At 38.6% G+C, this 72089-nt stretch overlaps 7 protein-coding genes, 1 long non-coding RNA gene and 1 pseudogene across 8 annotated transcripts; 7 read left to right on the forward strand and 2 right to left on the reverse strand.

The window, feature by feature from the left end:
* The first annotated feature begins 5472 nt into the window (after positions 1-5472).
* Positions 5473-8505, forward strand: LOC139452238 (uncharacterized). The gene is made up of 3 exons (XM_071233638.1): positions 5473-5491; positions 7959-8017; positions 8272-8505. Exons 1-3 carry the CDS (start codon positions 5473-5475, stop codon positions 8503-8505), a joined length of 312 nt encoding a protein of 103 aa, XP_071089739.1.
* Positions 8506-13416: 4911 nt separating this feature from the next.
* LOC139452237 (uncharacterized) lies at positions 13417-16543 on the forward strand. The gene is made up of 3 exons (XM_071233637.1): positions 13417-13435; positions 15997-16055; positions 16310-16543. Exons 1-3 carry the CDS (start codon positions 13417-13419, stop codon positions 16541-16543), a joined length of 312 nt encoding a protein of 103 aa, XP_071089738.1.
* Positions 16544-21184: 4641 nt separating this feature from the next.
* On the forward strand, positions 21185-24316 carry LOC139452125 (uncharacterized). Its single transcript, XM_071233450.1, has 3 exons — positions 21185-21203; positions 23770-23828; positions 24083-24316. The coding sequence occupies exons 1-3, from the start codon at positions 21185-21187 to the stop codon at positions 24314-24316; spliced, it is 312 nt and encodes a 103-aa protein (XP_071089551.1).
* Positions 24317-29167: 4851 nt separating this feature from the next.
* On the forward strand, positions 29168-32741 carry LOC139452039 (uncharacterized). Its single transcript, XM_071233326.1, has 3 exons — positions 29168-29186; positions 32195-32253; positions 32508-32741. Exons 1-3 carry the CDS (start codon positions 29168-29170, stop codon positions 32739-32741), a joined length of 312 nt encoding a protein of 103 aa, XP_071089427.1.
* A 5088-nt stretch (positions 32742-37829) lies between these two features.
* LOC139453170 (uncharacterized) lies at positions 37830-41527 on the reverse strand. Its single transcript, XR_011652401.1, has 3 exons — positions 41469-41527; positions 39005-39288; positions 37830-38355 (listed from the first exon to the last, which is right to left on the reverse strand). It is a non-coding gene; the product is annotated as an uncharacterized lncRNA (long non-coding RNA).
* Positions 41528-45414: 3887 nt separating this feature from the next.
* LOC139452236 (uncharacterized) lies at positions 45415-48440 on the forward strand. Its single transcript, XM_071233636.1, has 3 exons — positions 45415-45433; positions 47926-47984; positions 48207-48440. The coding sequence occupies exons 1-3, from the start codon at positions 45415-45417 to the stop codon at positions 48438-48440; spliced, it is 312 nt and encodes a 103-aa protein (XP_071089737.1).
* Positions 48441-52924: 4484 nt separating this feature from the next.
* LOC139451827 (putative nuclease HARBI1) lies at positions 52925-54682 on the reverse strand (annotated as a pseudogene).
* A 3848-nt stretch (positions 54683-58530) lies between these two features.
* On the forward strand, positions 58531-61578 carry LOC139452235 (uncharacterized). The gene is made up of 3 exons (XM_071233635.1): positions 58531-58549; positions 61042-61100; positions 61345-61578. The coding sequence occupies exons 1-3, from the start codon at positions 58531-58533 to the stop codon at positions 61576-61578; spliced, it is 312 nt and encodes a 103-aa protein (XP_071089736.1).
* Positions 61579-67039: 5461 nt separating this feature from the next.
* On the forward strand, positions 67040-70117 carry LOC139452116 (uncharacterized). Its single transcript, XM_071233441.1, has 3 exons — positions 67040-67058; positions 69581-69639; positions 69884-70117. The coding sequence occupies exons 1-3, from the start codon at positions 67040-67042 to the stop codon at positions 70115-70117; spliced, it is 312 nt and encodes a 103-aa protein (XP_071089542.1).
* Positions 70118-72089: the final 1972 nt, after the last annotated feature.

Below are 72089 nucleotides of genomic sequence, written 5' to 3' on the forward strand. Positions count from 1 at the left end.
ATGAACCTTGGGTTGTCCATCCTGTACCATGCTTGTGGGTTTCACCAATGTTTGTGTGTTATTATTTAATGCTGCACTCAGCAAAAATTCAAGTTATATGGTGGCATTCTGTAAATGTTCAAAACAATCCAGGATTGGTATTATGAGCAACAATCAGGGCATGTTTTCCATGCTATCAACCAAGTCACAGTTTCTGACCCCCAAATCCTCATGCTGCAATCTGTGTGACTCTGGGCTTTCCTCTCATATGCTGATGAGTCATGAAATCACAGGTAGTCGTGCTTTGTGATGTAATGACTATTTCCAGTATAAGTCCATGTATTGCAACCAGTATGTTTAGGGTTGAATTTATGTGTATTTAGGCTTTACATGTTTTTTCAGTTGGCTTAGGAGACCGACTGTCATGAATAACCTGAAATCATTTTTTAAGGTTTCATCATTAAAATATACCTTTGTTTGTGAATCAATCAACTATCAGTGACTATTGCCAGTTGTCATTTCTAACTTCTCTGTCCATCAGTGACTGATATACATGTGTTTATGTCTGTTCTAATATAGTAGAACTATTTAGATCATTGTTATTCCCATCAATCTCTGTAGAATCCATGAATCTTTGTTATTTCTGTGAGGTATGAAGCTATGTTGAGTGATGTAAATAATTAATCATTATTTATTTGTCAATTGTTGTTTTCCATAATAAAATATTTCAAAATAATCAATGAAGTGAGTGTGTAATTTAATTAACTGAACATGGTGTATGTTACAAACAATGCAATGATGTAAATGGATGGTACTTGTTGTTAACCTGCCTGGCGTTCAGCATAAGTAGCTAAAACAAGGCCTGTTCAGCTCAGAGTCAGTATACGGTGTCTGAGTGGGGTATTCATGTTAAACTGCGGCATTGTTTCTCAATGGGCTAGCACTATTAAAAGTCCGGACTAGTACAAGCAGCCACACACGCATATTGCTATATGAGCACACTTATCTTGAACGTGATGTTAAACACAATTTTACCTCACCTTTTAATTAATACGTGCGACCATTTTGGGGACCATCGTTTTATCATCACTTCTCCAGTCTGTGCCATTGTCTGTCTCCTCACTGGCTTTTCAAGTGACAATTCTTACTACTACAAATTGAAAAACAAACAAAATTACAATTAATAATGTCAAACAGGAGACAAGGTTCTATGTAACTATTGTATCAACTAACTAATTTTATTGGAGGTCATTTTCTTCAAATTGTCTTGGGGCATTATCTCTATAACCCACACAGATTGCTGTCCAGAGTTATGCCTCTTAGACATACCAGAAACCTTTAATCATGGGTTTGAATTCCTGTTATCCAGGTAATATTTCTAGGTTTGTCAGCCCCATACCCATGGGTTTCGCCAAAGTGGTAAATATGTAAGACCTGAATCCCTTTACGCTTTCACCTCACATCTCCCACATTGACTGATTCTCATCCAAAGGCCCTTACACCACTGGGCCCTCCTCGCCCTCCTTGACTGAACAAACCTGTGTTGTATATATAGAGTTTCGTAGTATAATAGAAGAAAGAGTTGATACAATCATGGACATGCTGTTGTCTTCAGAAAATCAGTGCATAATTACAAGTTGCCATCAGATACATATCTTTTACAGCTGCTGCTTCTCGCCATGTAACGGTGTTCTGGGCTAGATTGTGTCTGATGGACAGGCGGACAGGGTCGATTGGTGTGGATTGTTGTTCATGCAATCACTCACTGGACCATGTAACTTGTGATATAAAAAAAACCTCAGAGGCAGACAAGGCCTCGTCTACGATTTCTTTTGCGAGTTTTTCCATTATTATTATTAGGGCTCCAAGCCGAAAGGCTGTAGAGCCCTATTGTAATCGTTCGATTTATTATTATTTATTATTATTATTATTATTATTATTATTATTTATTATTCCGCCGTTTTTTGTTCCAGAGATAGCAGTTTAACCACTGGCTCGATTTTGTTCAAATTTTGTGTGTGTGTGCAAGTTGTTAGGTACCAGATACCACAAAAAAACCAAGGCCGTAGGCCCTATGGCCAAGGGCAGATAACTGAAAAACAAGTTTTTTTTGAAGATATATTTCGCCTTATTGCTCCGCAACCGCTCGTCCGATTACTTTCAAACTTTACACATGTCTGCTGCTTCGGGTGCTTAACATTTTCTGTTCTTTGATCTTGGTCATTGGTCACGTGCTTTGGCAGCCATATTGGATTCAAAGTTTTTACAGGGTTTTGGGGGTACCCGTCTTCAAATCCTATCTCCTCTGAATCCAATGCATGAAATGCATCCAAACTTTCTGAGTACTGTCTCCATACATATCACATCAAACTCTGTGAGCCGATTTTGGATATCTTTTTTAGTTGCTGCCATATTGGATTCAAGGTTTTCACAGGGTTTTTTGGGTACCTGTCTTCAAATACTATCTCCTCTGAATCCACTGCATGAAATGCTTTCAAACTTTCTGAGAATTGTCTCCACACATAACACACCAAACTCTGTTAGCCGTTTTTGGATATCTGTCTTAGTGACGGCTCTGTTTGATTTTGATTTTGATGATTTCTTTCACCGAATTTTTCCTTTAAATAAAGATCACATCTTGTAAGGTTCTCTACAGAAACTATTGAAAGTTTACATGAAGTTAGTCGGGCACATGTATCTCATCTTTTGTTCTTGGCTGCATGCTAAAAGTAAAACCGCTTGGTGGTAATATTGACAAAATACCGAATATATCGCTCAGAAAACCTAGGGTTATTTCCCTTTGACCGTCAAGTGTCTTTTGCAGTATGTATGCTGCCCTTGAAGATCGGGGTTAGAATTGGTCTTCAGCAACCCACGCTTGTCTTTAGAGGCTATTGGGATTCGAACATTGTCTGGGTGGTAAATGGGTTTAGAACACACTGGTTGACTCTGGCACACGCCAATTTCGTAGTGGTGATGTCCTGCAAACGGTGACTATCATTTGCATGAGTTGGTACAAGCAAACCATATGCGGATTCGAACATGGTCGATGTCAAACATGGGTTAAGAACACACTGGGACACATGTGGGGATGTCTGACAAGCGGTTCATTACATTTGACGGCGTTGGTACAGGCAAACCATTTGAGGATTCGAACATGGTCGAAGTCGAACATGGGTTAAGAGCACACATGGACACATGCGGGGATGTCTGACAAGCGGTTCAATACATTTGACGGTGTTGGTACAGGCAAACCATTTGAGGATTCGAACATGGTCGAAGTCGAACATGGGTTAAGAGCACACATGGACACATGCGGGGATGTCTGACAAGCGGTTCAATACATTTGACAGCGATGGTACAGGCAAACCATTTGAGGATTCGAACATGGTCGAAGTCAAACATGGGTCAAGAACACACTGGGACACATGTGGTGATGTCTCACAAGCGGTTCCTTACATTTGATGGCGTTGGTACAAACAAACCATATGCGGATTCGAACATGGTCGAAGTCAAACATGGGTTAAGAACACACTCGGACAAATGTGGTGATGTCTCGCAAGCGGTTCCTAACATTTGATGGCTTTGGTACAAATAAACCATTTGAGGATTCGAACATGGTCGAAGTTGGAAATTGGTAAAATCATCCTGGGACACCCAGGCACATGTCAATTTAGTAGTGGGGATGTCTCACCAGAGGTTCTTTACATTTGACGGCGTTGGTACAGGTAAACCCTTTGAGGATTCGAATATATGAAAGAGGTGGGAAACAGGTTTAGCACTTTATCTCAGCAATGCGACAGGAACCCAGGACCCGGACGAACGCAGAACGCTAATCCGTTTGACTGGAGCCCAACTGACAAAGAAGTTACAGCCTGTTAAAGAGTCACCAAGCCGAAAGGCTGAAGAGTCCCAGTGTTAGCGTTTGATTTAATATTATTATCATTCCGCTGATTTTTGTACCAGAGCTAGAAAAATAACCACTGGCTCGATTTTGTTCAAATTTTGTGTGTGTATGAGGACCGATGGGTACTGGTGCCCGCCAAAAACCGAAGGCCGTAGGCGGAAAGGCCAAGGGCAGATAACTAAAAGAACAGAATATTTTGAAGATGTATTTCGCTTTATTGCTCCACAACCGCTTATCTTATTACTTTGAAACCTAGCATGTATCTGCTGCTTGAGCTGCTTGACATTTTATGTTCTTTGACTTTGGTCATTGGTCACATGGTTTGGCAGCCATATTGGATTCAAGGTTTTCACAGTGTTTTTAGGGTACCTGTCTTCAAATGCAAACAACTTTGAGTCCACTGAATGAAATGCTTTCAAACTTTCTGATAATTGTCTCCATACACAACACATCAAACATTAATAGCCGATTTTGGATATCTTTTTTAGTTGCGGCCATATTGGATTTTGATTTTGATCATTTTTTTCACCGAAATTTTACTTTAAAGATCATATCTTGTAAGGTTGTTGACAGAAACTATTGCAAGTTTACATGAAGTTAGTGTGCCATATGCATCTCATTTTTTGTTCATGGTTGTATGCTAAAAGTAACACTGCTTGGTGGTAATATTTGATTAATATTTGGGACACCCCTGGAACACGCCAATTTCGTAGCGACGATTTCCGGTGACTATCTTTTGACAGAGTTGGTACAAGCAAACCCTTTATGGATTCGAACATGTTCGAGATCGTAAATGGGTTTAGAACAGACCTGTACACCCTGGCACACGCCGATTTTGTAGCGGCGATGCCCTGCAAGTGATGCCTACATTTGACGGATTTGGTTCAAGGAAACCCTTTGAGGATTCGAACAAGGATGTTTGTGCACAGTGTTACTTGGAGCCCGCCATTGCTGCTTGCAGCTTTAATTATTATTATTATTATTATTATTATTAGTTGGTCCGATGGTCCGGTGAATGACTGTGTTGTCTGGCCCAAGGTCGAGTATTTACAGGCCAAATGTATATATTGTGTGCAATTTTTATATTCGCACATTAATCACATGTTCGATTTAGAACAGTTAAGGTCCTGTGTGGGGAACAAGCTTCAGGCTTTGAAACTATTTGGTCTCAATAAGAGTTTATGATGAGGAAGGATGCATTGCCCATAATTCTAGCGATAACAAACCATTTTAGATATTCGTGGTCACTCCTTCAGATAAGCACTTCTTGTACAGTACCACGCTGTTAAAATCGTTTGATATGCAAATCACTTAGAATCTATATTTGAACGAGGCGCCAACTCAACATTAGGCTTGAAACATGACTGGGATCCTGATTTGACATACGACATCCGAGTAGAGCAGGGAGAGAACCAGTCAAGCTGTTAACGTCACGTGATGCTATGACCGTCTCGCGAGATTTATGACGTCGCCTTGACGACACTTTCACTACTGGCATCGCCATTGTTGTGGTTATACTGCTGTCATATTACAACTTATCTGCTGCCTTTTACCTTGTATTGTTCTCATCTGCGCTTGTGAAAACCATGAACGCATACACCCAAGGTATTTCTTTGTTTCTGAATAAGCCATGTTGGCCCATTTCCTTGTTTTCTGCTTAAATTTCTCAATTAAATTTGAAGTAAGCCGAGATCTAAATCTATCGAAAAATTATTCTAGTAGGCCTAGATTTCTACCACCAACCATTCACCATTTATATAAGATTGTATTTTTGTAGCCTTTGATAACATGTCCACATCTGAGACTGAAATATGTCCGATATATCTATATACTTTCCTTATTCTTATTCTGAAAAGAGACCATTTCTTTACACTCAATGTCAAGTATCGAAAGAAGAAACTTCAAATATGACAATTTGTCGTTTATAAAGATTTTTTTCCAGGTTACACTTAGGCCATTTCATCCTTTTCAGCCTGTTGATAAAACAAATCATCTATTTTAAACGTTTCATTTGAATTATCTTTCCCACAAATACTTGTCGGTTGTATCAGATTTAAATTCTACGGCTGATAGATCTAGGCATAGTTGTTTCTCTTCAAATACATAGTAAAAAACCACTGGTGTGTTAATTTTGCCTTTTTATAACATAGATATTTGTAGCCCTTCTGTAACAACAGTAAAACTAGCTCAGGGTAATATTTAACATCCCACTTTGTCAATGAGGTTGTGGTAGTTTTGTTTCCACAATGTTATAGTTTTATAGTTAAACCGTTCCAAATGAATATACTGAAGATTAGTATTAGACTCAATCCTCAATATTTTGAAGCTTTCAAGATGCTAATGTGAAAGTGACTTCAATGAGGGGATAGACACGACCGCTAGTCCGTTAGTTCGAGACTAGTGAAAATGGAAAGGGACTAGTTGTTTGTTTTATTCCAAAATCTTGTTGCTTTAATCAAACCACTATTCTGAAGTACGGAATCCTTGGATATGACCAATCTGTGGTGTCTATACCTGCAAAGTCTTCCATCCCTATAGATAACACAAACATCAACATAGCTTCTGTCCATCATATGCATGAGATTCACTTGCGAAGAAAGTAAATACACATGTAATGTACAAATAGCAGAATTCTAAAACATAGTATAACAGCGGCACAACCACTGGTTTCATTTTGAAATGATAAAAATAAGCTGCGTATTTAGATCTACGTAAAGTACATAAAATGAGTTGCTTCCGAACAAATGGGCATGACAACAGTCAAAACCCCAAGGTTCTTCACGGTGCTGTGCGTAAATACCAAACGTAACCTTTCCACCTATTTTCCCCATAGATATTTATTTACTGATCCAATTCAGGCATCAAGTAAAAGTGAATTCTACTGCCGTGAATAATTCCCAACAGGTGCATCTGGTTTATTGTCGTTTAGACAGGTATATACAGTTGTAAACATTTACGACATGTGACATTGGGGCTGCACATGAATGTTATTGGTTAAAAAAATACTTAAGGGAATGTAAACAAATTGAATACCTAAAGAGAATTATCAATACTCAGTATCAATGGTAACATGTGAGTAAATACACCATGGCTAAAACAGTATCTGGAACCCTGTGCTCTTATGAATCTTTCATAACGTTGTGACAATGACCAATCAATATCATAATCTAGAACAAAATCATTAATAGTGTTAATATGTTCTATCAAGTATTATTCTGTGAATGTACACCCTACGACCACTTAATACCGGAAAACAAATCAATTTCGCAATCATTATCAACACGTTCACTGACAATATTTAGGCTCATTAAACTTTTCATGTAACATATGAAATGCATGCCAATTGTACGTCAATACTTAACAAACTTGTATAATGTTCCTACCAGGGTACCGACGAATTGGCTTTAAGTATAAACGATGAGTATACGCCACACACAGTGTAGTTTACAACTATAACAGTTATTAACTATATTTCCGCATACAGGTACTGACCGTTGAGAAAACCTTTCCTTCATATACAATATATAGGTTGATGTAATGACTCCAGGTAAGAAAGGTCTTCAGCAAACCATGCTTGTCGTAAGAGGCGACTAACGGGATCGGGTGGCATGTCATCGTATCCCAATTGCGTGGATCGATGCTCATGATGTCAATCACTGGATTGTCTGGTCCAGACTCGTTTATTTGCAAACCGCCGTCATATAGCTGGAATATTGCTGAGTGTGGCATTGAAACAACAAACAAAGACACCATTAGGACATTTTCATGATTTGAGCATATTTGGATTGAATGTACTTCCATACTTCCATAGCATCATCAAACTACAGACACACCCTTACAACGTTTTGGATGGCAATCAGTCAATGTCCTAGAAAATGTACCCATCGGAAACCCTGGCTACCGCTTATATACTTGCCTTTTCTGAACTGACTGGATGACAGTGATCGAATGGATCATCAGGACCAATTTAAATTTGTCTTAAAGTAGTTTATATACTGTCCAAGTTGATCCTGTTGCATTTATTCATTTATTTATGCATTTATTAACGCTCTCATTCTTTCTTTCCTGACAGCTCTTGACCTCGTGATCAGGTTCCCTTTGAACTTTGACATCTGGGCCCCTCCTCGCCAAGTGGGTGTCTTAGGGAATTAGTAATTTACTGTTATTCTAATCAATTAGTGAATTACTAACACGTGATACCAAAACGTATACTGTGGATTTGGAAAGTTTTATTCATGAGCATTATTAACCACGTATCATTATCACTAACGTTCTTATAACATCCTAATTATCCCCTTATTGATCCATATCCAACAACTACCCTCTTCTTCCTGTACTCCTATCTTCTGTCTCTCTCTACATGTCCTTCTCTCCCTCCCTGTCAGCGTCCTACTGGGAGGTACATGACCATCCTTGAACCCCTGTCAGAACTTCCCGTCCCTTCCACCTCTATCCCCGACCCTGCCCCTCTCTCTGCCTCCGTCCTCCGCGATGCCCCTCACTTCGTCGATATCAGCCTGGAAGATGACGAAACCCCGACCCAGTCCCCAGTTCGAGTCTTCCTGTCACGTGTGTCTGGATTCTTGAGGAGAGTGTTCCGTGTCAAGATGGACGCTTAGAGTGACATCTTGCTACCTCTTAGAACTTGTGTTAATAAATACCTTAAGAATACTTTAAAAAAATAAATGATATAGTGTTCTCTACATTTTGGACCTTTCGGACTTTTTTAATGTTTTGGATATTTTGATCATTTAGGACCATTTTGCTATTTTTGGACCCCGGAATAAATACTTTTTTAAATGCTAAACCTTCAGTGTTTTTGGACTTTTTAGATACTTGGGCCATTTTGGATTACCTATAGAAATACGTTATGTGCTTTTGGCTCTTTCGGACACTTTTGGCTTTACACTTTCAAGATTGGACTTTATTAAATCATTATGATTCAATATTTATTGTTGTTTTGTTTTTTTCCATTTAGCCGTTTCTCCTTTAGTCACGTTGTTGCAAACCATCTCCTTGGTTTGTCAGCCCCTTATACCTGTGTGCTTGTGGGTTTCACCAACTGTTGGCAGTATTTGAGGGCTTTTAGGTTACACACAACCAAATGTTTTCCCATAGACTTCTATAGTAACGTTATATCTTTTTTAAAAATAACTAGGCATTCAACAGCCATTACATTTACATATATGCACAGTCTGGCCTTAAAGCTGCAATAAAAACACAAATTTTGGCTAGGTTAGTCAGCTCCTTTTCCGAGTTCAGGAAGCTGAACACACCAACCCAAGTTCCGCACCAAATGTCGCCTACTTGAAAATATCTGTGCTCACATAAAGCACAAGTCATCTTGTTAAAAAAGTCAGCACCAAATATTGAAAAATATGGGCAGTTTTAATTGCTGGATGGATGTACATTTAAGAGACATAAAAATCTTACATAATATCATCCAATCACAGCCTGCAGATGTCTCTTGATCTGCACTGAAGGCGACGAAAACCGCACTGTCACAACCAGTTCTGATTTGGTGTAGTAGAACCTTTATGTATGTCAACCGCATTCAGCAGTATTTCAGCTACAGAGAGTCTATTGACTGCAATCGGGGTACAATGACATGCGGTCATCCGAGACACTGACCACCTGATCCATGGACTAAGTCGCCTCGTACATTCTCGTACCAAGGAAATGGTTTGACGTTGTTATTTCATGAAAACAGACATTAGCAAGGACAAAGACAATCTCTAAAACTTCAACCAAACACAAATAGATGCTTACACGTTTGTTTACAATACTATAACACTCAAGTAAATACTACTACTTTACTCCATTCAGTTTTTCTTTTCTTTGCGACTTCTTTGAAGCTGTTGCCAAGTGCATGTATGTTGTACATGTCACTCATTCTAGCTTCAACGAAACACAAATAAACGCTTACACGTTAGTTTTCAGTGAGAAACAAAAACACTAGAGTTAATGGTGAACACGATTTAAACAAATAATATTTTTGATTGATTACAGTTCAACATGTCGGAGTGTATCTGCACGGTATCGTATTGTCACGTAATTTAAGGGACGCAACTCGTGTTCTCTTGGCAGAATCGTATGTAAATAAAGGGACGCAACTGCATGCGTCTCATAGTAAGGGAAGCACCTCCCTTGGGTGTGAGTATGGGTTTTGCGCCAACTTTAGTAATATCACGGCGGGGAGCACCAAAAATGGGCTCCACACATTGTTCTCATGACAGGAATAGAACCCGGGTCTTTGGCGTGACCCTGTTGCCACTAGCCTACTCCACTACGCCCTTTCCCTGGGAATGAGGCCGGAAAACAAAGGCATCTCCAAAGGCAGAAGGAACCTAGATTCGGCATGGTGTGAATGGAAGACGCGCAAACGTTGTTTACAAATATTTCTTCTCCGACAAAGAAAGAACCAGGCTGGCCCAATTGTCATTGATTTTGCTCCAGAAAAGTAGCAGGGACAAAACACTACAACGTATATATAATTATATTGGAAGCTTGTTTGGTCGATCCCATTATCAATCACTGGATTGTCTGGTCCAGACTCGAGTATTTACAGACCGCCGTTATAGCTGGAATATTGCTGAGTGCGACGTAAAACAACAAACCAATCGTTCATATCTACACAGGTGCTACTCCTATCATAATTCAAATTTCCTGAGAATGTAGTTGTTGAGAGTCTGTTGTATATCCCTGTGTTCATTACGGGTGAGACGACGCCACCAGCACCTCCTGCTTGGAGGAATTAACAAGGATCGGGTGCATCATACATGGTTACAAAGCGTCACTCATGCTATCAACCACTCGACATGCTCGATTTGTATACACGCCGTCGTGAAATGGCTGGAATACTGCTGACAACATTCACTCACACACTCACTCACTCTTTGTACAGCTGTTCCATAGACCCCCATTGGGATTCTAGGTCATGGGTCCAAGTACCCCTGCTTGTAGGGCCCGAATAATGAGGATCAGGTGGTTTGTATAATTACATTGTGTGACCCCGCTGATTGTGTGTGATGGACAGACAGACGATGTGGATTGTTCATGCTGTCGCTGGATTGTCAGGCCCACGTTCTATGCGAAACACACTCTTACTGTTGGAAGCCGTGGAAACCCCAATTCACAGATAGTCGTGCTTTGTGATGTAATCACTATTTCCAGTGTAAGTCCATGTATTGCAACCAGTCTGTTAGACTTATGGATAAATCTAGACTGAACACGCTGTAAACACTGCCAGAACTATTAAGCAATGTTTAGGGTTGAATTTATATGTATTTAGGCTTTACATGGTTTTTTTTCGTTGGTTTACGAGACCGACTGTCATAAATAACCTGAAATTATTTATCATTTATTCAGGTTTCATCATAAATATAAATCTCGTTTTGTGAATCAATCAACTATCAATGACTATTGCTAGTTGTCATTTCTAACTCCTCTGCCCAACAGTGACTGAACTTACAAGAGTTAATCCAAATATGTGTTTATGTATGTTCTAATGTAGTAGAACTATTAAGAATATTGTTATTCCCATCAATCTCTGTAGAATCCATGAATCATTGTTATTTCTGAGAGGTATGAAACTATGTTGAGTGATGTAAATAATTAATCATTATTTATTTGTAAATTGTTGTTTTCCATAATAAAATGTTTCAAAATAATCAATGAAGTGAGTGTGTAATTTAATCAACTGAACATGGTGTTTGTTACAAACAATGCAATGATATCCGTCACTGTTACTGAACATTCTGAATGATATGGATATATCTGGTTGTTTAGTCAAGGACCGCCTCCGTGGTCTAGTGGTAGAGTGTCTGCCCGGCGAGCGTAAGATCGGGGCTCGATCCCCGGCCATGTGATACCAAAAGATGTTAAAAGATGGTACTTGTTGTTAACCTGCCTGGCGTTCAGCATAAGTGGCTAAAACAAGGCCTGTTCAGCTCGGAGTCAGTATACGGTGTCTGAGTGGGGTATTTATGTTAAGCTGCCGCATGTTTTCTCAATGGGCTAGCACTATAAAAGTCCGGACTAGTACAAGCAGCCACACACGCATATTGCTATATGAGCACACTTATCTTGAATGTGATGTTAGACACCATTTCACCTCACCTTTCAATTAGTACATGCGACCATTTTGGGGACCATCACTTATCCTCACTTCTCCAGTATGTGCCATTGTCTCTCTCCTCACTGGCTTTTTAAGTGACAATTCTTACTACTACAAATTGAAAAACAAACAAAATTGCAATTAATAATGTCAAACAGGAGACAAGGTTCTATGTAACAATTGTATCAATTAATTTTTTTTATTGGAGGTCAATTGTCTTGGGCCATTCTCTCTATGACCAACTCAGATTGCTGTCCAAAATATGCCTCTTAGACATACCAGTAACCTTTAATCATGGGTTTAATCCCTGTTATCCAGGTAATATTTCTAGGTTTGTCAGCCCCATACCCATGGGTTTCGCCAAAGTGGTAAATATGTCAGACCTGCATCCCTTTGCGCTTTCATCCCACATCTCCCACACTGACTGATTGTGATCCAAAGGCCCTTACACCACTGCGCCATCCCCCTTGACTAAACAAACCTGTGTTGTATATATAGAGTTTCGTAGTATAATAGAAGAAAGTGTTGATACAATCATTGGCACGCTGTTTGTCTCCAGTAAATCAGTGCATAATTACAAGTTGCCATAAGATACATATCTTTTACAGCTGCTGCTTCTCGCCATGTAACGGTGTTCTGGGCTAGATTGTGTCTGATGGACAGGCGGACAGGGTCGATTGGTGTGGATTGTTGTTCATGCAATCACTCACTGGACCATGTAACTTGTGATATAAAAAAAGTCAGAGGCAGACAAGGCCTCGTCTACTATTTTTTGCGATTTTATTTCATTGTTATTATTATTATTATTAGTTGGTCCGATGGTCCGGTGAACGACTGTGTTGTCTGGCCCAAGGTCGAGTATTTACGGGGCAAATGTATATATTGTGTGCTATTTTTATATTCGCACATTAATCACATGTTCGATTTAGAACAGTTAAGGTCCTGTGTGGGGAACAAGCTTCAGGCTTTGAAACTATTTGGTCTCAATAAGAGTTTATGATGAGGAAGGATGCATTGCCCATAATTCTAGCGATAACAAACCATTTTAGATATTCGTGGTCACTCCTTCAGATAAGCACTTCTTGTACAGTACCACGCTGTTAAAATCGTTTGATATGCATCCACTGCGAGCAAATCACTTAGAATCTATATTTGAACGAGGCGTCAACTCAACATTAGGCTTGAAACATGACTGGGATCCTGATTTGACATACGACGTCCGAGTAGAGCAGGGAGAGAACCAGTCAAGCTGTTAACGTCACGTGATGCTATGACAGTCTCGCGAGATTTATGACGTCGCCTTGACGACACTTTCACTACTGGCATCGCCATTGTTGTGGTTATACTGCTGTCATATTACAACTTATCTGCTGCCTTTTGCCTTGTATTGTTCTCATCTGCGCTTGTGAAAACCATGAACGCATACACCCAAGGTATTTCTTTGTTTCTAAATAAGCCATGTTGGCCCATTTCCTTGTTTTCTGCTTAAATTTCTCAATTAAATTTGAAGTAAGCCGAGATCTAAATCTATCGAAAAATTATTCTAGTAGGCCTAGATTTCTACCACCAACCATTCACCATTTATATAAGATTGCATTTTTGTAGCCTTTGATAACATGTCCACATCTGAGTCTGAACTACGTCCGATATATCCATATACTTTCCTTATTCTTATTCTGAAAAGAGACCATTTCTTTACACTCAATGTCAAGTATCGAAAGAAGAAACTTCAAATATGACAATTTGTCGTTTATAAAGATTTTTTTCCAGGTTACATTGAGGCCATTTCATCCTTTTCAGTCTGTTGATAAAACAAATCATCTATTTTAAACGTTTCATTTGATTTATCTTTCCAATATCGAAATACTTGTCGGTTGTATGAGATTTAAATTCTACGGCTGATAGATCTAGGCATAGTTGTTTCTCTTCAAATACATAGTAAAAACCACTGGTGTGTTAATTTTGCCTTTTCATAACATAGATATTTGTAGCCCTTCTGTAACAACAGTAAAACTAGCTCAGGGTAATATTTAACATCCCACTTTGTCAATGAGGTTGTGGTAGTTTTGTTTCCACAATGTTATATTTTTATAGTTAAACCGTTCCAAATAAATATACTGAAGATTAATATTAGACTCAATCGTCAATATTTTGAAGCTTTCAAGATGCTAATGTGAAAGTGACTTCAGTGAGGGGATAGACACGACCGCTAGTCCGTTAGTTCCAGACAAGTGAAAGTGGAAAGGGACTAGTTGTTTGTTTTATTCCAAAATCTTGTTGCTTTAATCAAACCACTATTCTGAAGTACGGAATCCTTGGATATGACCAATTTGTGGTGTCTATCCCTCCAAAGTCTTCCATCCCAATAGGTAACACACACATCAACATAGAAACTTTCCCTTCTGTCCATCATATGCATGAGATTCATTTACGAAGAAAGTAAATAAACATGTAATGTACAAATAGCAGAATTCTAACACATAGTATAACAGCGGCACAACCACTGGTTTCATTTTGAAATGATAAAAATAAGCTGCGTATTTAGATCTACGTAAAGTACGCAAAATGAGTTGCTTCCGAACAAATGGGCATGACAACAGTCAAAACCCCAAGGTTCTTCACGGTGCTGTGCGTAAATACCAAACGTAACCTTTCCACCTAGCTTACCTATTTTCCCCATAGATATTTATTTACTGATCCAATTCAGGCATCAAGTAAAAGTGAATTCTACTGCCGTGAATAATTCCCAACAGGTGCTTCTGGTTTATTGTCGTTTAGACAGGTATATACAGTTGTAAACATTTACGACACCAAATACACCATGGCTAAAACAGTATCTGGAACCCTGTGCTCTTTCATAACGTTTGTGACAATGACCAATCAATATCATAATCTAGAACAAAATCATTAATAGTGTTAATATGTTCTATCAAGTATTATTCTGTGAATGTACACCCTACGACCACTTAATACCGGAAAACAAATCAATTTCGCAATCATTATCAACACGTTCACTGACAATATTTAGACTCATTAAACTTTTCATGTAACATATGAAATGCATGCCAATTGTACGTCAATACTTAACAAACTTGTATAACGTTCCTACCAGGGTACCAACTAATTTGTCTTTAAGTATAAACGATGAGTATACGCCACACACAGTGTAGTTTACAACTATAACTATATTTCCGCATACAGGTACTGACATTCGAGAAAACCTTTCCTTCATATACAATATATAGGTTGATGTAATGACTCTCTCTCTCTCTCACACTCTCTCTCACTCTCTCTCACTCACTCTCTCTCTCTCACTCATTCTCACTCTCTCTGTCTCTCTCTCGCTCTCTCTCTCCTGTATGAAAAGGGCGCTATAATAATGCGTCTGGACAAAAACGCTGTATATCTTAATGATTCTGTTGCTAACACTTATTTTGCTAACGACAAATGTCTTAAGGACAACCCATGAAGAACCAGGTAAGAAAGGTCTTCAGCAAACCATGCTTGTCGTAAGAGGCGACTAACGGGATCGGGTGGCATGTCATCGTATTCCAATTGCGCGGATCGATGCTCATGATGTCAATCACTGGATTGTCTGGTCCAGACTCGTTTATTTGCAAACCGCCGTCATATAGCAGGAATATTGCTGAGTGTGGCATTGAAACAACAAACAAAGACACCATTAGGACATTTTCATGATTTGAGCATATTTGGATTGAATGTACTTCCATAGCATCATCAAACTACAGACACACCCGTACAACGTTTTGGATGGCAATCAGTCAATGTCCTAGAAAATGTACCCATCGGAAACCCTGGCTACCGCTTATATACTTGCCTTTTCTGAACTGACTGGATGACAGTGATCGAATGGATCATCAGGACCAATTTAAATTTGTCTTAAAGTAGTTTATATACTGTCCAAGTTGATCCTGTTGCATTTATTCATTTATTTATGCATTTATTAACGCTCTCATTCTTTCTTTCCTGACAGCTCTTGACCTCGTGATCAGGTTCCCTTTGAACTTTGACATCTGGGCCCCTCCTCGCCAAGTGGGTGTCTTTGGGAATCAGTAATTTACTGTTATTCTAATCAATTAGTGAATTACTAACACGTGATACCAAAACGTATACTGTGGATTTGGAAAAATATATTCATGAGCATTATTAACCACGTATCATTATCACTAACGTTCTTATAACATCCTAATTATCCCCTTATTGATCCATTTCCAACAACTACCCTCTTCTTCCTGTCCTCCTATCTTCTGTCTCTCTCTACATGTCCTTCTCTCCCTCCCTGTCAGCGTCCTACTGGGAGGTACATGACCATCCTTGAACCCCTGTCAGAACTTCCCGTCCCTTCCACCTCTATCCCCGACCCTGCCCCTCTCTCTGCCTCCGTCCTCCGCGATGCCCCTCACTTCGTCGATATCAACCTGGAAGATGACGAAACCCCGACCCAGTCCCCAGTTCGAGTCTTCCTGTCACGTGTGTCTGGATTCTTGAGGAGAGTGTTCCGTGTCAAGATGGACGCTTAGAGTGACATCTTGCTACCTCTTAGAACTTGTGTTAATAAATACCTTGGACCTTAAGAATACTTTTAAAAAAATAAATGATATAGTGTTCTCTACATTTTGGACCTTTAGGACTTTTTTAATGTTTTGAATATTTTGATCATTTAGGACCATTTTGCTATTTTTGGACCCCGGAATAAATATTTTTTTAAATGCTAAACCTTCAGACTTTTTAGATACTTGGGCCATTTTGGATTACCTATAGATGTATGTTATGTACTTTTGGCTCTTTCGGACACTTTTGGCTTTACACTTTCAAGATTGGACTTTAATTATTAAATCATTATGATTCAATATTTATTGTTGTTTTGTTTTTTCCATTTAGCCGTTTCTCCTTTAGTCACGTTGATGCATACAATCTCCTTGGTTTGTCAGCCCCTTATACCCGTGTGCTTGTGGGTTTCACTAACTGTTGGCAGTATTTGAGGGCTTTTATGTATGTCAACCGCATTCAGCAGTATTTCAGCTACAGAGAGTCTATTGACTGCAATCGGGGTACAATGACACGCGGTCATCCGAGACACTGACCACCTGATCCATGGACTAAGTCGCCTCGTACATTCTCGTACCAAGGAAATGGTTTGACGTTGTTATTTCATGAAAACAGACATTAGCAAGGACAAAGACAATATATTTTAATGACAATCATTTAGAATAGAATATTTTGGGTGCTTACTCGTAATATTTACTCTTTACTTCTACTTTGTTACACTTCGTTTTAGAATTCTCTATTTAACCTTTGCCTCCCACCCTGCGCGACTCATTAAAGCTGTCGCCAAGAGAATGGATATATGTTGGACACGCACTCTAAAACTTCAACCAAACACAAATAGATGCTTACACGTTTGTTTTCAATACTATAACACTTAAGTCACTACTACTACTACTTTACTCCATTCAGTTTTTCTTTTCTTTGCGACTTCTTTGAAGTTGTTTCCAAGTGCATGTACGTTGTACATGTCACGCATTCTAGCTTCAACGAAACACAAATAAACGCTTACACGTTAGTTTTCAGTAAGAAACAAAAACACTAGAGTTAATGGTGAACACGATTTAAACAAATAATATTTTTGATTGATTACAGTTCAACATGTCGGAGTGTATCTGCACGGTATCGTATTGTCACGTAATTTAAGGGACGCAACTCGTGTTCTCTTGGCAGAATCGTATGTAAATAAAGGGACGCAACTGCATGCGTCTCATAGTAAGGGAAGCACCTCCCTTGGGTGTGAGTATGGGTTTTGCGCCAACTTTAGTAATATCACGGCGGGGAGCACCAAAAATGGGCTCCACACATTGTTCTCATGACAGGAATAGAACCCGGGTCTTTGGCGTGACCCTGTTGCCACTAGCCTACTCCACTACGCCCTTTCCCTGGGAATGAGGCCGGAAAACAAAGGCATCTCCAAAGGCAGAAGGAACCTAGATTCGGCATGGTGTGAATGGAAGACGCGCAAACGTTGTTTACAAATATTTCTTCTCCGACAAAGAAAGAACCAGGCTGGCCCAATTGTCATTGATTTTGCTCCAGAAAAGTAGCAGGGACAAAACACTACAACGTATATATAATTATATTGGAAGCTTGTTTGGTCGATCCCATTATCAATCACTGGATTGTCTGGTCCAGACTCGAGTATTTACAGACCGCCGTTATAGCTGGAATATTGCTGAGTGCGACGTAAAACAACAAACCAATCGTTCATATCTACACAGGTGCTACTCCTATCATAATTCAAATTTCCTGAGAATGTAGTTGTTGAGAGTCTGTTGTATATCCCTGTGTTCATTACGGGTGAGACGACGCCACCAGCACCTCCTGCTTGGAGGAATTAACAAGGATCGGGTGCATTATACATGGTTACAAAGCGTCACTCATGCTATCAACCACTCGACATGCTCGATTTGTATACACGCCGTCGTGAAATGGCTGGAATACTGCTGACAACATTCACTCACACACTCACTCTCTTTTTGTACAGCTGTTCCATAGACCCCCATTGGGATTCTAGGTCATGGGTCCAAGTACCCCTGCTTTTAGGGCCCGAATAATGAGGATCAGGTGGCTTGTATAATTACATTGTGTGACCCCGCTGATTGTGTGTGATGGACAGACAGACGATGTGGATTGTTCATGCTGTCGCTGGATTGTCTGGCCCACGTTCTATGCGAAACACACTCTTACTGTTGGAAGCCGTGGAAACCCCAATTCACAGATAGTCGTGCTTTGTGATGTAATCACTATTTCCAGTGTAAGTCCATGTATTGCAACCAGTCTGTTAGACTTATGGATAAATCTAGACTGAACACGCTGTAAACACTGCCAGAACTTTTAAGCAATGTTTAGGGTTGAATTTATATGTATTTAGGCTTTACATGGTTTTTTTCGTTGGTTTACGAGACCGACTGTCATAAATAACCTGAAATTATTTATCATTTATTCAGGTTTCATCATAAATATAAATCTCGTTTTGTGAATCAATCAACTATCAATGACTATTGCTAGTTGTCATTTCTAACTCCTCTGCCCAACAGTGACTGAACTTACAAGAGTTAATCCAAATATGTGTTTATGTATGTTCTAATGTAGTAGAACTGTTAAGAATATTGTTATTCCCATCAATCTCTGTAGAATCCATGAATCATTGTTATTTCTGAGAGGTATGAAACTATGTTGAGTGATGTAAATAATTAATCATTATTTATTTGTAAATTGTTGTTTTCCATAATAAAATGTTTCAAAATAATCAATGAAGTGAGTGTGTAATTTAATCAACTGAACATGGTGTTTGTTACAAACAATGCAATGATATCCGTCACTGTTACTGAACATTCTGAATGATATGGATATATCTGGTTGTTTAGTCAAGGACCGCCTCCGTGGTCTAGTGGTAGAGTGTCTGCCCGGCGAGCGTAAGATCGGGGCTCGATCCCCGGCCATGTGATACCAAAAGATGTTAAAAGATGGTACTTGTTGTTAACCTGCCTGGCGTTCAGCATAAGTGGCTAAAACAAGGCCTGTTCAGCTCGGAGTCAGTATACGGTGTCTGAGTGGGGTATTTATGTTAAGCTGCCGCATGTTTTCTCAATGGGCTAGCACTATAAAAGTCCGGACTAGTACAAGCAGCCACACACGCATATTGCTATATGAGCACACTTATCTTGAATGTGATGTTAGACACCATTTCACCTCACCTTTCAATTAGTACATGCGACCATTTTGGGGACCATCACTTATCCTCACTTCTCCAGTATGTGCCATTGTCTCTCTCCTCACTGGCTTTTTAAGTGACAATTCTTACTACTACAAATTGAAAAACAAACAAAATTGCAATTAATAATGTCAAACAGGAGACAAGGTTCTATGTAACAATTGTATCAATTAATTTTTTTTATTGGAGGTCAATTGTCTTGGGCCATTCTCTCTATGACCAACTCAGATTGCTGTCCAAAATATGCCTCTTAGACATACCAGTAACCTTTAATCATGGGTTTAATCCCTGTTATCCAGGTAATATTTCTAGGTTTGTCAGCCCCATACCCATGGGTTTCGCCAAAGTGGTAAATATGTCAGACCTGCATCCCTTTGCGCTTTCATCCCACATCTCCCACACTGACTGATTGTGATCCAAAGGCCCTTACACCACTGCGCCATCCCCCTTGACTAAACAAACCTGTGTTGTATATATAGAGTTTCGTAGTATAATAGAAGAAAGTGTTGATACAATCATTGGCACGCTGTTTGTCTCCAGTAAATCAGTGCATAATTACAAGTTGCCATAAGATACATATCTTTAACAGCTGCTGCTTCTCGCCATGTAACGGTGTTCTGGGCTAGATTGTGTCTGATGGACAGGCGGACAGGGTCGATTGGTGTGGATTGTTGTTCATGCAATCACTCACTGGACCATGTAACTTGTGATATAAAAAAAGTCAGAGGCAGACAAGGCCTCGTCTACTATTTTTTGCGATTTTATTTCATTGTTATTATTATTATTATTAGTTGGTCCGATGGTCCGGTGAACGACTGTGTTGTCTGGCCCAAGGTCGAGTATTTACGGGGCAAATGTATATATTGTGTGCTATTTTTATATTCGCACATTAATGACATGTTTTTATTTGGAACAGTTAAGGTCCTGTGTGGGGAACAAGCTTCAGGCTTTGAAACTATTTGGTCTCAATAAGAGTATATGATGAGGAAGGATGCATTGCCCATAATTCTAACGATAACAAACCATTTTAGATATTCGTGGTCACTCCTTCAGATAAGCACTTTTTGTACAGTACCACGCTGTTAAAATCGTTTGATATGCATCCACTGCGAGCAAATCACTTAGAATCTATATTTGAACGAGGCGTCAACTCAACATTAGGCTTGAAACATGACTGGGATCCTGATTTGACATACGACGTCCGAGTAGAGCAGGGAGAGAACCAGTCAAGCTGTTAACGTCACGTGATGCTATGACAGTCTCGCGAGATTTATGACGTCGCCTTGACGACACTTTCACTACTGGCATCGCCATTGTTGTGGTTATACTGCTGTCATATTACAACTTATCTGCTGCCTTTTGCCTTGTATTGTTCTCATCTGCGCTTGTGAAAACCATGAACGCATACACCCAAGGTATTTCTTTGTTTCTGAATAAGCCATGTTGGCCCATTTCCTTGTTTTCTGCTTAAATTTCTCAATTAAATTTGAAGTAAGCCGAGATCTAAATCTATCGAAAAATTATTCTAGTAGGCCTAGATTTCTACCACCAACCATTCACCATTTATATAAGATTGTATTTTTGTAGCCTTTGATAACATGTCCACATCTGAGTCTGAAATATGTCCGATATATCCATATACTTTCCTTATTCTTATTCTGAAAAGAGACCATTTCTTTACACTCAATGTCAAGTATCGAAAGAAGAAACTTCAAATATGACAATTTGTCGTTTATAAAGATTTTTTTCCAGGTTACATTGAGGCCATTTCATCCTTTTCAGTCTGTTGATAAAACAAATCATCTAGTTTAAACGTTTCATTTGATTTATCCTTCCCACAAATACTTGTCGGTTGTATGAGATTTAAATTCTACGGCTGATAGATCTAGGCATAGTTGTTTCTCTTCAAATACATAGTAAAAAACCACTGGTGTGTTAATTTTGCCTTTTTATAACATAGATATTTGTAGCCCTTCTGTAACAACAGTAAAACTAGCTCAGGGTAATATTTAACATCCCACTTTGTCAATGAGGTTGTGGTAGTTTTGTTTCCACAATGTTATAGTTTTATAGTTAAACCGTTCCAAATGAATATACTGAAGATTAATATTAGACTCAATCCTCAATATTTTGAAGCTTTCAAGATGCTAATGTGAAAGTGACTTCAATGAGGGGATAGACACGACCGCTAGTCCGTTAGTTCGAGACAAGTGAAAGTGGAAAGGGACTAGTTGTTTGTTTTATTCCAAAATCTTGTTGCTTTAATCAAACCACTATTCTGAAGTACGGAATCCTTGGATATGACCAATCTGTGGTGTCTATCCCTCCAAAGTCTTCCATCCCAATAGGTAACACAAACATCAACATAGAAACTTTCCCTTCTGTCCATCATATGCATGAGATTCATTTACGAAGAAAGTAAATAAACATGTAATGTACAAATAGCAGAATTCTAACACATAGTATAACAGCGGCACAACCACTGGTTTCATTTTGAAATGATAAAGATAAACTGCGTATTTAGATCTACGTAAAGTACGCAAAATGAGTTGCTTCCGAACAAATGGGCATCACAACAGTCAAAACCCCAAGGTTCTTCACGGTGCTGTGCGTAAATACCAAACGTAACCTTTCCACCTAGCGTACCTATTTTCCCCATAGATATTTATTTACTGATCCGATTCAGGCATCAAGTAAAAGTGAATTCTACTGCCGTGAATAATTCCCAACAGGTGCATCTGGTTTATTGTCGTTTAGACAGGTATATACAGTTGTAAACATTTACGACACCAAATACACCATGGCTAAAACAGTATCTGGAACCCTGTGCTCTTTCATAACGTTTGTGACAATGACCAATCAATATCATAATCTAGAACAAAATCATTAATAGTGTTAATATGTTCTATCAAGTATTATTCTGTGAATGTACACCCTACGACCACTTAATACCGGAAAACAAATCAATTTCGCAATCATTATCAACACGTTCACTGACAATATTTAGACTCATTAAACTTTTCATGTAACATATGAAATGCATGCCAATTGTACGTCAATACTTAACAAACTTGTATAACGTTCCTACCAGGGTACCGACTAATTTGTCTTTAAGTATAAACGATGAGTATACGCCACACACAGTGTAGTTTACAACTATAACTATATTTCCGCATACAGGTACTGACATTCGAGAAAACCTTTCCTTCATATACAATATATAGGTTGATGTAATGACTCACTCTCTCTCTCTCTCACTCTCTCTCACTCTCTCACTCACTCTCTCTCTCTCACTCATTCTCACTCTCTCTGTCTCTCTCTCGCTCTCTCTCTCCTGTATGAAAAGGGCGCTATAATAATGCGTCTGGACAAAAACGCTGTATATCTTAATGATTCTGTTGCTAACACTTATTTTGCTAACGACAAATGTCTTAAGGACAACCCATGAAGAACCAGGTAAGAAAGGTCTTCAGCAAACCATGCTTGTCGTAAGAGGCGACTAACGGGATCGGGTGGCATGTCATCGTATTCAAATTGCGCGGATCGATGCTCATGATGTCAATCACTGGATTGTCTGGTCCAGACTCGTTTATTTGCAAACCGCCGTCATATAGCTGGAATATTGCTGAGTGTGGCATTGAAACAACAAACAAAGACACCATTAGGACATTTTCATGATTTGAGCATATTTGGATTGAATGTACTTCCATACTTCCATAGCATCATCAAACTACAGACACACCCTTACAACGTTTTGGATGGCAATCAGTCAATGTCCTAGAAAATGTACCCATCGGAAACCCTGGCTACCGCTTATATACTTGCCTTTTCTGAACTGACTGGATGACAGTGATCGAATGGATCATCAGGACCAATTTAAATTTGTCTTAAAGTAGTTTATATACTGTCCAAGTTGATCCTGTTGTATTTATTCATTTATGTATGCATTTATTAACGCTCTCATTCTTTCTTTCCTGACAGCTCTTGACCTCGTGATCAGGTTCCCTTTGAACTTTGACATCTGGGCCCCTCCTCGCCAAGTGGGTGTCTTTGGGAATCAGTAATTTACTGTTATTGTAATCAATTAGTGAATTACTAACACGTGATACCAAAACGTATACTGTGGATTTGGAAAGTTATATTCATGAGCATTATTAACCACGTATCATTATCACTAACGTTCTTATAACATCCTAATTATCCCCTTATTGATCCATTTCCAACAACTACCCTCTTCTTCCTGTCCTCCTATCTTCTGTCTCTCTCTACATGTCCTTCTCTCCCTCCCTGTCAGCGTCCTACTGGGAGGTACATGACCATCCTTGAACCCCTGTCAGAACTTCCCGTCCCTTCCACCTCTATCCCCGACCCTGCCCCTCTCTCTGCCTCCGTCCTCCGTGATGCCCCTCACTTCGTCGATATCAACCTGGATGATGACGACACCCCGACCCAGTCCCCAGTTCGAGTCTTCCTGTCACGTGTGTCTGGATTCTTGAGGAGAGTGTTCCGTGTCAAGATGGACGCTTAGAGTGACATCTTGCTACCTCTTAGAACTTGTGTTAATAAATACCTTGGACCTTAAGAATACTTTTAAAAAAATAAATGATATAGTGTTCTCTACATTTTGGACCTTTCGGACTTTTTTAATGTTTTGAATATTTTGATCATTTAGGACCATTTTGCTATTTTTGGACCCCGGAATAAATACTTTTTTAAATGCTAAACCTTCAGTGTTTTTGGACTTTTTAGATACTTGGGCCATTTTGGATTACCTATAGATGTATGTTATGTACTTTTGGCTCTTTCGGACACTTTTGGCTATACACTTTCAAGATTGGACTTTAATTATTAAATCATTATGATTCAATATTTATTGTTGTTTTGTTTTTTCCATTTAGCCGTTTCTCCTTTAGTCACGTTGTTGCATACAATCTCCTTGGTTTGTCAGCCCCTTATACCCGTGTGCTTGTGGGTTTCACCATCTGTTGGCAGTATTTGAGGGCTTTTATGTATGTCAACCGCATTCAGCAGTATTTCAGCTACAGAGAGTCTATTGACTGCAATCGGGGTACAATGACACGCGGTCATCCGAGACACTTACCACCTGATCCATGGACTAAGTCGCCTCGTACATTCTCGTACCAAGGAAATGGTTTGACGTTGTTATTTCATGAAAACAGACATTAGCAAGGACAAAGACAATATATTTTAATGACAATCATTTAGAATAGAATATTTTGGGTGCTTACTCGTAATATTTACTCTTTACTTCTACTTTATTACACTTCGTTTTAGAATTCTCAATTTTACCTTTTCCCCCCACCCTGCGCGACTCATTAAAGCTGTCGCCAAGAGAATGGATATATGTTGGACACGCACTCTAAAACTTCAACCAAACACAAATAGATGCTTACGCGTTTGTTTTCAATACTATAACACTTAAGTCACTACTACTAGTACTTTACTCCATTCAGTTTTTCTTTTCTTTGCGACTTCTTTGAAGTTGTTTCCAAGTGCATGTACGTTGTACATGTCACGCATTCTAGCTTCAACGAAACACAAATAAACGCTTACACGTTAGTTTTCAGTAAGAAACAAAAACACTAGAGTTAATGGTGAACACGATTTAAACAAATAATATTTTTGATTGATTACAGTTCAACATGTCGGAGTGTATCTGCACGGTATCGTATTGTCACGTAATTTAAGGGACGCAACTCGTGTTCTCTTGGCAGAATCGTATGTAAATAAAGGGACGCAACTGCATGCGTCTCATAGTAAGGGAAGCACCTCCCTTGAGTGTGAGTATGGGTTTTGCGCCGGCTTTAGTAATATCACGGCAGGGAGCACCAAAAACGGGCTCCACACATTGTTCTCATGTCAGGAATAGAACCCGGGTCTTTGGCGTGACCCTGTTGCCACTAGCCTACTCCACTACGCCCTTCCCCTGGGACTGAGGCCGGAAAACAAAGGCATCTCCAAAGGCAGAAGGAACCTAGATTCGGCATGGTGTGAATGGAAGACGCGCAAACGTTGTTTACAAATAATTCTTCTCCGACAAAGAAAGAACCAGGCTGGCCCAATTGTCATTGATTTTGCTCCAGAAATATAGCAGGCACAAAACACTACAACGTATATATAATTATATTGGAAGCTTGTTTGGTCGATATGTGGGTACATAGCTCGAGAAACGTATGACTTTGTGTTTCCTTTATCGTTCTTATCTACACACACTGGTGCTATGATGATCCGGGATAGAATAGGTCTTCAGCAACCCATGGTTGCCGTAAAAGGCGACTATGCTTGTCAGAAGAGGTGACTAACGTGAAGCAATCATCGATCCCATTTGCGTGGATCGATGCTCATGATATCAATCACTGGATTGTCTGGTCCAGACTCGAGTATTTACAGACCGCCGTTATAGCTGGAATATTGCTGAGTGCGGCGTAAAACAACAAACTAATCGTTCATATCTACACAGGTGTTACTCCTATCATAATTTCCTGCGAATGTAGTTGTTGAGAGTCTGTTGTATATCCCTGTGTTCATTCCGGGCGAGACGACGCCACCAGCACCTCCTGCTTGGAAGAATTAACAAGGGTCGGGTGCATCATACATGGTTACAAAGCGTCACTCATGCTATCAACCACTCGACATGCTCGATTTGTATACACGCCGTCGTGAAATGGCTGGAATACTGCTGACAACATTCACTCACACACTCACTCACTCTTTGTACAGCTGTTCCATAGACCCCCATTGGTATTCTAGGTCATGGGTCCAAGTACCCCTGCTTGTAGGGCCCGAATAATGAGGATCAGGGGGCTTGTATAATTACATTGTGTGACCCCGCTGATTGTGTGTGATGGACAGACAGACGATGTGGATTGTTCATGCTGTCGCTGGATTGTCTGGCCCACGTTCTATGCGAAACACACTCTTACTGTTGGAAGCCGTGGAAACCCCAATTCACAGATAGTCGTGCTTTGTGATGTAATCACTATTTCCAGTATAAGTCCATGTATTGCAACCAGTCTGTTAGAGTTATGGATAAATCTAGACTGAACACGCTGTAAACACTGCCAGAACTATTAAGCAATGTTTAGGGTTGAATTTATATGTATTTAGGCTTTACATGGTTTTTTTTTTAGTTGGTTTACGAGACCGACTGTCATAAATAACCTGAAATTATTTATCATTTATTCAGGTTTCATCATAAATATAAATCTCGTTTTGTGAATCAATCAACTATCAATGACTATTGCTAGTTGTCATTTCTAACTCCTCTGCCCAACAGTGACTGAACTTACAAGAGTTAATCCAAATATGTGTTTATGTATGTTCTAATGTAGTAGACCTATTAAGAATATTGTTATTCCAATCAATCTCTGTAGAATCCATTAATCATTGTTATTTCTGAGAGGTATGAAACTGTTGAGTGATGTAAATAATTCATCATTATTTATTTGTAAATTGTTGTTTTCCATAATAAAATGTTTCAAAATAATCAATGAAGTGAGTGTGTAATTTAATCAACTGAACATGGTGTTTGTTACAAACAATGCAATGATATCCGTCACTGTTACTGAACATTCTGAATGATATGGATATATCTGGTTGTTTAGTCAAGGACCGCCTCCGTGGTCTAGTGGTAGAGTGTCTGCCCGGAGAGAGTAAGATCGGGGCTCGATCCCCGGCCATGTGATACCAAAAGATGTTAAAAGATGGTACTTGTTGTTAACCTGCCTGGCGTTCAGCATAAGTGGCTAAAACAAGGCCTGTTCAGCTCGGAGTCAGTATACGGTGTCTGAGTGGGGTATTTATGTTAAGCTGCCGCATGTTTTCTCAATGGGCTAGCACTATAAAAGTCCGGACTAGTACAAACAGCCACACACGCATATTGCTATATGAGCACACTTATCTTGAACGTGATGTTAAACACCATTTCACCTCACCTTTAAATTAGTACATGCGACCATTTTGGGGACCATCACTTATCCTCACTTCTCCAGTATGTGCCATTGTCTCTCTCCTCACTGGCTTTTTAAGTGACAATTCTTACTACTACTAATTGAGAAACAAACAAAATTGCAATTAATAATGTCAAACAGGAGACAAGGTTCTATGTAACAATTGTATCAACTAAATAATTTTATTGGAGGTCATTTTCTCCAAATTGTCTTGGGCCATTCTCTCTATGACCAACTCAGATTGCTGTCCAAGATATGCCTCATAGACATACCAGTAACCTTTAATCATTGGTTTAATCCCTGTTATCCAGGTAATATTTCTAGGTTTGTCAGCCCCATACCCATGGGTTTCGCCAAAGTGGTAAATATGTCAGACCTGCATCCCTTTGCGCTTTCATCCCACATCTCCCACACTGACTGATTGTGATCCAAAAGCCCTTACACCACTGGGCCATCCCCCTTGACTTAACAAACCAGTGTTGTATATATAGAGTTTTGTAGTATAATAGAAGAAAGTGTTGATACAATCATTGGCACGCTGTTTGTCTCCAGTAAATCAGTGCATAATTACAAGTTGCCATCAGATACATATCTTTTTACAGCTGCTGCTTCTCGCCATGTAACGGTGTTCTGGGCTAGATTGTGTCTGATGGACAGGCGGACAGGGTCGATTGGTGTGGATTGTTGTTCATGCAATCACTCACTGGACCATGTAACTTGTGATATAAAAAAAGTCAGAGGCAGACAAGGCCTCGTCTACTATTTTTTGCGATTTTATTTCATTGTTATTATTATTATTATTAGTTGGTCCGATGGTCCGGTGAACGACTGTGTTGTCTGGCCCAAGGTCGAGTATTTACGGGGCAAATGTATATATTGTGTGCTATTTTTATATTCGCACATTAATCACATGTTCGATTTAGAACAGTTAAGGTCCTGTGTGGGGAACAAGCTTCAGGCTTTGAAACTATTTGGTCTCAATAAGAGTATATGATGAGGAAGGATGCATTGCCCATAATTCTAGCGATAACAAACCATTTTAGATATTCGTGGTCACTCCTTCAGATAAGCATTTCTTGTACAGTACCACGCTGTTAAAATCGTTTGATATGCATCCACTGCGAGCAAATCACTTAGAATCTATATTTGAACGAGGCGTCAACTCAACATTTAGGCTTGAAACATGACTGGGATCCTGATTTGACATACGACGTCCGAGTAGAGCAGGGAGAGAACCAGTCAAGCTGTTAACGTCACGTGATGCTATGACAGTCTCGCGAGATTTATGACGTCGCCTTGACGACACTTTCACTACTGGCATCGCCATTGTTGTGGTTATACTGCTGTCATATTACAACTTATCTGCTGCCTTTTGCCTTGTATTGTTCTCATCTGCGCTTGTGAAAACCATGAACGTATACACCCAAGGTATTTCTTTGTTTCTGAATAAGCCATGTTGGCCCATTTCCTTGTTTTCTGCTTAAATTTCTCAATTAAATTTGAAGTAAGCCGAGATCTAAATCTATCGAAAAATTATTCTAGTAGGCCTAGATTTCTACCACCAACCATTCACCATTTATATAAGATTGTATTTTTGTAGCCTTTGATAACATGTCCACATCTGAGTCTGAAATATGTCCGATATATCCATATACTTTCCTTATTCTTATTCTGAAAAGAGACCATTTCTTTACACTCAATGTCAAGTATCGAAAGAAGAAACTTCAAATATGACAATTTGTCGTTTATAAAGATTTTTTTCCAGGTTACATTGAGGCCATTTCATCCTTTTCAGTCTGTTGATAAAACAAATCATCTAGTTTAAACGTTTCATTTGATTTATCTTTCCAATATCGAAATACTTGTCGGTTGTATCAGATTTAAATTCTAAGGCTGATAGATCTAGGCATAGTTGTTTCTCTTCAAATACATAGTAAAAACCACTGGTGTGTTAATTTTGCCTTTTCATAACATAGATATTTGTAGCCCTTCTGTAACAACAGTAAAATTAGCTCAGGGTAATATTAACATCCCACTTTGTCAATGAGGTTGTGGTAGTTTTGTTTCCACAATATTATAACTTTAAGGTTAAACAGTTCCAAATAAATATACTGAAGATTAATATTAGACTCAATCCTCAATATTTTGAAGCTTTCAAGATGCTAATGTGAAAGTGACTTCAAAGAGGGGATAGACACGACCGCTAGTCCGTTAGTTCGAGACTAGTGAAAATGGAAAGGGACTAGTTGTTTGTTTTATTCCAAAATCTTGTTGCTTTAATCAAACCACTATTCTGAAGTACGGAATCCTTGGATATGACCAATCTGTGGTGTCTATACCTGCAAAGTCTTCCATCCCTATAGATAACACAAACATCAACATAGAAACTTTCCCTTCTGTCCATCATATGCATGAGATTCACTTGCGAAGAAAGTAAATAAACATGTAATGTACAAACAGCAGAATTCTAAAACATAGTATAACAGCGGCACAACCACTGGTTTCATTTTAAAATGATAAAGACCGCCTCCGTGGTCTAGTGGTAGAGCGTCCGCCCGGAGAGCGGAAGGTCCGGGGTTCGATCCCCGACCGCGTCATACCAAAAGACGTTAAAAGATGGTACTTGTTGTTACCCTGTCTGGCGCTCGGCATGAAGGGGCTAAAACAAGGACTGGTCGGCTCGGAGTCAGTATACTGTTTCTGAGTGGGGTATTCATGTTAAACTGCGGCATGGTATCTCAGTGTGCTAGCACTATAAATCGGCATCAGTCCGGACTAGTACAAGCAGCCACACAAACACACACACGTAGATGCACGTCGCTATATAAGTGCAATAATCTTGGACGCGACGTTTAACCCCATTTCACCTCACCTTAAAATGATAAAAATAAGCTGCGTATTTAGATCTACGTAAAGTACATAAAATGAGTTGCTTCCGAACAAATGGGCATCACAACAGTCAAAACCCCAAGGTTCTTCACGGTGCTGTGCGTAAATACCAAACGTAACCTTTCCACCTAGCGTACCTATTTTCCCCATAGATATTTATTTACTGATCCAATTCAGGCATCACGTAAAAGTGAATTCTACTGCCGTGAATAATTCCCAACAGGTGCATCTGGTTTATTGTCGTTTAGACAGGTATATACAGTTGTAAACATTTACGACATGTAACATTGGGGCTGCACATGAATGTTATTGGTTAAAAAAAATACTTAAGCGAATATAAACATATTGAATACCTAAAGAGAATTATCAATACTCAGTATCAATGGTAACATGTGAGTAAATACACCATGGCTAAAACAGTATCTGGAACCCTGTGCTCTTATGAATCTTTCATAACGTTGTGACAATGACCAATCAAAATCATAATCTAGAACAAAATCATTAATAGTGTTAATATGTTCTATCAAGTATTATTCTGTGAATGTACACCCTACGACCACTTAATACCGGAAAACAAATCAATTTCGCAATCATTATCAACACGAACACTGACAATATTTAGACTCATTAAACTTTTCATGTAACATATGAAATGCATGCCAATTGTACGTCAATTCTTAATAAACTTGTATAACGTTCCTACCAGGGTACCGAAGAATTGGCTTTAAGTATAAACGATGAGTATACGCCACACACAGTGTAGTTTACATACACTAAGTATATTTCCGCATACAGGTACTGACCTTTGAGAAAACCTTTCCTTCATATACAATATATAGGTTGATGTAATGACTCACTCTCTCTCTCTCTCACTCACTCTCTCTCTCTCACTCTGTCTCTCACTCTCTCTCTCACTCTCTCTGTGTCTCTCTCTCTCCTGTATGAAAAGGGCTCTATAATAATGCGTCTGGACAAAAACGCTGTATATCTTAATGATTCTGTTGCTAACACTTATTTTGCTAACGATAAATGTCTTCAGGACAACCCATGAAGATCCAGGTAAGAAAGGTCTTCAGCAAACCATGCTTGTCGTAAGAGGGTGGCATGTCATCGTATCCCAATTGCGTGGATCGATGCTCATGATGTCAGTCACTGGATTGTCTGGTCCAGACTCGTTTATTTGCAAACTGCCGTCATATAGCTGGAATATTGCTGAGTGCGGCATTGAAACAACAAACAAAGACACCATTAGGACATTTTCATGATTTGAGTATATTTGGATTGAATGTACTTCCATAGCATCATCAAACTACAGACACACCCTTACAACGTTTTGGATGGCAATCAGTCAATGTCCTAGAAAATGTACCCATCGGAAACCCTGGCTACCGCTTATATACTTGCCTTTTCTGAACTGACTGGATGACAGTGATCGAATGGATCATCAGGACCAATTTAAATTTGTCTAAAAGTAGTTTATATACTGTCCAAGTTGATCCTGTTGCATTTATTCCCATTTAACGCTCTCATTCTTTCTTTCCTGACAGCTCTTGACCTCGTGATCAGGTTCCCTTTGAACTTTGACATCTGGGCCCCTCCTCGCCAAGTGGGTGTCTTAGGGAATCAGTAATTTACTGTTATTCTAATCAATTAGTGAATTACTAACACGTGATACCAAAACGTATACTGTGGATTTGGAAAGTTATATTCATGAGCATTATTAACCACGTATCACTATCACTAACGTTCTTATAACATCCTAATTATCCCCTTATTGATCCATTTCCAACAACTACCCTCGTCTTCCTGTACTCCTATCTTCTGTCTCTCTCTACATGTCCTTCTCTCCCTCCCTGTCAGCGTCCTACTGGGAGGTACATGACCATCCTTGAACCCCTGTCAGAACTTCCCGTCCCTTCCACCTCTATCCCCGACCCTGCCCCTCTCTCTACCTCCGTCCTCCGTGATGCCCCTCACTTCGTCGATATCAACCTGGATGATGACGACACCCCGACCCAGTCCCCAGTTCGAGTCTTCCTGTCACGTGTGTCTGGATTCTTGAGGAGAGTGTTCCGTGTCAAGATGGACGCTTAGAGTGACATCTTGCTACCTCTTAGAACTTGTGTTAATAAATACCTTGGACCTTAAGAATACTTTTAAAAAATAAATGATATAGTGTTCTCTACATTTTGGACCTTTCGAACTTTTTTAATGTTTTGGATATTTTGATCATTTAGGACCATTTTACTATTTTTGGACCCCGGAATAAATACTTTTTTAAATGCTAAACCTTCAGTGTTTTTGGACTTTTTAGATACTTGGGCCATTTTGGATTACCTATAGAAATATGTTATGTGCTTTTGGCTCTTTCGGACACTTTTGGCTTTACACTTTCAAGATTGGACTTTATTAAATCATTATGATTCAATATTTATTGTTGTTTTGTTTTTTCCATTTAGCCGTTTCTCCTTTAGTCACGTTGTTGCATACAATCTCCTTGGTTTGTCAGCCCCTTATACCCGTGTGCTTGTGGGTTTCACTAACTGTTGGCAGTATTTGAGGGCTTTTATGTATGTCAACCGCATTCAGCAGTATTTCAGCTACAGAGAGTCTATTGACTGCAATCGGGGTACAATGACACGCGGTCATCCGAGACACTGACCACCTGGTCCATGGACTAAGTCGCCTCGTTCATTCTCGTACCAAGGAAATGGTTTGACGTTGTTATTTCATGAAAACAGACATTAGCAAGGACAAAGACAATATATTTTAATGACAATCATTTAGAATAGAATATTTTGGGTGCTTACTCGTAATATTTACTCTTTACTTCTACTTTATTACACTTCGTTTTAGAATTCTCAATTTTACCTTTGCCCCCCACCCTGCGCGACTCATTAAAGCTGTCGCCAAGAGAATGGATATATGTTGGACACGCACTCTAAAACTTCAACCAAACACAAATAGATGCTTACACGTTTGTTTTCAATTCTATAACACTTAAGTCACTACTACTAGTACTTTACTCCATTCAGTTTTTCTTTTCTTTGCGACTTCTTTGAAGTTGTTGCCAAGTGCATGTACGTTGTACATGTCACGCATTCTAGCTTCAACGAAACACAAATAAACGCTTACACGTTAGTTTTCAGTGAGAAACAACACTAGAGTTAATGGTGAACACGATTTAAACAAATAATATTTTTGATCGATTACAGTTCAACATGTCGGAGTGTATCTGCACGGCATCGTATTGTCACGTAATTTAAGGGACGCAACTCGTGTTCTCTTGGCAGAATCGTATGTAAATAAAGGGACGCAACTGCATGCGTCTCATAGTAAGGGAAGCACCTCCCTTGGGTGTGAGTATGGGTTTTCCGCCGGCTTTAGCAATATCACGGCGGGGAGCACCAAAAATGGGCTCCACACATTGTTCTCATGTCAGGAATAGAACCCGGGTCTTTGGCGTGACCCTGTTGCCACTAGCCTACTCCACTACGCCCTTCCCCTGGGACTGAGGCCGGAAAACAAAGGCATCTCCAAAGGCAGAAGGAACCTAGATTCGGCATGGTGTGAATGGAAGACGCGCAAACGTTGTTTACAAATATTTCTTCTCCGACAAAGAAAGAACCAGGCTGGCCAAATTGTCATTGATTTTGCTCCAGAAATATAGCAGGCACAAAACACTACTACTATATATAATTATATTGGAAGCTTGTTTGGTCGATATGTGGGTAAATAGCTGGAGAAACGTATGACTTTGTGTTTCCTTTATCGTTCTTATCTGCATATACTGGTGCTGTGAAGATCCGGGATAGAATAGGTCTTCAGCAACCCATGGTTGCCGAAAAAGTCGACTATGCTTGTCGGAAGAGGTGACTAACGTGAAGCAATCATCGATCCCATTTGCGTGGATCGATGCTCATGATATCAATCACTGGATTGTCTGGTCTAGACTTGATTATTTACAGACCGCCGTTATAGCTGGAATATTGCTGAGTGCGGCGTAAAACAACAAACCAATCGTTCATATCTACACAGGTGCTACTCCTATCATAATTTCCTGAGAATGTAGTTGAGAGTCTGTTGTATATCCCTGTGTTCATTCCGGGTGAGACGACGCCACCAACACCTCCTGCTTGGAAGAATTAACAAGGATCAGGTGCATCATACATGGATACAAAGTGTCACTCATGTTATCAACCACTCAACATGCTCGATTTGTGTACATGCCGTCGTGAAATGGCTGGAATACTGCTGACAACATTCACTCACACACTCACTCACTCTTTGTACAGCTGTTCCATAGACCCCCATTGGGATTCTAGGTCATGGGTCCAAGTACCCCTGCTTGAAGGGCCCGAATAATGAGGATCAGGTGGTTTGTATAATTACATTGTGTGACCCCGCTGATTGTGTGTGATGGACAGACAGACGATGTGGATTGTTCATGCTGTCACTGGATTGTCTGGCCCACGTTCTATGCATACACACTCTTACTGTTGGAAGCCGTGGAAACCCCAATTCACAGATAGTCGTGCTTTGTGATGTAATCACTATTTCCAGTATAAGTCCATGTATTGCAACCAGTCTGTTAGAGTTATGGATAAATCTAGACTGAACACGCTGTAAACACTGCCAGAACTATTAAGCAATGTTTAGGGTTGAATTTATATGTTTTTAGGCTTTACATGTTTTTTTAGTTGGTTTACGAGACCGACTGTCATAAATAACCTGAAATTATTTATCATTTATTCAGGTTTCATCATAAAAATAAATCTCGTTTTGTGAATCAATCAACTATCAATGACTATTGCTAGTTGTCATTTCTAACTCCTCTGCCCAACAGTGACTGAACTTACAAGAGTAAATCAAAATATGTTTATGTATGTTCTAACAGTAGAACTATTAAGAATATTGTTATTCCCATCAATCTCTGTAAAATCCATGAATCTTTGTTATTTCTGAGAGGTATGAAGCTATGTTGAGTGATGTAAATAATTAATCATTATTTATTTGTAAATTGTTGTTTTCCATAATATGAAGTGAGTGTGTAATTTAATCAACTGAACATGGTGTATGTTACAAACAATGCCATGATATCTGTCACTGTTACTGAACATTCTGAATGATATGGATATACAATGTATCTGGTTGTTTAGTCAAGGACCGCTTCTGTGGTCTAATGGTAGAGTGTCTGCCCGGGGAGCGTAAGATCAGCGCTTGATCCCATACCAAAAGAGTGAGTGAGTGAGTATGGTTTTACGCCGCTTTTAGCAATATTCCAGCAATATCACGGGACGGGGACGGGGGGACACCAGAAATGGGCTTCACACATTGTGCCCATGTCGGGAATCGAACCCGGGTCTTGGGCATGACGAGCGAACGCTTTAACCACTAGGCTACCCGACCGCCCCCATACCAAAAGATGTTAAAAGATGGTACTTGTTGTTAACCTGCCTGGCATTCAGCATAAGTGGCTAAAAGAAGGCCTGTTCAGCTCGGAGTCGGTATACGGTGTCTATGTGGGCTATTCATGTTAAGCTGCTGCATACTTTCTCAATGGGCTAGCACTGTAGAATTGGCATTAGTCCGGACTAGTACAAGTAGCCACACACGCATATTGCTATATTAGTACAATAATCTTGAACGTGATGTTAAACACCATTTCACCTCACCTTTTAATTAATACATGGGACCATCACTTATCCTCACTTCTCAAGTATGTGCCATTGTCTCTCCCCTCACTGGCTTTTTATTTGACAATTCTTACTACTACTAATTGAAAAACAAACAAAGTTGCAATTAATAATGTCAAACAGGAGACAAGGTTCTATGTAACTATTGTATCAACTAACTTATTTAATTTGGAGGTTATTTTCTCCAAATTGTCTGGGGCCATTCTCTCTATAACCCATGCAGATTGCTGTCCAGAGTTATGCCTCTTAGACATACCAGAAACCTTTAATCATGGGTTTGAATCCCTGTTATCCAGGTAATATTTCTAGGTTTGTCAGCCCCATACCCATGGGTTTTGCCAAAGTGGCAAATATGTCAGACCTGCATTCTTTCGCTTTCATCCCACATCTCCCACACCGACTGATTCTCATCCAAAAGCCCTTACACCACTGGGCCATCCCCCTTGACTAAACAAACCAGTGTTGTATATATAGAGTTTCGTAGTATAATAGAAGAAAGTGTTGATACAATCATTGGCATGCTGTTTGTCTCCAGTAAATCAGTGAAAAATTACAAGATGTCATCACACACATATCTTTTTACAGCTGCTGCTTCTTGCCATGTAAAGGTGTTCTGGGCTAGATTGTGTCTGATGGACAGACGGACAGGGTCGATTGATGTGGATTGTTGTTCATGCAATCACTCACTGGACCATGTAACTAGTGATAAAAAAACAAGGCCTTGCCTACTATGTTTTTTCGAGTTTTTTCATTGTTATTATTATTAGATCTATATTGTTATTGTTATATTATCAGTTGATCAGATGGTGCGGTGAATCACTGTGTTGTCTGGCCCAGGTCGCATGTATATATTGTGTGCAATGTTTATATTCGCACATTAATCATATGTTCGATTTGGAGCAGTTAAGGTCCTGTGTAGGGAACAAGCGTCAGACTTTGAAACTATTTGGTCTCAATTTAGACTGGTTCCTGGATCCTCCGCTTGGTGTCGCTGCTCTTATTCCGCTTTCCAATCAACTCATGCCACTTCGCCGTTGGTGCCCGAACATAACTACTTGCAACCACTTACAGTCAGTGAACCTGCCTCACCTGCTATACGCTCACAGACCTGCCATGTCTCTGATATACTGTCAACTGATGCCACACATAACTACTGGCAACCACTTACAGTCAGTGAACCAGCCGCACCTGCTATACGCCCACAAACCTGCCATGTCTCTGACATACCGTCAACTGCTGCCACTTCTCCGTTGGTGCCCTAACATAACTACTCGCAACCACTTACAGTCGTTGAACCAGCCTCACCAGTTGATTGTTGTTCAATTATGCTTGAGCATAACTACTCAAATCAAAAGAGAACCAAAATCTTATCAAAGAAAAAGATTAAGAGGCAGAAAAAATAATGAGTCAATTGTCAGAATTTCTTTCCCACCAATCAAGAAATGTTCTTGCAAGAGTATCTTTGACTCAAATGGTCAAACTCAAGCTTCTCCTTAACACAAGGAACCCAAGAAATATTGCACGATATTTCATGAACACACCATCGCTAAAAGATGCTTGCATCGATCTGCTTGCTGATTCTGTGCAGGGCACACCTCTTTTGATGACTGGTAGGAAATACAATGCATCGGTACTGATGAAGAAAGATTTTGAAAGTCTGAAGTCATTAGTCATTGAAGACATTGTTGATGAATTTAGATTAAAATTTCCTGAACTTTTTCTTATGGTTCAACGTGTCATGCTTCCGAAGTCTAAGCAAAACTCAGCAGAGAACTAACAAGATATACTACCTCGTCTTGCTATGATCTATTCAGTCATGCTGTTTACAAGAAATCCTGAACTATCAAGGTTTCAAAGGGTCATTGCTTAATGTCTCCTTGACAACATATGTGATCAAAAAGTGTATGACCAGATGAACAAGCTTGGTGTAACAGTTTCCTATTGTCGAGCCTTTGAGGTTTTCAAGCAGGTTGGTGGCCATTTCAATGATGTCCTCATTGATGCTGTTCATTCTGGAAAGAGAATTCGATTAGTTGGCGACAATCTGAACTTCAGTGTGGATGTCAATCAGGAAAGATATGGGAAGCACAAACACATAGTACATATGTTTGCCTCAGCAGCTCTTATATCTGAGGGGCGGTCGGGTAGCCTAGTGGTTAAAGCGTTCGCTCTTCACGCCGAAGACCCGGGTTCGATTCCCGACATGGGTATAATGTGTGAAGCCCATTTTTGGTGTCCCCTGCCGTGATATTGCTGGAATATTGCTAAAAGCGGCGTAAAACCATATTCACTCAAACTCTTATATCTGAACATTACTTTATGTCAAAAAAAGAAATTCCAGAAATACCTCTTGCTCATCTCACAATCAACAATGTCTTACTATCTCAAGCAGAGTATTGTTTGCTTAGACACGGTGTAGTAAGCATTGTGGCACATACACTACGCAAATATCTAACTCATTTAGGATTTGTGAAAGATTCTGTGCCTGTAACCTTAGCTGGGCCTGAGAGTAATCTTTTCTGTGACAAAACCAGAGTTGTCCCATTGACAGTACTGCCATGATATAATGAGCAATATTACCAGGACACTGTTAAAATCTTGGATTCAATCTTGGAGCTACAGGGTTAAACTACCAGTACTACCTGTGCTGTTTTTACTTACCTCCTGTGTCTGGGGAGAATGGTATTGGGCAATGAAGCATTTAAGAAAATCCTTGCTCAGTTTCTTGATTTTCTTGGTGAAGTAGGAGAGATTCTGTAATGGCCCGATGGTGGATGTGCCCACACCATTTCAGAGGAAGGTATATGATAGTTCTGTCAAAATGTATTCCATCAGTTCTCGAAGTAAGAAGAACTGGATCTAGCGCTGTTTCATATGAAGTTTCCACAGAATGACCACTGCCAGTGGATGGAGGTCTTACTTTAACTTCTAGATAAATGTTTGGCCTGTAAATTATATTGGAATGTCATTAAAGCGTTGACTAAAGGGAAGATTCAAATTGTTAATGTCAGATAAATAAAAACTTCATTCCTTAACCCTAAAACTTGTACGTGAAAATGATTTTCAGATAGAAAAACACACAACATTACAATAATTGTTATGAAAACCTAGCATATCAGAGCTGCACTAACACCTGCGTGAACATACCGTGCAAGGAATGCTCTTAAAAGGAACAATCTTTCTAGAATTTGAAGCTGTGTTACCTACGATAAGGATGCAGTTCATTTTCAGAGATTAAAAGGATGCTTGGAAATGTTATTAATAATTATTGCAACTTCTGTGAGAAGAGAGGAGGTACTTATGAATGTTATTATTACATAAATACAAAACATTAACTGTAATAATAATCTATATATCATATGATAACCAAATACTTTATCAATATCACTGGTATTCATGTACAACAAAATGAATAAATACTCAATTATCGCAACAAGAGATTTCTTTGCCATTTGGCATGGATACTTTCACAGGTTCAGGAAACAGCTGAGATGGGTTATCAATTTGCAAATGTTTGTTAATGAGGTTAATGTTCACTGGTTGTATATTTTCAAAATATATTAGGGCCATTTAAATTGGATTGGGTGATATTAATTCTATGATCATATTGTACTGTTGTCTTGTGCAGTATCAAAGAAAGATATTTCAGTGTTATAACTATTTATTTTTGTAATTGATATCAATCCCAGATGTATTCCGTGGCAAAAACATACCTATTCTGTGATAAGAATTTCACCTTCACAATTGTTTTTAGTAACAATGTTGATTGATGATCACTAGTGTAAACATACAGACATAAGCAATAATACAATCAGTTTACTTTGAAATAAAATCAGGATATTGAGTTCATGTTACCATTTCTAAAACGAATGCTTAAAAGACTGTAAATTGTTTTAATGTTTCCATTTGTCTAAACTTGGCATTTAAGAACAATATGTTTTCTAAACATCGGTGATTGGAGAATAAGAAAAGTAAACAATTTTTTCTATGATTTCACTAATAAATGTGATTATTAGCACATATTTTAAGAGTTGATTAGATGAATGGTATCTTTTCAAATTTGGGATTTGTCATGTCTTGATTATTTGTAACTAACCTCTGTAATTGTCAAAGTGCTTTTCTACATGAATTGCCTTAGCTTTTCAAACCATACTGTAGATTGTACATGTTGTAGTGTGTATATTCGGAAATATATTGAAAGATTTCTGTGTGAAATTGTTGTGGTGTTAATTTTCTTCTTGAGATGACAGTATACTGTACTACTTTGGATTTACTTCACATTTCCAATAGCATTAAGAATGTTAAGAGTATTTTTAAATTCATATGTATGTACCGTATGTGTGAAACTATTGAACTACATTGTACATGTAAAACATCATTTTTGTCCAATGGTCAACCATGTGCAGAAAGTCTTGTAAGTAATGTGGATGCCCTTTAGGTTATAGGCTGCTGTATTGTATGCTATACCACGGACCTATATACAAGTTATACAAGTCTATGGCTATACTTAATCTTAGATCTCCATATCTACATCAGTGTTATCAAATGGCTCAATGTACTAAATGTTAGTTGGGATACAATTAAATAGATTTCTTTTGATTAGGGAAATGTTTCCGAAACATGTCATGTTTTCATAACTTCAGTATCAACAAAGTGTATCGATACCTTGCTGGTGTATACTGTTTTGTTTATAAATTTATTTTGATTGCAAATAATTGGGGTATTTTCACTAGTCTACAAATAATCTGCTTCAGAGTTACCATCTACCTTGGACGAAGTGGTAATCCACAAGGAAATGTCAGTAGTCCTAGACTAGAAGATGTATCACTATGCTAATTTCAAACATTGAATAAAACAACTTATATTATGAATTATGCTAGTTAGGGATTCATGTTGTTCTATACTAAGGGTATGATAATACAAATGGATGGAAGACAGTACATCTGCAGTCAAACTTTGCAACTTCAACATTACATAAATATTTTTATAATATTGTACCAGTATATAGCCTTCATTCTTGTAAATTACATACACATACAGGTCTATTCAAGACAAAAAAAAAGTTTCAAAAGGTGGTGTAACAACTTAATGACATGGCATTAAAAATTAAAAAAAACACCATCACCTGTCAGGTGTTTCAGCTACAATTAGAGGATACACCATGCACAAAGCCTCCTGAATTTCATGCTGGGCTTTAATGGTAGCTGTACAAGCCAGCATGCGAGTCTGTGGGAGGATTGCACGTAAATCCCCTACTTTGAGAAAGGCGGGTCGAAAGTTAGATTTCCCCCATGATATGACACAATGCGCCTCATCAACAATAATGTGACTGATCTGAAATTTGAACATGGGGTGAGGATAATGGGACACAGTACACTAAGACATGTTTATTTATAGAAAACATTTAACAAAATGTGCAATAAAATAACCACTACAACAAGGCGATTTTGGTCTTCTCTTACGACCATATCTAAGTCAAAGAGAATTAAGCCTCCTGACCACGTCAAGGTATCGCCCTTTCAGAAGGTTTAAATAGCACTATTTCCCACGCATGAAACATCCATTTAATTTCCACCAATAGCTTGTTTGATGAACAGTTATAATAATAATAATAATAATAATAATAATAATAATAACATTTTCATAGAATTCACGAAGACAATATCATGACCATATCGATAGGCTATGCAACACATTTTCTTTATTTCAATGTGATTCTTTGCATAATTGCCACGTTTTGGATCATGTTTCAATAATTCATCAAGTGTTCAATCAGCATGTTCAGGTTATATAAGGTACACCCATGTGTCCATGGTTATATGGAAACACTAACAACATACAACATGCTATAGGAAATCAACCTAGATTTCTGTAGGTGACATTTATCGTAACAATCTCTGCTTTGAGTTTTGAGCTGACTTCTAACTTACCTGTGATGCTATGTCTTCTGACATTAGAAATCGTGTAACAGCCACACTACACAGGTGCTCTGGGGGTGACCCAAATTGAAGTTAACATGGCCACTCTTTACTCGCTTCATTTTCTTCTCCGACTCTGCAGATCCCGAACACCCATTAGATAGATAATCAACATCTTCATGATTAGTTATTACACTGCGGCTACCAAGCCGATTGTGCTGCTCTTCGAGAATCGCATTTAGTGGATTCACAACAACTACAGTGCTGGCGAAATCGTTCAAATACGGTAGGCACTGTATTACACAGTTTTGCCGTAACCAGTCGGTAGAACACCTAAAACATCCCTTGATTCACATGCCAAAATAGCATCACGTTGTTTAGCCTTTAATTGGAAAAAAATACAAGAATGGTACCTGTTCGCCCGATCCAAAATATTTGAAATTCTATGTCACTGTTGACAGACGACACATTAGTCGCCATCTTGTCTTGACTATGTTTCTGTCTATTTAACCAGCAAAAGCGCTAAACCAGTTTACCGTAACGTCAAGGTGAACGCAGGAACGAACGGGAACCAGTCTAGTCTCAATAGACCATTCTTAATGAGGCCCTATGAATATTCATATCTCAACCAGAACGAGGCTAACGTAGGCAAAGTCACCTTAAACATAATGGCGGCTAATGCGAAAAATCTGAACGTGCTTCCTGATTTCACGTTTTCCTTCGTCGAACGCTATATTCATCATCTGTCCGGTAGCTCGGGAAAATCACAGATGTGAAAGGGCTACAAATACTTTTCTGAAGCTTATATCCACGGCTTGAGGGCTGAGTAATCGCTGTTCTTCACTTGTCTACACAACACGAAAAGTCGTATGACCTAGATATCTCGGCTAATGTTTACGATGTTGCTCGGCACTTATTAGGGGAAGCTACTCTAAAGTCATAACATTGAAATATTATCAGGGGACGTCATTCACGTTTACTTATCAGCATGAACAAAACAGAATAATCAACTTATTTTGTGTCCAGGTTTCAAATTCTTCAATTCCGATTCGAAATTCTTCAAGCAAGCAGTATATATTGATTGAGTTGGATAATCGAGATCATAAGTAAGCATAAGCATATGCTTGATCTAGATAGCTCTACTCCAGTAGATCTTTTGTATTCTTAATGTGATACAATTATTAATTTTGTTTTTCCTGTTTAAATATTTCAGCCATCTTGCCCATTTTTTTTCAGTGGTTCCTACAGGTGATAATGTTGTTCGTGTAACAGCATCTTGTTACAGATCAAAGAGGAAAAACGAATCCCCTCATCAACTTGAGGTTTTTATAATATATGGTGTTAAAGTAATGTTAATTTTATTTGAAGACAAGTACCGTACAGGGTTCACTCTAGGAATTTTCTGACATGAATGTGAAAATTTCAAATATTCCAGAGACACCCACGCTTGCCCATACAGCATGTTAAAATGCCTCATTGTATTTGAAAATGTGGGCCTTTTTTCAAATTTAGGAACAAGGCCGCAGCCTAGAATTATCCCTGCATATATAATGAACAGGCCTACATTCATACTGTATCAGTTAAAGTTATTTATAATACTCATCAGTAATTGTTTGTCACTTTCACCAGGATTATAATTACTTTGTTTCAATTCATGTGACTGTTAATAATGAGATCTATAACTCAGTATTTTGAAATCAGTTGCTACTGGTTACTGTGGTATAATTTTATTTTTAAATGATTGTGAAAAGGAATGTAGTTAAAACAAGAGTTTGCCACTAACGTGGCTATATCCCCCGCCCCTGTTGCAGAATTTATGACATAATGAAATCTAAACAAACCCTAACCTTTTTTAACCGAGGTGGAACTTGTCATGGAAATTGTAAAAAAAGAAGAGTTTGGAACCTAAGTCCATCGTTTGCCATGGAAACGTAAAAAATTATTTTTTTTCTAAAATTTCTAAATAGCAAAAGGCACCAGTTCAGCATGTACCTGGCAGACCTGCAAAGTTTGATGAAAAAATATTGAACGGTTTATTAGTTATGCTCCGGAAACGAACCCTACCCTCACAGAACCTAAGTCCATCTTGTTGCCATGGAAACGTAAAAAATAAAAATTTATAAAATGCAAAAGGCACCAGTTCAGCATGTACCTGACAGACCTGCAAAGTTTGATGAACAAATATTGAACGGTTTATGAGTTATGCTCCGGAATCGAACTCTACCCTAACAGAACCTAAGTCCATCTTGTTGCCATGGAAACGTAAAAAATAAAAATTTCTGAATAGAAAAAAGGCACCAGTTCAGCATGTACCTGACAGACCTGCAACGTTTGATGAAAAAAAATATTTAACGGTTTATTAGTTATGCTCCGGAAACGAAACGTGACGGACGGAGCCCGTTTCTATAAATAGTAATACTTATTTCTTTTTTTCCTCCAGATACATTTCGGTTGTCATCTACTTTCTGTGGAGACTGCTGTATGTTCCCGTACCATTGGTTAGAGTCTGAGTTGTGGCCACATCACAGGTGTTATGTACCAGATAGCAAACTACAAGTGTCTTGGTGTTACTGCCATTCAAAATGATGTCTGCAAAACTTCACTTCCCCAAACCTGGCATCTTCCAAGAGGAGAAAAAATTAACGGAGCTCAGTCAGATGATATAGTTGTTCAAGAGTATGACACTGAAAACCCTACTCGTGTCACTAAAGGTGTCCATTCTAACCTCTAAAATCCTTTTTGCAATCACCTCTACCACCATAACTCTAGCGATAACAAACCATTTTAGATATTCGTGGTCACTCCTTCAGATAAGCACTTCTTGTACAGTACCACGCTGTTAAAATCGTTTGATATGCATCCACTGCGAGCAAATCACTTAGAAGCTATATTTGAACGAGGCGCCAACTCAACATTACGCTTGAAACATGACTGGGATCCTGATTTGGTATGCGACTTCTGAGAAGAGCAGGGAGAGAACCAGTCAAGCTGCTAACGTCACGTGATGCTATGACAGTCTCGCGAGATTTATGACGTCGCCTTGACGACACTTTCACTACTGGCATCGCCATTGTTGTGCTTATACTGCTGTCATATTACAACTTATCTGCTCCGTTTTGCCTTGTCTTGTGCTCATCTGCGCTTGTGAAAACCATGAGCGCATACACCCAAGGTATTTCCTTGTTTCTGAATTAGCCTTGTTAGCCCATTTCCTTGTTTTCTGATAAAATTTCTTGATCAAATTTGAAGTAAGCCGAGATCTAAATCTGTTGAAAAATTATTCTAGGAGGCCTAGATTTTGCATTTTTGTAGCCATTGATAACCAGTAGCCAGTCTGAAATATGTCCGATGTATACTTTCCTTATTCTTATTCTGAAAAAAGACCATTTGTTTACACTCAATGTCAAGTATCGAAAGAAGAAACTTCAAATATGACAATTTGTCGTTTATTAAGATTTTTCCCGGTTAAATTGAGGCCATTTCATCCTTTTCAGTCTGTTGATAAAACAAATCAACTATTTTAAACGTTATCTTTCCAATATCAAATACTTGTCGGTTGTATCAGATTTAAATTTTAAGGCTGATAGATCTAGGCATAGCTGTTTCATATATATTCAAATACATAGTAATAACCACTGGTGTGTTAATTTTGCCTTTTCATAACATAGATATTTGTAGCCCTTCTGTACCAACAGTAAAACTAGCTCAGGGTAATATTTAACATCCCACTTTGTCAATGAGGTTGTGGTAGTTTTGTTTCCACAATGTTATGATTTTAAAGATAAACCGTTCCAAATAAAAATACTGAAGATTAATATTAGACTCAATCATAATTATTTTGATGCTTCCAAGGCTCTAATGTGAAAGTGACTTCAAAGAAGGGATAGACACGACCGCTGATCCGTTAGTTCGAGACAAGTGAAAATGGAAAGGGACTAGTTGTTTGTTTTATTCCCAAATCTTGTTGCTTTAATCAAACCACTATTCTGAACTACGGAATCCTTGGATATGACCAATCTGTGGTGTCTATCCCTGCAAAGGCTTCCATCCCTATAGATAACACTAACATCAACATAGAAACTTTCCCTTCTGTCCATCATATGCATGAGATTCACTTGCGAAGAAAGTAAATAAACATGTAATGTACAAATAGTAGAATTCTAACACATAGTATAGCAGCGGCACAACCACTAGTTTCATTTTGAAATGATAAAAATAAGCTGCGTATTTAGATCTACGTAAAGTACATAAAATGCGTTGCTTCCGAACAAATGGGCATCACAACAGTCAAAAACTCAAGGTTCACGGTGCTGCGCGTAAATACCAAACGTAACCTTTCCACCTAGCGTACCTATTTTCCCCATAGGTATTTGTTTACTGATTCAATTCAGGCATCACGTAAAAGTGAATTCTGCTGCCGTGAATAATTCACAACAGGTGCATCTGGTTTATTGACGTTTAGTCCGGTATATACACAAGACTCATTTAAATATTCACGACATGTGACATTGGGGCTGCACATGAATATTTGAAATCACATGAAACAATATTTTAAGCTGTATTATTGTAAAAACTTAAATTTACTCATTGTTAAAAAATACTCAAGGGGATAAAAACATATTGAATACCTAAAGAGAATTATCAATACCCAGTATCAATGGTAACGTCAGTAATTACACCATGGCTAAAACAGTATCTGGAACCCTGTGCTTTTATGAATCTTTCATAACGTTTGTGACAATGACCAATCAATATCATAATCCAGAATAAAATCATGAATAGTGTACTGTTATTGTGTTCTATCAAATATTATTCTGTGAATGTACACCCTACGACCACTTAATACCGGAAAACAAATCAATTTCGCAATCATTATCAACCCGAACACTGACAACATTAAACTATTCCTGTAACATATGAAATGCATGCCAATTGTACGTCAATACTTAACAAACTTGTATAATGTTCCTACCTGGTTACCTACGAATACACTAACTATATTTCCGCATACACGTATTGACCATTGATAAAACGTTTCCTTCATATGCAATAATATAGGTTGATGTAATGTCTCTCTCTCTCTCTCTCTCTCTCTCCTGTGTGAAAAGGGCGAAATATTAATGCGTCTTAACTCTGTATATCTTAATGATTCTGTTGCTAACACTCGCTTTGCTAACACCAAATGCCATAAGGAAAACCCATGAAGATCCCGGTTGGAATGGGTCTTCAACAACCCATGCTTGTCGTGAGAGGCGACAAACAGGATCAGGTGGTATGTCATCGTATCCCAATTGCGTGGATCGATGCTTATGATGTGACTCGAATATTTGAAAAACCCTGTAATATCGCTGGAATATTGCTGAGTGCGGCGTTATACAACAAACAGACACACCATTAGGACATTTTCATGATTTGAACATATTTGGATTGAATTTCCTTCCATAGCATCACCAAACTATAAACATACTATTACGACATTTTGGATGGCAATCAGTCAATGTCCTAGAAAATGTACCTGTCTGAAACCCCGGCTTATATACTTGCCTTTTCTGAACTGACAAGATGACAGTGATCGAATGGATCATCAGGTAGTTTATATACTCTCCAAGTTGATCCTGTTGTATTTATTCCTATTTAACACTCTCATTCCTTCTTTCCTGACAGCTCTTGACCTCGTGATCAGGTTCCCTTTGAACTTTGACATCTGGGCCCCTCCTCGCCAAGTGGGTGTCTTAGGGAATCAGTAATTTACTGTTATTCTAATTAATTACTAACATGTGATACAAAATATAGCCTATTGATTTGGAAAGTTATATTCATGAGCATTATTAACCACGTAACATCCTAATTATCCTCTTATTGATCCATTTCCAACAACCACCCTCTTCCTCCTGTACTCCTATCTTCTGTCTCTTTCTACATGTCCTTCTCTCCCTCCCTGTCAGCGTCCTACTGGGAGGTACATGACCGTCCTTGAACCCTTGTCAGAACTGCCTGTCCCTCCCACCTCTATCCCTGCCCCTGCCCCTCTCTCTGCCTCCGTCCCCCGTGATGCCCCTCACTTCGTCGATATCAACCTGGATGATGACGACACCCCGACCCAGTCCTTAGTTGGAGTCTTGCTGTCACGTGTGTCTGGATTCTTGAGGAGAGTGTTCCGTGTCAAGATGGACGCTTAGAGTGACATCTTGCTACCTCTTGGACCTTGTGTCATAATAATTTCCTTGGAGCTTTAGAATACGTTTAAAAAATAAATGATATAGTGCTCTCTACATTTTGGACCTTTCGGACATTTCTTACTTTTGAGGCATTTTTCGGGTATTTTGATCATTTTGCTATTTTTCGACTTGGAATAAATACGTTTTTAAATACTAAACCTTCAGTGTTTTTAGACTTTAAAGGGAATTTGGCCATTTTGGATTAAATTTTGAATGATGTTTATTGTTATATGCTGTTTACGTTTTTGGCTCTTTCGGACACTTTTGGCTTTTAAGACTTTGGACTTCATTAAATAATTATAATTCAATACTTGTTGTTGTTTTGTTTTTTCCATTGAGTCGTTTCCCCTTTAGTCACGTTGTTACCTACAATCTCCTTGGTTTGTCAGCCCCCTATACCCGTGTGCTTGTGGGTTTCACCAAAGTGGTAAACATCTACAGGTAAACAAACAAGATATGACAAGACATGCATTGTGAGCATAGAATATGTCACACAATAGGTTCACATGCAGTGGGGCGGGCATACCCTGTCCGGTTGAGCCCAACTGTTGGCAGTATTTGAGGGCTACTGTTACTTCTCTTTCTTATGTCAACCGCATTAGCAGTATTCCAGCTACAGAGAGTTTATTGACTGATATTTGGGTACAATGACAAGCGGTCATCCGAGACACTGACCACCTGATCCACGGACTTAGTCGCCTCATGCACAAGGACCAGTTCTAACCCGGAAACACACAGGGTCAGCAAGGTGCTCACCTTGAGTATCCAAGATACGTTCAATTAGTAATTCTCTACGACTGCACTTACGATTTGTTCATATATTTCGAAGCAAAATTATTTTTCTCTTAGCGGAACTAATTGCAGAAAAGGAACGGAAATGGTTTGACGTTGTTATTTCATGAAAACAGACATTAGCAAGGCCAAAGCCGTGAATATATTTTAATGACAATCGTTTAGAATAGAATATTTTAGGTGCTTACTCGTAATATTACATTGATTAATGAAATATACAAATTTACTACTTTACTACTACTTTATCACACTTCGTTTTAGAGTTCTCAATTTTACCTTTGCATGGGCTCCCATTCAGCGCGACTGCATTAAAGCTGTCGCCAAGAGAATGGATATATGTTGGATACGCACTCTGTTTTCAATTCTATAACACTTACGTCACTACAGTACTAATTTACTGCATTAAGTTTTAGAATTCTCAATTTTTCTTTTCTGTGCGACTTCTTTAAAGACGTTGCCAAGTGCATTTACGTTGTACATAACACGCATTCTAGTTTCAACGAAACACACATAAACGCTTACACGTTAGTTTTCAGTGAGAAACAACAACACTAGAGTAAATAATATTTTCGATTGATTACAGTTCAACATGTCGGAGTTTATCTGCACGGTATCGTATTGGCACGTAATTTAAGGGACGCAACTCGTGTTCTCTTGGCAGTATCGTATGTAAATAAAGGGACGCAACTGCATGCGTCTCATAGTAAGGCAAACACCTCCCTTGGGTGTGAGTCTGGGTTTTGCGCCGCTTTTAGCAATATCACGGCGGGGAACACCAGGGTCCACTTGCACAAAGCGGTTCTATCGTTACAATTATTGTAAATCCTAAAGATCGCGATCTTACGCTTTGGCTTCAATCGCCACCCACTTGTACAAAGCGAATGTAGGCTATGATCATTGTAAGCTACAAACGAAACTTACAATTGGTCCGGACCAATCTTAAGTAGCTAAAATCGTTGCAGTCCCTCAATAAACTTGACAAAATGGCGTACAAGACTTGGTCTGTTTCACATAAATAATCTGCTTTACGTTCAAACATTGCCTCTTTATTTTGTTAAACTTAATGGTTCTAATTGGCACTTTAAAAATATTAAGATCCAGGATCCCGTTCCACAAAGCCATCGTAGCGCTACGACTATCTTTCAAAACCCATCTACAAGCAAATGGCAGAGGCACTAGCAGCGCGAGTCCCAACCCCCGAGGATGTATATACCAGATACCCTGCACCTGTATCCACCAGTACACTGGAGAAACCCTTAGACCCCTCAACACAAGACTCAAAGAACATCGGACCTCTGTTAGCAAACTCGAACAAAAATCAGCTATTTCCGAACACATCCTGAAGAACATAAACCATAACATCATGTGGGAAGCCACCAAAGTCCTGTCTACCAACAAAAACAACTGGCGACAAAGGAAAGCCATTGACATCTCTATGGCTGTCCTACCTGTTATTAGGTGGATAGGTGAAAATTGGAGGCACTGAAAACACCATTAGAGGTAAGTCAGTAATACAACAAATTGTTGCATCTTACATAAAAAATACACAGGCAATTTGTTGAGTGTGAAGTCAAGGAAAATATTTAATTTCATCACTTGAGTAACATTATCACTCATAAAAATACAGTGGATACATGGATAAGCAATTTATGAATTTGGATGTATTATTATTCTTTCAGATTGCCCTGTGCAACTGGATATTATCCTTGACAAACATGGAATCTTACAAGTTCCAACCCAAAGTGACTGCACTAGTACTATCAAGGAGCCTACCAAAAAGAAGGCTAAATTACAAGAGGAAGAACTTCTGACACTGAGGGCCGAAAAAGAGAAGTTCTTACAGGAAACAATAACACTAAAAGAACAAGCGGAATACTTCAGAACCAATAACGTCATAGAGAAGGAAAAGTTAGAGCTTGAAATACAAATACCCGGAGTATTAAGAAAGAAATGTGTGACAATGTGAGTAAAAATAAATTAAAGTACAAAATATAATTGTATAATGAAGAACATAAAGATAGCATCTATAATGTGTTCAACACATAAATGACAATGTTTCAATGTTGGAAGTTTGTAGTAAAGTTAAAGATACGAGAGAATTTTTTTTTTTTTAAGGTTACTGTTAGAAACCGTGTGTTTTAAAATATCATAAGTTTGGCATATTAACAAAAAATGTAACTCATCTTCTATAGTATGTTTTTGCTATACCCACCCGCGTACTTATATTTTTTTATAATCTGTAATTATCTAATTCTCAATAAAGTATAATGTCTTCTTTGGTCAAGTATGGTGTATATGAAGCAAACCAATATATTCTAACCAACATAACTCTAGTCAGTTATGTACTGATATTTCATTATGTTGAGTGCTCTTATTGTATCATCAACATAATATTATGTCTCATAGGCCTTTTTGGCCGGGCAGTAAAGAATATTTTTGCGAAGATTGGTTTCATTCCACTATATCATATGACGTTTGACACCTTAATAAAATTGTATCTTATCTCATGTAAGTCACTGACCCGTATAATCTATTTGCGAGTGTCTGTCAATGGGTATAGGGGGGATTTGTGGTTGGGACAACTTGAGATGGAGATTAATAAAGAAGTGTATTTATTAAAAAAGTAATGGGATATGATTAATACAAGGGTTTTCTTCAATCAAGAAATGTAAGGGAAATAAGTTAGTTTGACAATATAGAATTATCACTGATATAGACAATAGACATTCTTTTGATAGAACTCCTTGTGACTGAAGTACTTCAAACCACAGGTAGGTAGATCGGTAGTTACTTGATATTTCAATGGCAACTGTCATATTTTAAAGGGCAAAAAAAACCATTTTTCGATCATTTCCCAAAAATATTTTAAGACACCAACTTCAACATATAAAATGTGTCCTGACAGTCATCCAGTACTATGATCAGTTATGGAGATTGCTATAGTATATCTGTCTTTCCACCATAACCTATGGTGGTAGATTATGTTCATGGCTATTTTAATTGCTAAGATAAATAAATAATACAAGAAAATTTGTCTTTTTGTTTTAATTTCAAGAATTCCTATTGACAGAAACATGGATGGATCCTCATGCCTACTTTGTCTAACTAGCAAAGTCACTCATCCCTGACTATACCTGGACTGTCTAATAGCTACTCTTTACCTGTACTAAAGAATTAGAAGAAGCAGAAAGATACCAAATATTAACCAGCATTATCAAAAAAATTGTTGATCTACATCAAATACAGATAGTATCAATGCATTTATGCATAGGTCAGTAAATGTCAGTTGCAATTTATTACATGGATAATCTGGAAAAAAATTGAACAAGCCAATCCCTTGCCCCCTTCCCACTAAAAGTATCTCCTATTACATGTGTATGATAAATGGCCTGGGTCCGGCACAAAGTCGAAAAAAAGATTTTCTTGGGAAACAGTCTTGTTGAAAATACTTACAAGCATTTAGCTGAAAAACTGCTAGCACAAGTGTTTATGAACATTGTTACCTGTCCATTCATCAGCAACATGGTCACTGACATTATCATTCGTCTCAATATCATCATGATCAACATTTATTATATCTTTTCTATCAATACCAATATTATGTAGAATGACACAGGCAGTTATAATTTTACAAGCATTTTGAGGTGTTGTTCTTAATCCACTGTGTAAGCAAGAAAATCTTCGTTGTAAAATTCCCAAACTCTGTTCTACTAAAACTCTAGTTCTACAATGACTTCTGATATAACTTTCTTCAGCCCGGCATGAGGTTGTGACGAAAGGTGTCATTAAGTACACTTGCATGGATATCCCGACTCTCCAAGGAGAAAGCCCTTGTATGTTCCTATAAAATGAAGCAGATCAGAATCTGTGTGATTCTTTCTGGTGATATTTGATCATGACATGCAGAAAATTAATTTATTACTGATTTAACAGTGATTCAATAACCAATTGTCTTGGAACCATCATAATACATTTTTAAGAAATAATCATATCAAGAGGCTGTTTACCTCTTTCCCTCAGCAATAAATATTATTGGTTCTGTAAATGAACTGTGTCCTTAAAAGTTTTGTCATTTGGTATAATTTACAGTTCAAATCATGTTAGATACAGATGATTCATGATCTCATACCATTTTCAAAAGCAGCGCTGATTTTACTATCCCGGAAGATGCGGCTGTCATGGACACTCCCTGGCCACTTCACAACACAATTGCAGAACTTGTAGTTGGCATCGCATATCATCTGAAAAGTGATAGAATTAATAGGTCAGTTCAATACATTTATAAGCAAAAACACAGGTCACTGGTCAGTAAAAAGAATAATAGAAATGGTATGATTCATATTTTGGCTGCCACTGTGTAGGTAGTGATTTGTGAATTTCAAAATATAGATTTTATTTTCATACATTTCATGAAACAAAAATAGTTCATGAACATAAAGTGGTTTTAGCTTCAGGCAATAACAATTATTAAGTCTCATAAACATAATATTATTACCTGAACATTGAGTGAGTGAAATCCTTTTCGATTCAAATAATCAACTTCATTCCTTGAGGGTGCTAGAATGCAAATGAGGTTCCATCTAAGCAGCCAAGAACATTGAGGAATCCTGAAAAATTATATTATATGTCATTTCTCAGATTCATTAATGATAAATTATTATGTTATCATCAGGAATATATTGTCAATTCTAACTAACATTATGTCAAGAATTTTGAGTTGGCTGTTATAGTAATTATCCTTGATTATATTTTATAAAATATTTCTTTAAAATTTGATTTTTTAACGCTTGAAGGCGTTTATTTTTATGCATTTTACAAAAGGGATTGGAAAATTTAAAGTGTATATCTTAAAATATGTTAAATGTAATTATTATTGGAAGTTTTCGTCAGAATATCAGGATTTATGTCATGATGATATCTGTTCGTTTTAGAAAGGGAAAGGTTTTTCATATAGAAATGACAAGAATTAGAGTAGCTCCCCTTTATTTGACCGTGACATTGTGACAATTTGGAAGAACATTTTCTTGATCTTGTCTGCATCTTGTCCAGTTGGCATACATACAAAATGCCGGAGATGTTGGATCAGACAAAAGCATACATCTCTGACTGACCGAAACACTGAAGAAGTTGAAATAAGGTATATGAATCGGCGATCAAAGAATAAAAAGATCCAGTGGCCAGGAAACGCAGGGCGACAAGTACCTGCGTTAAAACAGGTAATTGGCTGCATCGTTGGAGCACCGTTCAAGTTTCTCAAAAACAAGGGAAACAATAAATAAAATGCTTCCCGCACGGAAACGGAACCTCATGAAAAACTCCTCGGGTTCCATGAACTCGAGAGGATTTTGTGTATCGATTAATCTTGATTTTTGTTTTTGCCTACGACGTCCACGCCTAATCAACACCGCCATTATATGACCGACAAAAAAACACCTTAAGTTACCTTCCTACCTAACTCAAATTGTAAACTCAGTTTGAGTTCAAAATCGAACTCAGTTTGGTTCGAGAAATGCTTTTTGCTGAGTTTTCTCAAATTTGACTAAAAACTCAGACTTATGTCAGTTTTTGAACTCAGTTTGGTTCGAGAAATGCTTTTTGCTGAGTTTTCTCAAATTTGACTTAAAACTCAGACTTATGTCAGTTTTTGAACTTAAGTTTGTTTCGAGACATGCCTAGTGCTTGGGACTTATTACTTTGATCTTTGTCGGGGCAATAGCCTTACCGGCTTCAATTTGCCCCATTTGCCATGTCCATTCTCACACATGTCAGCAGTGCCCCCCCCCCCCCCCCCCCCCCCCAACACACACACATTTAACCAATGCCCTTACCTATTACTTAGCTATGGTGACTTAAGTGTTGGCTTCCATTGTCTATTGCTAATCACCTTATCAGCGCCAATCATCTGTTGACTTCCTTTGTTAGCTCGAACCCTTTGTTAGTTTACACCTTTTGTTATCTTATTAATTTTGTTGTCCTTACCTGTACATATATATGTTCTCTGCTACATGGCATTCATTCACCTGATGAAGGAGTGAGCATATACTCCGAAACGTTGTGTTCCTCATAATAAAGAAGTTGACATCCATATATTCTCTTCCCTAACATAAGAACGCGCCACAGCTTCAACGTTAGAAATATCGTTAATTGGGATAGTTTACCACATAACTATCGAGCCGATAGCTAAAAGTACTATTTCCACCCGACTCATTCTGTAAGAAGAGTGAAACAACATACCTTTTCGCTAACCCCGGGAAGGATATAAACCTAAGTATTAGTCTGCAACCGATTTGTAACGTCCGTGACCTTTGAGAGAAATCAAGGGCAGCTAATCATAGTTCATACTCTAAATGGGAGTGGTTTCCCTTTGTATAAGCCCGTACAAGCTCCTTCCCAATAGATGAAGATCGTACATTTATGTGGTATGTCAGGACATGTTACTATTATTATTCATTTTAATGTTCATAATAATTATGTCACTAAATAAAGTATGTATTCGTATTTCAATATTGTTGATAAAACACGATTAGGTATTTCTTTAGTTGCAGTACAAAACAATTCCTAAATCACGACAGTATTAATGCCGACAAAAATATATGCCATCATTCCAGTAATCGTTTCCTTCAAATAATTGGGACCTTTCTTAAATCTGTGCAAGATGCGATGGAGGGAGGGTGGTACCGGTTCCACTTACTGTATGCGCAGCAGGTTATGCGTGTCTGCAGACAACTGTAGACAGGAGTCGAGTTTAAGATAATCGTATCTCCACCGTTGAAGATTTCGATCTCAGCTAAGATCGCGATCTTAAATCCAAACCGTCTTACAATCGCGCTAAGATCAGTTTGTGCAAGTGGAATAGGACAGTTGTATGGTGATTGTAAAGTGGATTGCAGGCGCCTAAGATCAATTGTAACTAAGATTGTTCTGTGCAAGTGGGCCGAGAAATGGGCTCCACACATTGTTCTCATGCGGGAATAGAAGCCGGGTCTTTGGCGTGACCCTGTTGCCACTAGCCTACTCCACTACGCCCTTCCCCTGGGACTGAGGCCGGAAAACAAAAGGCATCTCCAAAGGCAGGAGTAACCTTTAGTAGGCATGGTGTGAATGGAAGATACGCAAACGTTGTTTACAAATATTTCTTCTCCGACAAAGAAACAACCAGGCTTCCCAAATTGTTATTGATTTTGCTTCAGCAAAGTGGCAGGGAAAAAACACGACAAGGTATATATGATTGTATTGGAAGCTTGTTTGGTCGATATGTGGGTAAACAGCATGAGAAACGTATGGATTTGTGTTTCCTCTTTCGTTCATACCTACATACACAGGTGCTACTTCTATTTTTATTCAATCCCTGAGAATGTAGTTGTTGAGAGTCTCTTGTATATCCCTGTGTTCATTCCGGGTGAGACGACTCCACCAGCACCTCCTGCTTGGAAGAATTAACAAGGATCGGGTGCATCATACATGGTTACAAAGCGTCACTCATGCTATCAACCACTCGACATGCTCGATTTGTATACACACCGTCGTGAAATGGCTGGAATACTGCTGACAACATTCACTCACACACTCACTCACTCTTTGTATAGATGTTCCATAGACCCCCATTGGTATTCTAGGTCATTGGTCCGAGTACCCCTGCTTTTAGGGCCCGTATAATGAGGATCAGGTGGTTTTTATAATTACATTGTGTGACCCCGCTGATTGCGTGTGATGGACAGACAGACGATGTGGATTGTTCATGCTGTCGCTGGATTGTCAGGCCCACGTTCTATGCGAAAAACACTCTTACTGTTGGAAGCCGTGGAAACCCCAATTCACAGATAGTCGTGCTTTGTGATGTAATGACTATTTCCAGTATAAGTCCATGTATTGCAACCAGTCTGTTAGACTTATGGATAAATCTAGACTGAACACGCTGTAAACACTGCCAGAACTATTAAGCAATGTTTAGGGTTGAATTTATATGTACTTAGGCTTTACATGGTTTTTTAGTTGGTTTACGAGACCGACTGTCATAAATAACCTGAAATTATTAATCATTTATTCAGGTTTCATCATAAAAATAAATCTTGTACTGTGAATCAATCAACTATCAATGACTATTGCTAGTTGTCATTTCTAACTCCTCTGTCCAGCAGTGACCGAACTTACAAGGGTTAATCCAAATTGTGTATATGTATGTTCCAATATAGTCGAACTATTAAGAATATTGTGATTCCCATCAATCTCTGTAGAATCCATGAATCATTGTTATTTCTGAGAGGTATGATGCTATGTTGAGTGATGTAAATAATTAATCATTATTTATTTGTAAATTGTTATTTTCCATAATAAAATGTTTCAAAATATTCAATGAAGTGAGTTGTAAATTAATCAACTAAACATGGTGTATGCTACAAATAATGCAGGTAATATTTCTAGGTTTGTCAGCCCCATACCCATGGGTTTCGCCAAAGTGGTAAATATGTCAGACCTGCATCCCTTTGCGCTTTCATCCCACATCTCCCACACTGACTGATTGTGATCCAAAGGCCCTTACACCACTGGACCATCCTCGCCCTCCTTGACTTAACAAACCTGTGTTGTATATATAGAGTTTCGTAGTATAATAGAAGAAAGAGTTGATCAGTCATGGACATGCTGTTTGTCTCCAGTAAATCAGTGCATAACTACAAGATGCCATCAGACACATATCTTTTTACAGCTGCTGCTTCTCGCCATGTAAAGGTTTTTCATTGTTATTATTATTAGTAGTAGTAACATGGTCCTGAGAATTACTGGGTTGTCTGGCCCAGCCGAATGTATATTGTATGCATTTTTTATATTCGCACATAAATCACAAGGTCGATTTAGAGGAGTTTTGGTCCTGCGTACGGAACAAGCGTCAGGCTTTGAAACTATTTAGTCTATGATGAGGGAGGATGCATTGTCCCATAATTCTAGCGATAAGAAACCATTTAAGATATTCGTGGTCACTCCTTCAGATAAGCACTTCTTGTGAACGAGGCGCCAAGTCAACATTAGGCTTGAAACATGACTGGGATCCTGATTCGGTATACGACTTCTGAGAAGAGCAGGGAGAGAACCAGTCAAGCTGCTAACGTCACGTGATGTTATGACAGTCTCGCGAGATTTATGACGTCGCCTTGACGACACTTTCACTACTGGTATCGCCATTGTTGTGGTTATACTGCTGTCATATTACAACTTATCTGCTGCCTTTTGCCTTGTCTTGTGCTCATCTCCGCTTGTGAAAACCATGAGCGCATACACCCAAGGTATTTCTTTGTTTCTGAATTAGCCATGTTGGCACATTTCCTTGTTTTCTGATTAAATTTCTTAATTAAATTTGAAGTAAGCCGAGACCTAAATCTATTGAAAAATTATTCTAGTAGGCCTAGATTTCTACCACCAATCATTCACCATTTATATAAGATTGCATTTTTGTAGCCATTGATAACATGTCCACATCTGAGTCTGAAATATGTCCGATATATACTTTCCTTATTCTTATTCTGAAAAGAAATGTTTGTCGTTTATATAAAGATTTTTTTTCAGGTTAAACTGAGGCCATTTCATCCTTTTCAGTCTGTCGATAAAACAAATCATCTATTTTAAACGTTTCATTTCCAATATCAAAATACTTGTCGGTTGTATCAGATTTAATTTCTAAGGCTGATAGATCTAGGCATAGTTGTTTCTCTTCAAATACATATACTAAAAACCACTGGTGTGTTAATTTTGCCTTTTCATAACATAGATATTTGTAGCCCTTCTGTAACAACAGTAAAACTAGCTCAGGGTAATATTTGACATCCCACTTTGTCAATGAGGTTGTGGTAGTTTTGTTTCCACAATATTATAATTTTAAAGTTAAACCGTTCCAAATAAATATACTGAAGATTAATATTAGACTCAATCATAATTATTTTGATGCTTCCAAGGCTCTAATGTGCAAGTGACTTCAAAGAAGGGATAGACACGACAGCTAGTCCGTTAGTTCGAGACAAGTGAAAATGGAAAGGGACTAGTTGTTTGTTTTATTCCAAAATCTTGTTGCTTTAATCAAACCACTTTTCTGAACTACGGAATCGTTGGATATGACCAATCTGTGGTGACTATCCCTGCAAAGGCTTCCATTCCTATAGATAACACTAACATCAACATAGAAACTTTCCTTTCTGTCCATCATATGCATGAGATTCACTTACGGAGAAAGTAAATAAACATGTAATGTACAAATAGTAGAATTCTAAAACATAGTATAGCAGCGGCACAACCACTGGTTTCATTTTAAAATGATAAAAATAAGCTGCGTATTTAGATCTACGTAAAGTACGCAAAATGAGTTGCTTCCGAACAAATGGGCACGACAACAGTCAAAACCCCAAGGTTCTTCACGGTGCTGTGCGTAAATACCAAACGTAACCTTTCCACCTAGCGTACCTATTTTCCCCATAGATATTTATTTACTGATCCAATTCAGGCGTTACGTAAAAGTGAATTCTACTGCCGTGAATAATTCACAACAGGTGCATCTGGTTCATTGACGTTTAGTCCGGTATATACACATTTAAACATTTACGACATGTGACAATGGGGCTGCACATGAATGTTTGAAATCACATGACACAATATTTTAAGCTGTATTTGTTGTAAAAACTTAAATTTACTCATTGTTAAAAAATACTCAAGGGAATAAAAACATATTGAATACCTAAAGAGAATTATCAATACCTAGTAACAATGGTAACGTGAGTAATTACACCATGGCTAAAACAGTATCTGGAACCCTGTGCTTTTATGAATCTTTCATAACGTTTGTGACAATGACCAATCAATATCATAATATAGAACAAAATAATTAATAGTGTTAATATGTTCTATCAAGTATTATTCTGTGAATGTACATGCTACGATCACTTAATACCGGAAAACAAATCAATTTCGCAATCATTATCAAAACGAACACTGACAACATTAAGACTAATTAAACTATTCATGTAACATATGAAATGCATGCCAATTGTACGTCAATACTTAACAAACTTGTATAACGTTCCTACCAGGGTACCTACGAATACACTAACTATATTTCCGCATACACGTACTGACCATTGAGAAAACGTTTCCTTCATATGCAATAATATAGGTTGATGTAATGACTCTCTCTCCTGTGTGAAAAGGGCGCAATATTAATGCGTCTGGAAAAACACTGTATAATAATAAATCTTAACGATTCTGTTGCTAACACTTATTTTGCTAACGACAAATGTCATAAGGACAACCCATGAAGATCCAGGTTAGAAAGGTCTTCAGCAAACCATGCTTGTCGTAAGGGGCGACTAACAGGAACAGGTTGTATGTCATCGTATCCCAATTGCATGGATCGATGTTCATGATGTCAATCACTTGATTGTCTGGTCCAGACTCGATTATTTGCAAACCGCCGTCATATAGCTGGTATATTGCCGAGTGCAGCGTTGAAACAACAAACAACCACACCATTAGGAAATGTTCATGATTTGAGCATATTTGGATTGGAAGTACTTCCATAGCATCACCAAACTACAGACGCACCCTTACAACGTTTTGGATGGCAATCAGTCAATGTCCTAGCAAATGTACCTATCTGAAACCCTGGCTTATATACTTGCCTATTCTGAACTGACAAGATGACAGTGATTGAATGGATCATCAGGACCACTTTAAATTTAAATTTAAAGTAGTTTTTTCCCATTTAACACTCTCATTCTTTCTTTCCTGACAGCTCTTGACCTCGTGATCAGGTTCCCTTTGAACCTTGACATCTGGGCCCCTCCTCGCCAAGTGGGTGTCTTTGGGAATCAGTAATTTACTGTTATTCTAATCAATTACTAACATGTGATACCAAAACATATACTGCTAATTTGGAAAGTTATATTCATGAGCAGTATTTAACACGTATCATTATCACTAACGTCCTTAAAATCATAATTATCCCCTTATTGATCCATTTCCAACAACTATCCTCTTCTTCCTGTACTCCTATCTTCTGTCTCTCTTTACATGTCCTTCTCTCCCTCCCTGTCAGCGTCCTACTGGGAGATACATGACCATCCTTGAACCCCTGTCAGAACTTCCCGTCCCTTCCACCTCTATCCCCGACCCCGCCCCTCTCTCTGCCTCCGTCCCCCGTGATGCCCCTTACTTCGTCGATATCAACCTGGATGATGACGACACCCCGACCCAGTCCCCAGTTCGAGTCTTCCTGTCACGTGTGTCTGGATTCTTGAGGAGAGTGTTCCGTGTCAAGATGGACGCTTAGAGTGACATCTTACTACCTCTTAGAACTTGTTTTAATAATTACCCTGGACCTTTAGAATATTAAAAAAAAATAAGTGATCTCTACATTTTGGGCCATTCGGACTTTTTTAATGTTTTGGATATTTTGATCATTTAGGACCATTTTGCTATTTTTGGACCCCAGAATAAATATTTTTTTAAATACTAAACCTTCAGTGTTTTTGGACTTAGATACTTTAGATACTTGGGCCATTTTGGATTACCTATAGAAATATGTTATGTGCTTTTGGCTCTTTCGGACACTTTTGGCTTTACACTTTCAAGATTGGACTTCATTAAATCATTATGATTCAATATTTATTGTTGTTTTGTTTTTTCCATTTAGCCGTTTCTCCTTTAGTCACGTTGTTGCATACAATCTCCTTGGTTTGTCAGCCCCTTATACCCGTGTGCTTGTGGGTTTCACTAACTGTTGGCAGTATTTGAGGGCTTTTATGTATGTCAACCGCATTCAGCAGTATTTCAGCTACAGAGAGTCTATTGACTGCAATCGGGGTACAATGACACGCGGTCATCCGAGACACTGACCACTTGATCCATGGACTTAGTCGCCTCGTACATTCTCGTACCAAGGAAATGGTTTGACGTTGTTATTTCATGAAAACAGACATTATCAAGGACAAAGACAATATATTTTAATGACAATCATTTAGAATAGAATATTGTGGGTGCTTAATCGTAATAATTACACTTTACTACTACTTTTTTACACTTCGTTTTAGAATTCTCTATTTAACCTTTGCCTCCCACCCGTGCGACTGCATTAAAGCTGTCGCCAAGAGATGGATATATGTTGGACACGCACTCTAAAACTTCAACCAAACACAAATAGATGCTTACACGTTAGTTTTCAATTCTAAAACACTTAAGTCACTACTAGTTTACTCCATTTAGTTTTAGAATTCTCAATTTTTCTTTTCTGTGCGACTTCTTTAAAGACGTTGCCAAGGGCACATTGTACATAACACGCATTCCTGCTTCAACGAAACACACATAAACGCTTACACGTTAGTTTTCAGTGAGAAACAACACCACTAGAGTTAATGGTGAACACGATTTAAACAAATAATATTTTTGATTGATTACAGTTCAACATGTCGGAGTTTATCTGCACGGTATCGTATTGTCACGTAATTTAAGGGACGCAACTCGTGTTCTCTTGGCAGTATCGTATGTAAATAAAGGGACGCAACTGCATGCGTCTCATAGTAAGGCAAACACCTCCCTTGGGTGTGAGTCTGGGTTTTGCGCCGCTTTTAGCAATATCACGGCGGGGAACACCAGGGTCCACGTGCACAAAGCGGTTCTATCGTTACAATTATTGTAAATCCTAAAGATCGCGATCTGACGCTTTGGCTTCAATCGCCACCCACTTGTACAAAGCGAATGTAGGCTAAGGTCATTGTAAGCTACAAACGAAACTTACAATTGGTCCGGACCAATCTTAAGTAGCTAAAATCGTTGCAGTCCCTCATCAAACTTGACAAAATGGCGTGCAAGACTTGGTCTGTTTCACATAAATAATCTGTTTTACGTTCAAACATTGCCTCTTTATTTTGTTAAACTTTATGATTCTAATCGACACTTTAACAACATTAAGAACGCACCATAGATTTAACGTTAGAAATAACCACATAATTATCGAGCCGAAAGCTTTAGGATTTTACGAAAAGCTCCCTCAAATAGATTATTTACGTGGTATGTCAGGACATATTACTATTATTATTCATTTTAATGTTCATAATAATTATGTCACTATGTCACTAAGTATGTATTCGTATTTCAATATTGTTGATAAAACACGATTAGGTATTTCTTTAGTTGCAATACAAAACAATTCCTAAATCACGACAGTATTAATGCCGACAAAAATATATGCCATCATTCCAGTAATCGTTTCCTTCAAATAATTGGGACCTTTCTTAAATCTGTGCAAGATGCGATGGAGGGAGGGTGGTACCGGTTCCACTTACTGTATGCGCAGCAGGTTATGCGTGTCTGCAGACAACTGTAGACAGGAGTCGAGTTTAAGATAATCGTATCTCCACCGTTGAAGATTTCGATCTTAGCTAAGATTGCGATCTTAAATCCAAACCGTCTTACAATCGCGCTCAGATCAGTTTGTGCAAGTGGAATAGGACAGTTGTATGGTGATTGTAAAGTGGATTGCAGGCGCCTAAGATCAATTGTAACTAAGATTGTTCTGTGCAAGTGGGCCGAGAAATGGGCTCCACACATTGTTCTCATGTCAGGAATAGAAGCCGGGTCATTGGCGTGACCCTGTTGCCACTAGCCTACTCCACTACGCCCACCCCCTGGGACTGAGGCCAGAAAACAAAGGCATCTCCAAAGGCAGAAGGAACCTAGATTCGGCATGGTGTGAATGGAAGACGCGCAAACGTTGTTTACAAATATTTCTTCTCCGACAAAGAAACAACCAGGCTGGCCAAATTGTCATTGATTTTGCTCCAGAAAAGTAGCAGGGACAAAACACTACAACGTATATATAATTATATTGGAAGCTTGTTTGGTCGATATGTGGGTAAATAGCTGGAGAAACGTATTGATTTGTGTTTCCTTTTTCGTTCATATCTACATACACAGGTGCTGTGAAGATCTGGGATAGATTAGGTCTTCAGTAACCCATGGTTGCCGTAAAAGGCGACTATGCTTGTCGTAAGAGGTGACTAACGGGATCGGGTGGTCAGACTCGCTGACTTGGTTGAAGCATGTCATCGATCCCAATTCCGTGGAACGATGCTCATGATATCAATCACTGGATTGTCTGGTCCAGACTCGAGTATTTACAGACCGCCGTTATATAGCTGAAATATCGCTGAGTGCGGCGTAAAACAACAAACCTATCGTTCATATCTACAAACACAGGTGCTACTTCTATTTTAATTCAAATTCCCTGAGAATGTAGTTGTTGAGAGTCTGTTGTATATCCCTGTGTTCATTCCGGGTGAGACGACGCCACCAGCACCTCCTGCTTGGAGGAATTAACAAGGATCGGGTGCATCATACATGGATACAAAGCCTCACTCATGCTATCAACCACTCGACATGCTCGATTTGTATACACGCCGTCGTGAAATGGCTGGAATACTGCTGACAACATTCATTCACTCTTTGTACAGCTGTTCCATAGACCCCCATTGGTATTCTAGGTCATGGGTCCAAGTACCCCTGCTTGTAGGTCCCGTATAATGAGGATCGGGTGGTTTGTATAATTACATTGTGTGACCCCGCTGATTGTGTGTGATGGACAGACAGACGATGTGGATTGTTCATGCTGTCGCTGGATTGTGTGGCCCACGTTCTATGCGAAACACACTCTTACTGTTGGAAGCCGTGGCAACCCCAATTCACAGATAGTCGTGCTTTGTGATGTAATGACTATTTCCAGTATAAGTCCATGTATTGCAACCAGTCTGTTAGACTTATGGATAAATCTAGACTGAACAAGCTTTAAACAATGCCAGAACTATTAAGCAATGTTTAGGGTTGAATTTATATGTACTTAGGTTTTACATGGTTTTTTAGTTGGTTTACGAGACCGACTGTCATAAATAACCTAAAATTATTAATCATTTATTCAGGTTTCATTATAAATATCAATCTCGTTTTGTGAATCAATCAACTATCAATGACTTTTGCTAGTTGTCATTTCTAACTCCTCTGCCCAACAGTGACTGAACTTACAAGAGTTAATCAAAATATGTGTTGATGAATGTTCTAATGTAGTAGAACTATTAAGAATATTGTTATTCTCATCAATTTCTGTAGAATCCATGAATCATTGTTATATCTGAGAGATATGAAGCTATGTTGAGTGATGTAAATAATTAATCATTATTTTTTTGTAAATTGTTGTTATCCACAATAAAATGTTTCAAAGAAATCAATGAAGAGAGTGTGTAAATCAATCAACTAGACTGGTGTATGTTACAAATAATGCAATGATATCCGTCACTGTTACTGAATATTCTGAATGATATGGATATATCTGGTTGTTTAGTCAAGGACCACCTCCGTGGTCTAGTGGTAGAGTGTCTGCCCGGCGAGCGTAAGATCGGGGCTAGATCCCCAGCTATGTCATACCAAAAGATGTTAAAAGATGGTACTTGTTGTTAACCTGCCTGGCGTTCAGCAGAAGGAGCTAAAACAAGGCCTGTTCAGCTCGGAGTCGGAGTATACCGTGTCTAAGATGGGTATTCATGTTAAACTGCCGCATGGTTTCTCAATTGGCTAGCGCTATAAAATTGGCATTAGTCCGGACTAGTACAAGCAGCCACACACGCATATTGCTATATGAGTACAATAATCTCGAACGTGATGTTAATCACCATTTCACCTCACCTTTTAATTAATACATGGGGCCATTTTGGGGACCATCACTTATCCTCACTTCTCCAGTATGTACCATTGTCCCTCACCTCACTGGCTTTTTAAGTGACTATTCTTACTACTACTAATTGAAAAACAAACACAGTTGCAATTAATAATGTCAAACAGGAGACAAGGTTCTATGTAACAATTGTATAAACTAACTAATTTTATTAGAGGTCATTTTCTTCAAATTGTCTTGGGGCATTATCTCTATAACCCACGCAGATTGCTGTCCAGAGTTATGCCGCTTAGACATACCAGAAACCTTTAATCATGGGTTTGAATCCCTGTTATCCAGGTAATATTTCTAGGTGTGTCAGCCCCATACCCATGGGTTTCGCCAAAGTGGTAAATATGTAAGACCTGCATCCCATTGCGCTTTCATCCCACATCTCCCACACTGACTGATTGTGATCCAAAGGCCCTTACACCACTGCGCCATCCCCCTTGACTAAACAAACCAGTGTTGTATATATAGAGTTTCGTAGTATAATAGAAGAAAGAGTTGATATAATCATGGACATGCTGTTGTCTTCAGAAAATCAGTGCATAATTACAAGATGCCATCAGATACATATCTTTTACAGCTGCTGCTTCTCGCCATGTAACGGTGTTCTGGCCTAGATTGTGTCTGATGGAAAGACGGAGAGGGTCGATTGGTGTGGATTGTTGTTCGTGCAATCACTCAAAGGGCCATGTAACTGATAACCACGCTGTTAAAATCGTTTGATATGCATCCACTGCGAGCAAATCACTTAGAAGCTATATTTGAACGAGGCGCCAACTCAACTGATTTCGCTTGAAACATGACTGGGATCCTGATTTGGCATACGACGTCCGAGTAGAGCAGGGAGAGAACCAGTCAAGCTGCTAACGTCACGTGATGTTATGACAGTCTCGCGAGATTTATGACGTCGCCTTGACGACACTTTCACTACTGGCATCGCCATTGTTGAGGTTATACTGCTGTCATATTACAACTTATCTGCTGCTTTTTGCCTTGTCTTTGCTCATCTCCGCTTGTGCAAACCATGAGCGCATACACCCAAGGTATTTCTTTGTTTCTGAATTAGCCATGTTGGGCCATTTCCTTGTTTTCTGCCTAAATTTCTTAATTAAATTTGAAGTAAGCCGAGATCTAAATCCATTGAAAAATTATTCTAGTAGGCCTAGATTTCTACCACCAATCATTCACCATTTATATAAGATTGCATTTTTGTAGCCATTGATAACATGTCCACATCTGAGTCTGAAATATGTCCGATATATACTTTCCTTATTCTTATTCTGAAAAGAAATGTTTGTCGTTTAAATAAAGATTTTTTTCAGGTTAAATTGAGGCCATTTCATCCTTTTCAATCGATAAAACAAATCATCTATTTTAAACGTTTCATTTGATTTATCTTTCCAATATCAAAATACTTGTCGGTTGTATCAGATTTAATTTCTAAGGCTGATAGATCTAGGCATAGTTGTTTCTCTTCAAATACATATACTAAAAACCACTGGTGTGTTAATTTTGCCTTTTCATAACATAGATATTTGTAGCCCTTCTGTAACAACAGTAAAACTAGCCCAGGGTAATATTTAACATCCCACTTTGTCAATGAGGTTGTGGTATCACAATATTATAACTTTAAGGTTAAACCGTTCCAAATAAATATACTGAAGATTATTATCAGACTCAATCATAAATATTTTGAAGCTTTCAAGGTGCTAATATGCAAGTGACTTCAAAGAGGGCATAGACACGACAGCTAGTCCGTTAGTTCGAGACAAGTGAAAATGGAAAGGGACTAGTTGTTTGTTTTATTCCAAAATCTTGTTGCTTTAATCAAACCACTTTTCTGAAGTACGGAATCGTTGGATATGACCAATCTGTGGTGTCTATTCCTGCAAAGGCTTCCATCCCTATAGATAACGCTAACATCAACATAGAAACTTTCCCTTCTGTCCATCATATGCATGTGATTCGCTTACGAAGAAAGTAAACAAACATGTAATGTACAAATAGTAGAATTCTAAAACATAGTATAGCAGCGGCACAACCACTGGTTTCATTTTAAAACGATAAAAATAAGCTGCGTATTTAGATCTACGTAAAGTACGCAAAATGCGTTGCTTCCGAACAAATGGGCATGACAACAGTCAAAACCCCAAGGTTCTTCACGGTGCTGTGCGTAATTACCAAACGTAACCTTTCCACCTAGCTTACCTATTTTCCCCATAGATATTTATTTACTGATCCAATACTGGCATCACATAAAAGTGAATTCTACTGCCGTGAATAATTCACAACAGGTGCATCTGGTTTATTGACGTTTAGACAGGTATATACAGTTGTAAACATTTACGACATGTGACATTGGGGCTGCACATGAATGTTTGAAATCACATGAAACAATGTTTTAAGCTGAATTATTGTAAAAACTTAAATTTACTCATTGGTTAAAAAATACTCAAGGGAATAAAAACATATTGAATACCTAAAGAGAATTATCAATACCCAGGGTCAATGGTAACATATGAGTAAATACACCATGGCTAAAACAGTATCTGGAATCCTGTGTTTTTATGAATCTTTCATAACGTTTGTGACAATGACCAATCGATATCATAATATAGAACAAAATAATTAATAGTGTTAATATGTTCTATCAAGTATTATTCTGTGAATGTACACGCTACGATCACTTAATACCGGAAAACAAATCAATTTCGCAATCATTATCAAAACGAACACTGACAACATTAAGACTAATTAAACTATTCATGTAACATATGAAATGCATGCCAATTGTACGTCAATACTTAACAAACTTGTATAACGTTCCTACCAGGGTACCTACGAATACACTAAGTATATTTCCGCATACACGTACTGACCATTGAGAAAACGTTTCCTTCATATGCAATAATATAGGTTGATGTAATGACTCTCTCTCCTGTGTGAAAAGGGCGCAATATTAATGCGTCTGGAAAAACACTGTATAATAATAAATCTTAACGATTCTGTTGCTAACACTTATTTTGCTAACGACAAATGTCATAAGGACAACCCATGAAGATCCAGGTTAGAAAGGTCTTCAGCAAACCATGCTTGTCGTAAGAGGCGACTAACAGGAACAGGTTGTATGTCATCGTATCCCAATTGCATGGATCGATGTTCATGATGTCAATCACTTGATTGTCTGGTCCAGACTCGATTATTTGCAAACCGCCGTCATATAGCTGGTATATTGCCGAGTGCAGCGTTGAAACAACAAACAAACACATCATTAGGAAATTGTCATGATTTGAGCATATTTGGATTGAATGTACTTCCATAGCATCACCAAACTACAGACGCACCCTTTCAACGTTTTGGATGGCAATCAGTCAATGTCCTAGCAAATGTACCTATCTGAAACCCTGGCTTATATACTTGCCTATTCTGAACTGACAAGATGACAGTGATGGAATGGATGATCAGGACCACTTTAAATTTGTCTAAAAGTAGTTTGTATACTGTCTTAAGTTGATTTTGTTGCATTTTTTCCCATTTAACACTCTCATTCTTTCTTTCCTGACAGCTCTTGACCTCGTGATCAGGTTCCCTTTGAACTTTGACATCTGGGCCCCTCCTCGCCAAGTGGGTGTCTTAGGGAATCAGTAATTTACTGTTATTGTAATGAATTACTAACACGTGATACCAAAACATATACTGCTGATTTGGAAAATTATATTCATGAGCAGTATTAACCACGTATCATTTTCACTAACGTCCTTAAAATCATGATTATCCCCTTATTGATCCATTTCCAACAACTACCCTCTTCTTCCTGTCCTCCTATCTTCTGTCTCTCTCTACATGTCCTTCTCTCCCTCCCTGTCAGCGTCCTACTGGGAGGTACATGACCATCCTTGAACCCCTGTCAGAACTTCCCGTCCCTTCCACCTCTATCCCCGACCCCGCCCCTCTCTCTGCCTCCGTCCTCCATGATGCCCCTCACTTCGTCGATATCAACCTGGATGATGACGACACCCCGACCCAGTCCCCAGTTCGAGTCTTCCTGTCACGTGTGTCTGGATTCTTGAGGAGAGTGTTCCGTGTCAAGATGGACGCTTAGAGTGACATCTTACTACCTCTTGGAACTTGTGTTAATAATTACCTTGGACCTTTAGAATATTAAAAAAAATAAGTGTTCTCTACATTTTGGACCTTTCGGACTTTTTTTTAATGTTTTGGATATTTTGATCATTTAGGACCATTTTGCTATTTTTGGACCCCGGAATAAATATTTTTTTAAAATACTAAACCTTCAGTTTTTTTGGACTTTTTAGATACTTGGGCCATTTTGGATTACCTATAGAAATACGTTTTGTGCTTTTGGCTCTTTCGGATACTTTTGGCTTTACACTTTCAAGATTGGACTTCATTAAATCATTATGATTCAATATTTATTGTTGTTTTGTTTTTTCCATTTAGCCGTTTCTCCTTTAGTCACGTTGTTGCATACAATCTCCTTGGTTTGTCAGCCCCTTATACCCGTGTGCTTGTGGGTTTCACCATCTGTTGGCAGTATTTAAGGGCTTTTATGTATGCCAACCGCATTCAGCAGTATTTCAGCTACAGATAGTCTATTGACTGCAATCGGGCTACAATGACACGCGGTCATCCGAGACACTGACAACCTGATCCATGGACTTAGTCGCCTCGTACATTCCCGTACCAAGGAAATGGTTTGACGTTGTTATTTCATGAAAACAGACATTATCAAGGACAAAGACAATATATTTTAATGACAATCATTTAGAATAGAATATTGTGGGTGCTTACTCGTAATAATTACACTTTACTACTACTTTTTTACACTTCGTTTTAGAATTCTCAATTTAACCTTTGCCTCCCACCCGTGCGACTGCATTAAAGCTGTCGCCAAGAGATGGATATATGTTGGACACGCACTCTAAACTTCAACCAAACACAAATAGATGCTTACACGTTAGTTTTCAATTCTAAAACACTTAAGTCACTACTAGTTTACTCCATTTAGTTTTAGAATTCTCAATTTTTCTTTTCTGTGCGACTTCTTTAAAGACGTTGCCAAGGGCACATTGTACATAACACGCATTCCTGCTTCAACGAAACACAAATAAACGCTTACACGTTAGTTTTCAGTGAGAAACAACACCACTAGAGTTAATGGTGAACACGATTTAAACAAATAATATTTTTGATTGATTACAGTTCAACATGTCGGAGTTTATCTGCACGGTATCGTATTGTCACGTAATTTAAGGGACGCAACTCGTGTTCTCTTGGCAGTATCGTATGTAAATAAAGGGTCGCAACTGCATGCGTCTCATAGTAAGGCAAACACCTCCCTTGAGTGTGAGTCTGGGTTTTGCGCCGCTTTTAGCAATATCACGGCGGGGAACACCAGGGTCCACGTGCACAAAGCGGTTCTATCGTTACAATTATTGTAAATCCTAAAGATCGCGATCTTACGCTTTGGCTTCAATCGCCACCCACTTGTACAAAGCGAATGTAGGCTAAGATCATTGTAAGCTACAAACGAAACTTACAATTGGTCCGGACCAATCTTAAGTAGCTAAAATCGTTGCAGTCCCTCATCAAACTTGACAAAATGGCGTGCAAGACTTGGTCTGTTTCACATAAATAATCTGTTTTACGTTCAAACATTGCCTCTTTATTTTGTTAAACTTAATGGTTCTAATCGACACTTTAACAACATTAAGAACGCACCACAGATTTAACGTTAGAAATATCGTTAATTGGGATAGTTAACCACATAATTATCGAGCCGAAAGCTAAAAGTACTATTTCCACCCGACTCAATTCTGAAAGAAGAGTGAAACAACATACCTTTTCGCTAATCACGGGAAGGATAAAAACCTAAGTATAGTCTGCAACCGATTTGTAACGTCCGTGACCTTTTGGAGAAATCAAGGGCAGCTAATCTTAGTTCATACTCTAAATAGGAGTGGTTTCCCTTTGTATAAGCCCGTAGAGTACAATCTACCTTGCCCAGTGTATTAATGCTGTAGAATCGCTGAGCTCCCCCTATATTTCTTTTG

Source organism: Haliotis cracherodii, unplaced genomic scaffold (assembly GCF_022045235.1).
Source record: "Haliotis cracherodii isolate W230 unplaced genomic scaffold, xgHalCrac1.p SCAF_9, whole genome shotgun sequence".
NCBI lineage: Eukaryota > Metazoa > Mollusca > Gastropoda > Lepetellida > Haliotidae > Haliotis > Haliotis cracherodii.

Coding starts and splice junctions, on each gene's coding strand:
- LOC139452238 (XM_071233638.1), top strand. Junction 8,018..8,271: donor TCTGGGCCCCTCCTCGCCAA/GTGGGTGTCTTA, acceptor CCTCCCTGTCAG/CGTCCTACTGGGAGGTACAT.
- LOC139452237 (XM_071233637.1), top strand. Junction 16,056..16,309: donor TCTGGGCCCCTCCTCGCCAA/GTGGGTGTCTTT, acceptor CCTCCCTGTCAG/CGTCCTACTGGGAGGTACAT.
- LOC139452125 (XM_071233450.1), top strand. Junction 23,829..24,082: donor TCTGGGCCCCTCCTCGCCAA/GTGGGTGTCTTT, acceptor CCTCCCTGTCAG/CGTCCTACTGGGAGGTACAT.
- LOC139452039 (XM_071233326.1), top strand. Junction 32,254..32,507: donor TCTGGGCCCCTCCTCGCCAA/GTGGGTGTCTTA, acceptor CCTCCCTGTCAG/CGTCCTACTGGGAGGTACAT.
- LOC139452236 (XM_071233636.1), top strand. Junction 47,985..48,206: donor TCTGGGCCCCTCCTCGCCAA/GTGGGTGTCTTA, acceptor CCTCCCTGTCAG/CGTCCTACTGGGAGGTACAT.
- LOC139452235 (XM_071233635.1), top strand. Junction 61,101..61,344: donor TCTGGGCCCCTCCTCGCCAA/GTGGGTGTCTTT, acceptor CCTCCCTGTCAG/CGTCCTACTGGGAGATACAT.
- LOC139452116 (XM_071233441.1), top strand. Junction 69,640..69,883: donor TCTGGGCCCCTCCTCGCCAA/GTGGGTGTCTTA, acceptor CCTCCCTGTCAG/CGTCCTACTGGGAGGTACAT.